Genomic DNA, 72089 nt, shown 5'->3' with positions numbered 1-72089 from the left:
AAACCGAGTCTTCGAAAAGATACCCTCTTCTCCCTTGATTCAAACTTCCTGCCAGAAGTAGTAGGATACTTGAACCAGAGATTTATAAAAGCCGAACTTTTAGAAACTCCTGGAACCGCTGGCATTGGTCATTTATTTCTCTTTTAGTTAGCGAAAAGGCAGAAAGAAAAGTTAGCGCAGGTACATTTGAGACAGAATATACACACATATCCGGCATTCCGCGGGTTGATTTACCTAAGAACGCTCGTTTGGCTGGCTTTTATGAAAGTAAGCGAAACAAAGTGGCCGCGGAAGAAAAAAATCCGGGCAATCTCCACTGACGTAAAACCTAGGGAGGGGCCAAGCATGCAGTGTAAAGCGTATGACGCGCTTTCGATGTATGATGCAGTGAAACACCAAAAAAGCCATTGTTGTCAAGCCGAAAAAAATACATGATTCTTTCACGAAAAACCGCAAAGTGAAATCAGTTAAGTAAGCATTACTTTTTTACGTATAGACGACAGCTATTCTATAGAAAGCGGCAATGTCTATGGATCGCCAGGACAGTGCGTTCAAGCATAAATAATAAAAAAAAACTATAGACAAAATTGGAGCTTATCGTTTTTTTGATGCTGTGTAGTTCCATCATCAAGGATCCGCATAATCAGCAATGCTGGCAAAGAGGGTGATAGAGATCTGTCCGGAAGATAGGCCTCGTCAAGCGCCGAGATGGTCAAGTAGAGCGGAAACAAGCAGGATCGATGAGCAACGGAGCCACAAACACGTTTAGGTGTGTTCTAGTAAGCAAATTTTGTATTGCCCTTGTGCGTTCGACTGCGAAATGGCGAGACCGGAATGCAACAAAACACAAATAAGCAGTGATCGTGTGCTGTAATTGGACGAAAGTAGAGTCGGCCGCAATAATAGCACAGCTCAGTTATCACGTTAAGATCCAAAGAAGCGTGAACCTTCTCTTCAACGAAGAGTTTGTTGCCATCGGTTTATATTTTGACCCTTTCGTTCTACGTATGCATAGCGGTTTACTTATACTTCAGTTGCAGTTTTTTTTTCATTTCGTAAATGAAGCGTTCGCTTCTTGGGGGCATTCTTCTGTTATAACGATACCCAGAGAAATCGAGAAAGAATACAATATCTTTTAGGGACAAATATATAACGATACCCAGAGGAATCGAGAAAGAATACCAATATCTTTTCGGGACTAATATTACAATCCGTTTTCTTGGGGATGCTCTAGTTACTGTGTTTTGACAATACATTTAAGATGCCTTAGTAAATGCGATGGCCCTGATTGTCTATCTAGGAAATCGATCCTTTCACAGATTTACCCGTCGCATGGACATTTAAATAATCCAAACTTGACCTGGGAATTTTGATTTTATTTTCGGTACACTTTGCCTACACATAACAGCATTTGTTCCAGTAGGCTAGAGTAAAGTACATTTTAGTTCTTTCTTTGTTTCGTGTCCCCGAAGATTCAGCGCAATGACAATTATTCGGAAGATAAGAAAGCGTTCCTGGGATTTTGTAACATCTTTTTAGTATTACGTGCGGTGGTTATATACACATAATAACAAATGGCCATAACAAATCTCTAGAGGCTGTATGAATATGGACTGTTAGCTGATCTAGTCTTGTTAGCAGCATGTATTGGGGTATTGTATATTCCATTTTATTTCACATTAGCTTCTGCTGTGCATGTTTTATTACTGCGAATAGAAAGTTGTTGTCTCAAAATAGCATATCCTGCATTCGCATGCAAAGGCAGCATGGTGTCTTGAAATGACATATCCTGCATTCGCATCGGGCTGTGACAAGCGGAACAGAATGAGCCACTACAAAAAAATGTGAAGTTCAAAAATAGCTACACGAACTCGTCCTTTGAGCTTCGGCTATGTGTCTGTGTCACCATTTTTTTGACGCGTAAAACTCCGCATTCTGCAAGATGAAACGCTTAGTTTTAAGGCAACAAATTCAAGCCTCATTGGGAGCCGTGCTAATTAACACGAGTTAGCGAACGTGACACAATTTATTATACATGCAGAATTAGTCGTTTTAGGACAATCTAATAACAACGCTCTTCTTTGTGGGAAAGAGTTTGCGCGCAATTTCCGCTGAGCCCGTCTTCACCATGTGCTGACTTGGAGGGCACACGCATGATCAAGGGCCCAAAAAAAAATTCCCGCTTTAGTTCGAACTGAGGGTTCTACAAAGCAGGCGTGTACACATTTACGGAAACTGGGATTGCTTCGACTTTGATGGGGTTTTAAGTGCGAACGCACTTTATAAGCGACCCTGAATTCCGGCGACCGCCGTCCGTCCACATAGCAACAGCTGCGGGTGCGCGCGCTCCTCGTCTTCCTTGGCAACGGGGGGAGATGGGCGCGCGCTGCCTGGCCGCTGACATGGCACATACCCACGTTGGGGATTGGCCAGGAATCTCCTCGTCTTCCTTGGCAACGGGGGGAGATGGGCGCGCGCTGCCTGGCCGCTGACATGGCACATACCCACGTGGGGGATTGGCCAGGAATCGGGCGTGAGAAGGGCTAATGCACCCGCTTAAAGGAGTACTGACACGAACTTTCAAAGCTGAGATCCGCTCTAGCAATCAAGTACAACGACAACACAAATAGGTGTCTGTGAATAAATGCATCTTTCTTTCTTTGTAGTTGTGTGTGTGTGTGTGATCTCTCTTTCGCGGACATTACCGAACCGCGCAAATTCAACTCGTGCATTCGCACTTTCACATTCTTCCCCTCGGGGAAATGCGGGGAAATTTTTTTGCTCACTCGAATTGAAATACATGTGAAAGTAGAACTGCGCAAAGATTGAAAAATTGGCAATATAACTGTTACTAGAGCTCAGAATTGCAACGCGCTGGTGAATTCCTCGTGTACTCAGGAGGGCGAGTGAACTTTTTCTTTACCTTCAGACGTCCTTTAAGAATATTCTATTTCTCATTTATAGCACCAAGACTTATGGCACGCTAGAAATGATATATAAGTTCCTCTTCTACTTCCTAATTATACTGCCCTACACAACGTCTGTGGGAATAATTGTTGCTTTGATATTGGCAAGTTCCTAATAATAGTTCACTCGCATATAACGGTAGGGTTTAAAGTATGAACACACTTAAGCATGTTCGGATTACTTACAATACCTAATGATTGCGCACAAAGTAAATCGCTCACGAAGTCAAGTTGCCATAAACTTACAGGGCAGTTACTCTTGCACATTTTAAACCAACTATATGTAGACATAAAGCATTTCCTTTGCCCTGGTTTCGTGCGTCCCTTACACAAGTACTGATACGAAATTCCGAATCTAAGATAACAATGTGGAAAGGTTCCTATGTAGATGGAGATATCTCGAAGAATGTTTCAACGGCAACCGTTTATTATAGGAGATTTTAAATCGATTTTAAACCTTTTCATGCAGATGAAAGATCAGAACGGATATTTTGTTCGACCTCAGCATCAAAATGACGTGTTGAGCGCCGCGCCTTGCGTCTGACCCCAAAGTGTCGACGTCAAGGCTCCCGTGACGTAGCCAAAACGTTGGCTGCTGTTAGCGGGCGCTGCTCAGGCTTGTGTATTGCTTAACATTTCTGGAACTGGCGTCATGCTGCCACGGAACGCGCGACCACAACCGGTCTGGTCGCGATAGCTCACTCTAGCGCGGCGGTCCAGAACGGAGGTTGTAGGACGAGAACAGTGACATCAAGAGTGCCGTCCTTTCATGGCGGCCGCCTTATTCCTATCGTCTAAACGGAAACTGAAACAAAAAATTGAGGCTGTAAATTATTTGTTGGCGCTCCGGTGTACCATTTAGGTGCAGTTCTAGTATTACTTGGCTGGTAGGCACCCGTAGCAGCGACAGGAAAGTGGTAAGCGAAATTGTAGCGTCAGCGCTTCTGTAATACCGAATTATGGAAACAAAGGCCGCGCTGAAATATAGCGGCGCGTTGAAATTTAAAGTTCGCTATCTCAGTAAAGGACATGTGCCCACGTTGATACCTTCAAACGAGGTTGGTGAGCGACTTGTTCAGCCCGGGAACTTGTAGACGCACTCTTTTGGCTGACATCACAAAACTAATTTCCCAGACATGTTGGGAAACCCGATTTGCTGCGGCATAAATTTTCGACCACGTAGTTTTTCGGGCGTTGAAGGTTTGATAAAAAAAATACGCTTTCTCTTCTCGACATAAACAACGACAGCCCACGTCAATTAGCCCATGTCCAGGGTATTGCCAACAGACAATGTATAAAAAATGTAGGCTGTAGAAAAATACCGCTTCTATGTCTGCCTGAGTGCGGTTTTTAACACTGGCACAGCTTCTCACGCCCTAGGCCATTATATCTGTGCAATTATCCAAAAGCCCACATAGCGGTATTTTTAAATAAATTATAATGAAAGCAATGTCTTCAGCGCTACTAGTGTGGTAGGTACAATTCCTTGTCAGATGCATGCGCTATCACGGTGCAACTTCTTTGCCATCGCATTAATTTCCAACGAAATCCCCACCCCTCCGGCGCATTCAGTTTACGTCGCGGCGTCATTAGTGCTCGGTGCGGGAAGCTAGGTTAAGTAGGGCTAATTACAAAGCAACTAATGCTGCACCCGCCATCATCCCGTGAGAACGGGATGCTTGCTTTAAGAAAGGACAGACATGTGGTTTATTAAGCTCAACTTTTCCTATGAGAAAGAGCTCATTTCGACGCAGTAACACATAGCAGGGAAAGGCCTTCTGTACTGACTGGCAGTGTGGGGAACCGAGGATGGTCGCGTCACTACCATGGAACCGAGGCGATGCAGCGGGCAATTCTAACATTGGCATCTTTGACCAAAAAGTGTGCTAAAAAGCTTTTTTTCTCTCGTTAATTGAAACGACTGCGTCTGCCACTAAATACTTATTCTGCTTGGCGTTATCGCAAAAGTTACTTATGTGTCTTTTGTTCAACAGTTTTTGTCCTTATTTACTACGGCGTTTGCAAAGTAATGATTGGATTTCTGAAACAACAAACATGTGGCATCTCACCACCCGATCCTCTCCCTCGTTTTAAATATGTCTTAGTATTTTATAAAACATAGGGACCATTCATACTTCCGCATTGTATATACATAGTCTCACCGAAGAGATGAACGGTAACGAGATCAAGTATTTAAAACTATAACACACACAACGTAATTAGTGGACAACCCCAAAGAAAGGAGTCTGGCATAAAAAATATTAAGGGCATATACCCAATATGCTGGTAAGAAGAATTACCGTAGAGATAACACTACCTTAGTTGAAGGCTCTTCACTGGTAAATAAGAAAGAGCAGTCTCAAAATAAAAAAAAATTACTTGGAAGCCTAAAGTAAAAATCAATTGTTTCTAGTTTCTTCACTGGTAGCCTTCCAATGAGCAGCGAATTCGAAAATATGCTTACTCATCATACTCCGCGAAACTTTTTAAAATTCTGTGTGCCCTAGTACACGTATAATCTCTGAGGTACAACAAGAAATATATACGAGAGCTGTCAGAGGAAGTGTCAGTGAAAATGACTGCCCATGCAGGGTAGAACGGCGTCAGAGAACTTTGGTCACCAGTTCTCGCTAAACCCATGAAGCGGGTTCGCTGTTCCCAATACAAGAAATAACGAAAAGTCGGCTAGGAGGGATGGCAACACATGTCCCGTAACTGATCACGTCACTTTTGGGTCTCCTTCTAAAACTCTGAAGCTACTGTTTACTTCGAAGCTTCACCAATTGAGAAACGGTTTTGCAATTTATTTGTACAGGAACATATTCATTTTTCAGCTTTCAGGGCAGGCTAAGCACTGCCCGAAATTCCAGCCTTGCCTCGCCTCACCAGCTTTTTCTACATCGTTATTGCATCTCTTTCTGCTCTTTCGTTTTCTCATCCTTAGGCGTAAATTATTGCGCAACCGTTTTAAAGCAAAGCTTTTTACCTCTACCCCCAAGGGTTCTTTCGCGACCGTTGGTGTCAACAGAAAACTCCCGCGAACATTTAAAGAATTTCTTGGCGCCGCCAGGAATCGAACCTGGATCTAATAGACTACCCAGGCGAGAGCCCATTGTCTTACCGATTTAGCTACAAGCCCAAGCGGAGACGGGGAAGGCAGGTGGTGTACTCACCGAGCGCATACACGGGTTTACCCTCTGCATTCTCGCTGAATGCCACGTGATAGCGTCATGCGACCTGTCGCGCCAGTGTGCGCTCGGCCCACGGCACGTCTAGCGGCCCTGCGCGAGCCTTGCGGGTGTGCTAGAAATGACAAAAGTTGGAGGACGCTCACACCAATGCATGTCATCTCACTTCCAGTACGCCAATGTCCTAAAGCATGTGGCCTCCAGTGTTCACGAAAGAAATTCCAGCTCCTTGGTTCCCGCCCTCACACCAAACGGCACATTAAGGAACACATTCAAATACTCCTTGGTGGTCACCACAGAATGTAACGCCGCTTGATGTACTTCCGGAGTCCTGGCGACAAGAACTAAAGATTCTACCTTTGCTTAAGAATATGAACCCCTCACACAATGGGGGTCGCCGTCAAGGACGGGCTCAAGCACTCGACCCCGTCCTCGGCGGTGATCATGAAGTCGTCTATACAGACGCCTCCCAACATCGAGAGCAGCAGTACGTCATTATCGTGGCTACCTCCAGAACTAACCTCCTTGCGTGTGCCTTACACAAGACCCAAGACGTGACGGCAGAAGAAGAGGCAGCCATCGCCTTGGCTCTCACTCAAACAGGGGTTCGGAAGGTAGTCATCGCTTCCCAAAGCCTACCATAATTACCAGTCGAGTTGGGTGTCCCGACCTGCACTGCTTGTGCTAGAAAATCACTCTCCAAGCGATTCCATTCAGCTCATCTGGACACCCACTCACGCTTCAGTGGAGGACACCGAACACGCCCACCAACAAGCCTGCGCTACTAACCCCTCCCCCTCCTCATACCCGGCTATGCAGCTTCACGAGGACAGTCACCCGCTCGTCACGTTCAGGGACATAACTCAGCATTATGAGAGACAGACCATACCTTCGCCTTACCCTGTCCTTTCCAGAGAACAACAAAGTACCCTAAGGCTCATATAATCCGGCTCCTTCCCACACTCGACGTGTTTTCCCTTAAAGGGACCCTGCAACACTTGCCATCGACTACTAGTAATGTATTTTGGGATAAAGTCTATTGTCCCAGAAATCTCCTCCCGCAAGAATTATGAAAATCCGTTCACAATTAACGAAACTACGCGCGATGAGAAATCGCGCATAATCGACCGCGGGCAACGCGACGAAAGCTGCGCGCTCTCTCCCGGAGAGGGGGGCGGCTCGCGGCGTTCTCTTCGGCGGCCTTCGATATAGCACATGCCGGGTAGTTTTCTCCTTTTTCTCCGCAATGCGGAGGGGCCTATTTCCGGTCTGGTGCCACAAAAAAGCAGGCATGGGTGCCTGCTCGCAAGTGCGCGCTCGGGCTGGTAGGGCGTTTTTGCAGCAATAAACGTTTGTAGTCGAGTGGTCCCGTTGAAAGGGAAGTATTGAGCTCATCACTCAAACTTCGCTCGCACTCAAAACACAAAAGAAACGGCAAAACTGTGCCTACAGGTTCAGGCATAGAAGAGGTTCGTACACAGCGATGAGGACGACGGAAATGGGAGAATCTACCCGCGAAGTTGACCAGTGACAGCCGATCGGGCAGCCATGGCCTATGTGAAATCCCTCAGGCCATGCATAATGAGGACAACTGAAGAGAGAGCGGTTTGTTTTTCCGCGTCTTTCACATCGATTTGCGCGCTCACCGCTTCACGTGCACGTGTAATATTTGGCTCAGGTATTCCTGGCAGTGTAATCTAAACGTTGCGCAGGTTTACTTGCACTGCTCAAAGAGTGTTGCAGGGTCCCTTTAATGCACCCGAATCGCTACGACGCTGAATGTAAATTTTGCTCAGAAGTAGGAACGCTCCGGCACATACGCGTGGTGTGCGACTTTAGGCCAGAGCACCCTCCTCTCTTTCCGTCAACTACCCAACAGAAAAAAAATGGGAGATGCTGCTGCTCAGCCCCTCTCTGCCTCCCCTGCTTCAGCTGTTGGACAGGCGGCGTGCACTGTGGAGAAGGAACCACTTCCTGGGCCGCACCCTGGGCCGTTCAGAAATCTGAATAGAAGTATTTCTTCCTCTTCATCCTGCTCCTCATTCCTTCTATGCTGCCGATTTCGTCACCTCCGTCCGCGGCGGCATAAATGGAGAAGTGAGATCGTCCAACAGTGGGTATGAGTTTCATTTTTTTTGTAAAAACAGTTCCCACTCCGTGCTACACCAGTACAAAACCAACCACCGTTCATACATCATGCATTGATTTGTTACTTGCCAAGAAGTAACAACGGGTGTGGTGAAGTGCATTTCTCTTCTCTCTGGTTTCACTATTTGTAGAACGACGTGACGTCGCGTAGGTAATCGTTGCGGGTGCCGTTTACAGCATTGCTTTACAACCACATTCACATGGTGGATTGGCGTGAATTTTTGTTACTCCTCTATTATGTTTTTCGGCTCCTAAGTCGCTTTCTTTGCTTCGTCTTTTGGTGTGAAGTACTTCAAGGTACAGGCAGTTCTGCGCGTGTGGGGTGCACCTGCTATAGTCAAGTTCTGTCATGATCAGCCCCGGTTATTTCCATACGAAGTTAAAAGTGTTGGTCCCTCTCTTCTTCCAAATCGTGCAACTTGTGCAGGTAGCGCAGTGGTTAACGATCTGTATTCCTAATGTAGAGCACGGGTTATTTGCATACAAACCTAAAAGTGTTGGTATTTATTTCTTACTGCGGCGAAAGTTTCTTCAGCGGACACAAAAAACTGCAACAACAAATACAAAAAGAATCGTTTTTTTCCCACATTGGGGCGTTTAAGAGTTTCACCTTCTTACTTTGCGTAAAAGTAGTTTACAAATAAAGATCTTAGGGGCTGGAGTTGGCAGCTAGGGGTTGGTTGTCTAATTACAAGGAGCGTCGGTTCCCCTAGAAGTGTTAGGAAGTGTGAAGTTTAGGGGTGAGCCTGGTCTCTTTAATAGTGAGTAAAAACGACATCGCAAAGGTTGGTATGGTAAAGCTGTTTAGCAACACGGGAATTTTTTTATATTTTACACTGCTGTAAAACATACCGCTCTGAATTGTTGTCAAAAATCCCCTCCCAAAACAAAGGTTAGATCGACAGAATCTCTTGATATATATCTATAGTTTTCATGTCAACAGTGCGGAGCTTCTTTAGGATTCTTGAGGAAGGAGTTGCAGCATCTACCACCATGTGCGGAGGATATTTATACGCACTCAGTTTGAGCGCATTTTTTAACATTTTCACTCAAAGCAGTTTTACATTCATTGATATATCTTGCACTCGCTGAAGTTTAAACTTTCTCTTGACGCATTTGTTTAATGTAGCTGGCAGAAGATTGTTCGGGAAAAGTTTACCCGGTATAACCTATTTCTCCTCCTGAAGGACTGTCGTTCAGGAGAAATATAATCAATAGGTATTGGAGGAAGGGCGTTCACTTTGAGCCCGCACGCGTGCAAGAGCTCAGTATTTTGCGTGAGCCCGGCTGTTTCATTATAGAGTACAAGTACTATATTTATTTAAACGAGACCTGCCCCTAGAGGGTTCATTATATACGCATAGAGGCATCCGGGACATATCAATCTTGGCTCCTCAAATGAAAGGCACTAGTAGAATAAACGAAAAGGAGTTAAATCTTAGGAAATAAAAAAAAAACTACTTTCAGAAAGAACGTTGTTTTCGCTTGAGCCGCAGTTTTACCCATAAACTTCAAGTACTGGTGGAGAAAATTGAGGTAAAAAAACTGCCGGTGATGAATAATGCGCAATTTTCGGGGCACATGAAATTCCCTTCTTCCCTCACGCCAGCCCTCCAACACCAAGCCTGGTTTATGAAAGTTTATGCGGGAATAGATGCCAAGGCGGAACCACCCGGGGGATCATGCAGATAAGCAAGTATTCAATGTTTTTAGAGTTTTTGAAATTATGCTTAGAAGCGAAGAGTGAGTAGTAGTGTGACACCTTAGCTTCAATATAGGCCAAAACATTCAGTAAGCGTGAACATTACCTTGGGAGGAAGATTTCTCAAGGCCATTTGCAGAAACCTGCAGCGAAGTAGATGTTCATTTTTTAAGAGAAAAATGGGTAAAAAGAATTCATTACAAGTTGACAGCGGTCGTTATCGGCCAAAGTTTGAAATCTAAGGATAAGTACCACAGTTTAAATCCAACACATCAGCCGGCCTGTTACGCAGCCTAACCTCACCGAAATAGGACATAAATAACGAAAATCTAAGGAATTTAATTTCACCAAAACGGGCACAGAGCACGCACTAGTTCGGCAACACGTCACCAACTTGAAACACGCAAAAGAGTGCGTCGGCCGGAAAGTGGAAAATAAAATCACAAATGATTTCCGCCTGTTTTTCTCGGGACATTTAAAGCAACTTGGGAAATGCACTTGTCATTATACGGCGAAAACAGCGATTAAACGAAGATAACGATAGAAGTACACCTACATGATCGCTCCTAACTGTGTACTTATTCAGCTGTCCTCGTTTGAGTGCTGCTCTCGCCGTATTATGCACAACCAACCAGGGAAACTTCAAACCTTAGTTACCGCCACTGAATACTAGGATGTCGAGGAGGAGAAAACTTGAACAGTAAAATCGAGCTGGTTAGTGGGCGGCCTCCTCAGTCGAGGATAGTAAATAGTAGGAATAATTTTCTTCAATTCATGTAATGTCATCCCAAGTAAGCCAGGATTTGTTCTTTACGTGTGAAAGGGTTGGAAAACAATTGGTTTTGGTTCGTGCTATACCAAAAACCGGCACGTATACCATTTATTGCGTTCGTTACAAAGAGCTGACGTTAGTCTCATTTGGCATAATGTTATAAGACTAGTAGGAGTTTCAATTCCCGAGCTTCCATTTACTTCGAAGCACCCTTTGAAGAAGTGAAGTAAAATACAGTCAAATGGGGGAGTCACCATACCTATCAAAAAACCCCGAATGGTGGGACATAAGAATAAGCAGCAACGCGGACATGATCCCTGGCCGAGCGTGAAACTTTGCCTCATTTTAAGGCAAAAAAATTACCTGCCCAATTACGCAGAAAACGTTCTTGTTCTTGCAGTACTTTTTGTTTGGGACAGAGAAGGGCTGCAGCAGTAAAGAGCAAATAAAGTACTCGTGTGATTCAATGAGATTTCAACACGGCCATCATGACTTGCAGCCAAGTGCGATATTTCTGCGCCATCGCCGGAAGTTTCCAGCGTTGAAATAGAAGTTGCAGCAGTTCGGGACGCGTGGCAATCTAACATTGCGCCACGGGAGTAGAACAGGTGAACCGAGAGCCACTAAATAACGCCTTTATTTAGTGACACTGGGTGCGCCGCAGCTGCGAAGAAATCTGAGTCTGAGGCTGCTCCGGCGAATTTCACCAGTCTGCCTTCTGAAATGTCTCCCGCATACCACAATGAAAGGAAAGCGGAAAAAAAGACGTGCAAACGAGCTGGCAGTAATGAAGTCTGTCGAGATATAGTTACCACAAAAAAAAGTAAAAGTGAAAAAAGAGACGAGAAAACGCATTTGAATGAAGAAGCATTTCGTTAGTATCGTAAGTCTGTCGGATTCAAAGCACGTAAGCAAACTTGAGTAAACCCGAGGATTTATTTTCTTTCGGAAATTTAATACTGACTTTGAATATATGCACGGATCTATGGCGTGTATATCACCCGCAATTAGATTTTGGCGGCCATCTACCTCACAGCGTGATAAAGTCTTTTTCAATTTTTTTGAGGCACTTACCTCCGCTCTTTATTACTCCCTTTAAAACCCCGTTTTAATCAAAGCATTTTTAAATAATCCAGTTTTGAAGCATCCGGCGTCTTTTTGTAAAACAAAAAAAAATCAGGTAATCTTGGTTACCCGAAAAGCTCATAGAAGCTATTTCCGGATGTGCGAAATGTTTTGTTTGCGCTAATCTATTTCGACAAGTGTAAGCCGCACAACCAGGACGGCTTATAGTTAGAAACGTTTTTTGCTATATATACGAGGGTCCACGCCATTCCTGACGGCTTCATTGGATTTGGCCAATATACGGGCTATTCATGGAGCAGAAAAAATATCAGGAACATTCGTAAAAAACCAGAACAGAAAAGATACTACTATGCTTAAGCAATTTATAACGCTGCGAGGAAATGAATAAGCAAATACCTAAATAAATACAAATAGTAAATAAAATAAATACCAATAGTAATTCTTCGGTGCGGCTTGGTGCGGATGCATTCCACAAGAGTGCTTTGATTGAGCAGTATTCAATAAGGCTGCTTTCGACAAAGTGGCTTCTATAAAAAAGCGTTGCATGAAACGGCATTTGTTAAACTCTCCGTTTGAAAGTGCAAACTTTTGCCGCCACGCCATAATTTCCCCAGCGTTGCCAGACTGCGCAGTTCAGTTATGCCAACGTGAATACCTATTTGGATCTATGACAATAATAAGCGCGCTAAACTTGCATTATAGTTCTCATTCGGTTATATATATTATGAAGCGTGTTGGAGCCGCTTTGATTGTATTTGCGTTTTCTTCTGGTACAACCTAAATTGATGGAAAGCGTTCAAGCCGATTCTTACTGCAAAATTAGCAATAGTATATCTCCGATCGTGCCATCATTTTCTACGTTTAACACCAGAATATTGCCCAAAAGACACCTATGGAGCCCATAATTTCAGGCTTTGCTAAACCTGGGTGGCTACCGCTATGTTAGACAGAACGACTTCACGGTACTAAAAGCGAACTGAAAGGGCTGCATAAATGCGCTGCCTGCTTGGAACCAACGACAACAACTGTCAGTTTTCTTGGCACCCGAAAACGCATGCAAGAAAAGAATTGAGAAAACCTAATTTTAACCACTAGCCCATGTTTTCAAACTTTTTACAGCCGGTAGTTATACGGTAAAAAGGTAACAAACCAACAGATACATCAGAAGCCACCTATAATGTTTTTCAATACTTCAGCACCTGCGAAAAACGCAAAGAATAATTTTCTTTCTTCATATATAGAATTGGCATGATTCAAATACTGCTAAAAATGGCAGATAATTGCCGAGGTGACAGTCGACCCCTCAGGACATACACATTCACATGATTTTCAGCATCACTTCCAGAAGCCTAAGTGTGGCCTTGTTCACGGCTAGTTATAGCGTTGTCTGGCTGTCTTGTTCGCCATTTCTGCATGGTGTCATTGGAATTTCGGCCCTCTGCATAATTCTCGTTTCAAAATGTTGAACTGTTTCAATGCGTTCGTTTCTTTCTTGGCGTTATGTGCTCCTTGATAAATGTTTAATTACGGCACTTTATTAAAACACACAAGAGAAATCCCAATTTTTCGCACCCAGAAATGTTAATATTAATAAAATACGCGTCTAGACTGCCATTGGTATTTCTCTTGACGTTCCTCCACTCCTTGTCACTATTTATTTGCCACCACTAAACTCCGCAGAATAGAGTTCCTGCGTGATTTGGCTCAACACGCCAAAGCTCAACACGCCAAGGCTCAACACGCCAAGCTTGGCTCAACACGCCAAGCTTGAAAATGTATAGCTTGTGATGAAGTAGCAAAACGAAAGAAAGAACTGCGAAGAAAAAAACGTAATAGGCGAAATGAGTAGCTTACTAAGTGCTCAAGTTAGAGCGGGTGTTTCTAATTATAAATTAATGCTGCGACGACAGAAATGTTGCTTAAGGCTGCTTTAACTTGGCAACAGCCATGGCGGCGGGGTCATTTTAGTAGCTTGATTTGTCTTTCCCTTGGTAATTGTTGTTTTCACTTGGAGCCTCAAAGGGGCGAGAAAATTTCCACCGCGCGACTTCCGGTTTCCACATTTGAAGACCTAATTTCACCGATTTAAAGAAACCCGGTCGTAATAAGATTTTTTCGTTGTGCCGTCGGTTTTGTTAAAATGGGTATTGCTTCGCTATTACCAAATTACCCCACTAGAGTCGGTTCAGTCAACATAAAGTAGACATAAGCCATACGACGGTGGTCCTAAATGTAGGAACCCTACATGTGCACTATCTTGCAAACGTTATCTTTACTTTGAAGCTTCATGAACTGGTTCAGTTTATATTTAAGCCCGTTAAAAACGCTACGCATTGGTCCGGGAGAGCCAGAGAACCTAAAGTGACTCTGAAGAAAATTAGTCTGTCTCACCTGACGGCATGTTTCAGTATAACTTATAAACCGGTGCATGAATATTTTAGGGATATGCCGAGCCTGAGCTTTGCTGAAATGGTTTGGAAACGAAAAAAAGCCGCTGCAGTGCTATCAATGTGGTTTTCGATGTGTTTCAGGCTACGCCAAATTTGAGATTTGTTTTCTTTACCCATTTCATTGAAAGGTTTGGGTTTCAGTTGTTTTGCCCGACTGTTGTACATGGTTACTTACCCATTTCATTGAAAGGTTTGGGTTTCAGTTGTTTTGCCCGACTGTTGTACATGGTTACTTGTACCACCAGAGTTCACCATGTACACCCCGCAGTAAAATAGGCCGAGGCACACGAGCGCGGTGCAAAAGGCATCACGGCGACCTCGGACGTTGCACGTGTGGTGTCGAGACATCCATTGTGTGCGTGCGTGTCCAACCATGTCCGCTGCCCTGTCTTTTCGTTCACCTCAGGCAGCCAAGCTGATCACATTGTGCGTTTTGTCACAGGAGTCAATTTTTTCGCCAGCATGCCTCACTCAGGCACGCTTCAGCGGCGAACGCCGCGGGTGAAGTGTGCGTTGCTGGCTCTGCTCCGATCCAAAAGATAGCATGTCTTGCCCGCATCGGTGGCGATCTTATGCCAAATATATCCCATCGCGTCGTTGCACTTTTTGCCAAATATAAGCATTCCATGTTTAATTGTCGGGTTTAACGTGGTGACGCTACGCAGGGGATGAGGTGCGCCGTAGTGGAGTGCTCCGGATTATCATTGAGGACCTTGGGATCTTCAACATGCGCCGAAATGTAAACACAGGCATTTTTGCTACCTGATACATGCTGTGGGCTGCTAGCCAAAAGTGAGCACACCAAATCGGAAAGGAGTTCAGGTGAGAAATAGAATTTTTGAATAAAGTGGGATAAGAAGACACCTTGCACAAGTACTAAAGCAGGTACGGTTGAAAAAAAAACTCCACCGAAAATCGGCATGGTTGTGGGTTAGACAAAATCCAAAACAAAACAGTAATAGGTGCAATACGCGTTATATTAAATGCGAAGCACCTCATGCTAGTTGATGTGTCCCTCCTTCTCTTGTCGTTGTTGTCCGCCGTCGGCACACCCACTGCGCATGCCTGGCCCGGCCCTGCAGATGATGATTCTGGCAGGATGGCCTTGGGGACTGACCAACCGAAGAATCCATCACGACAAAGCTTCGCGTTCAACCACCGTCGTCTTCTTCCCGTAGGAATACCCCGATTACCACACCCGCACTGCGCATGCCTGGCCAGGCACCGCTGATGATGATTGTCGCAGGATGTCCCTAGGGATTGGCCAACCAAAGAATTCATCCCGAGACAGCTTTACGTTCAACCATCGTCGTCATCTTGGCGTAGGGGAACCCTGAGTAGTATGCGAGGCATTCCTCCTCTTCTCTCTGACACTCTTCTCCTCTCCGGCTTTCCTCCTCTCCAAAACTCCTCTCCTCTCCGGGGTTGCGCAACAAGTGGCAACACCTGTCGCTCCGCGCGCGTTAATGCGAAGCAGTTTAGGGTTAGAGACGCGACGGTAGCCGCTGCGTACTTCGTTGGGGGCGCCAGTGTAGCTCCGCGCTATAAATGATGCACGTGCGTGCTCCGCTCGCCTCATTCTCCTCCCGCAACACCGCGATCGAACTGAAAACTAATGGGAACTTGAGTCCACCCCATGGCTGCTTCGCATACTACTCAGGGTTCCCCTACGGGAAGATGGTGAAGTTTTAAATGACAGAGACACCGACCAAAAAATTGGAGTTTAGACAGCGAAAGAAACTCTATACCCCGTAAAACTAAGATATCGAAATCTTGTTGCAATGCGCCCTTTATCAGATCCAGGCAGATAGAGCAAACCAGTCTTCATCCTCGCGGTTTGCCGCCTAAGCATGTGCCAGGGAGACGTGTTGAGCATAAAAAGTTACCCCTAGCGCTTACCGCTCAATTCTGGTAGCTTTTCCGCGTGAATCGAAACAAAAGACAGGGTTGTATACATGGGTTGGACGCGCACGCGCTCATGGGGGTCCTGACACCAGAAGTGCAACGTCAGATTGCACGGCAATGCATTTTGCCACGCGGTCGCGTGCCCCGGCTTATTTGGCCACCGGGTGTATGTTTGCAATATTCGGGAGATGTTCGTCAAAAAACAAAATTGTTTTGTCATGTTAGTCGTGCTCTAAATATATAGTACTGGGACCATCAACGGATGTTACAGTTACCTTAATGGTGTACCAGCCTTTCCCCGTTGTAACACACGTACTGATGCGTTTTATAGGGAAATGCGCGGAATCCGTTTAAGCGGAACTTGATAAAAATAGTTTCCTAGCTCCTCTATTGTGGTTGGTTTGTATTTGAACGATTAACACTTCGATATCAAACCATAGCTAGAGCGCCTATACTTCCATTGTGGCAACGCTGAGCCATGCTCGAATAAAGGGTTGCAGAAAACACCCCACAAACCCGCTGCTGTGGGACCTCACTTTGTAGGGTTGTCCGCATCAACAACTTTCTTGTAAGAACCCTAATTTGAGTATTTACTCAGCGCTTATCTATGCGCCACCACATGGGTACTTTGCTTGCGGTACGGTTGTGGAAATAGGACATGCTCTCAAGGTCTGTATTAAAATCGCAGTAAGATCCTACATCTGGAACGGAAGAGGAAGTAGAAAAGGGCTGAATAAGGACAAATTTTGTTAGAGAAGAATCTCCACTCGTGCAATGCACCGTAGTGCGGAGTCCAAAGAGCCTTCAAGCCTGACAGCGGTAGGGCCACATAACCACAAATTCATTTACAACATGGTTTATTAAGTACAAAAAATTGAGTTGTTTAGAAACAACACCCACAGACGAAACAACATTCCTGTGAATGCAGTAAATGCTAATCTAAAAACAAGATCTGCTTTGAGTCAACCTATTCTTCCAACCTCTTTTGATCTTTTAAAGGTAACATACGGCCCTACCCACTTGGCGCTTCGTTACAGATATTATCTGAAAAGGTTTCTACGTGCCTAGATTCCATGTAATAGAACCATACTCAAGATAATGAATGTTGTGCTGCCCCAGAGTGCTCGATCTTCCAATTACAAACAACTCACGAATGTCAACATGAATATTATTAATTTTTTTTCTTAACTCCTGCGCGTACATGGACACCAGCTGACGCTTTCTGGGAAAATACGCGTCCATGCCAACAAATGTAAACAAATGTAGTTATATGTGTTTAAGAAAATCAAGTAGGGCCACGGGCCGTCATATGAATGGACATGTGCTGGTGTTCGGTGGTTGTTCAATAGGCTTAAAATTTCTTTGATTAATGTTCCGGAGTGCATCGTGCCCTAAAACGAGGAATTATGCGAACGAATGAGTCCTTTTTCCCCGAACTGTTTTTCATCGCCGTGAATTCCTTCCTCCGAAACCTTTGTTTTTTTTTTATTCTTTGTACAAATAGGTTGATAGCCGACTGCTGGAATCCGAATTGTATGAGCGCCTAAATAACAAACTTTTTATAATGAATCAGCAAGCGGTATAGATATGCATAAAGATTTATAGCCTCCGAAATAACATCACCGGCTGTGTGCAATACCTAAAACAGCCTAATAAAAACCGCATATGGACGCCTTTCTTTTATGTCGTGGCATGCGTGAAAATCTGTAAAATTGGTTCGGCTGTTACGATGCGCAGTTAATTACTGAGCTGGTTTAGGCATTTGTTATTCCCCGAACGTTAACATCGTAATGAGCTGCGCGATAAATTAATTCCCTCTCCATCATATCTTTCCCATCGCATTGATCCCGCTCATACAGTTGGTCTCAATTCATTTCTTACCAGAACGTTCGCGCAATCATTTATACCCCGTACATCACGAGATGGTAACCACCTCCCTGAAGAAGTTGTACCCATTAGGGATAACCATTTTTATCCAGTTGCCCTTACTAACACTGTATATTATGGTGAATTTACTTTTATATAGCCAACTCGTTGCTCTGCTTGCGTTTGTATTATATCTGACTGCTTTTGATATTTACCTGAGTAACTTTATTTCGCCTGATTTACAAACATTTACTTTTATTTATATATTTATTTGAATTTGTATTTGTTTATTTTTTTATTTATCTTTTATTGCTTTATTTGCGTTTGTATTGTAACTGATTGCTTTTTGATTGTGCTTGTATTGCAAAATTCTAACCACTCCTTTCTGTAATGGCGGCCGGGTATTAGGGTAAATAAATAAATAAATAAATTATTCCCAGTAGAGCAAGTCACAAGCGCCCCGAAAATATTTTGGCACTATGTTTTTGTGTATTTTTAAATATAAGTTTTGTGTAACACTCGCTTGCGCAGCGGCGACAGAAACAGTGTTTCCACTTGTTACATTGTTATTTTTGCGAGCTAGCGGAGTTTTGTGTTCGCATTAGCAAAAAGTGCTGTTACTAGATGAGCAGTGACATTTGGGCAGGCATGACACAGGGGGATAAGCCTATATGGATAATGCCCTCCTCAATGCGGCCGCCAAATGTCACCATTGTTCGCAGAATGTGACAGAAAAGCACCAAAAGAAGTCGTCGTGTTATGGCTTGGTGTTATATTTGCTCTATAAACTATACCAGTGAAATTAGGCCGGCGTGTTCAGCTTCCACACGCATTCAATCCTTAGTTAGCCTTCGAGAAGACGTTCATTATCGGAGCATCCACCCAACGGTGAAATAACTCCCTTTCAACGGTTGATGGGGAGTTTCAAGCTCAAAGGGCAAAATCGCTTCAAAACGTAGCAAGGACAGCTTGCTGTCAACGAAAAACCACCTTTAGATTCTGGAGCCGGAAGCCTATTCTGTACAGCATTGTTCGCGCCGAAACTGGTCTGTACACGTTTATTTTTTTTAAGTTTCGTATCTCAGTCAACGTTGTTATCACGGTTTTATTGGAGGGAGAGTGACCATAACAAAAATCACAGTTGTTTCGCTTTCAGGATGCCGTTGGTTGTGAGATCACTTATTTCAGATGGATGGGAATTAACAATTGGGTAGGACAATCTATTATTAACACAGATGGTTAGTGGTTAGGTATGTTTAGGGGGACAATTCGCCCATGCAGTGAATAAAAGATGCATAGTACTAACTGAGGTGTTATTTCGACAACCTTAAAGGGGCTTTTTGTGTTTTTAAAGGCACTGATGCTGTAGACGGGAACCCGTACGTTCCCATCTCCTGTAGGCTTGACATAAAGCACACGCTGCGCTCAATTGTTTTGCAAGCTTGCGGTTAAATATGCTTTGAGGGATAGCGATAACAAAATGACAAACAGTTTAAAGTTGTAAAGCGTCTGTGGAGATTGGTAGAGATTTTTTTTTATTACACCACGCATGGGTGTTTTCTTTTAATTGTGTTTTATCCTCCCAAAACACGATACGCGCACTTATCTGGAATTTTCCCGTTTCCAATCCACAGTCCTCTCGGTTTTGCGAAGCAAGCATATTCATCGTCATCACGATGATCATCATCACCTGCCTACTTACATGAAATCACTCAAATCACTAAAATCCTCCAATCGCCTAAGTGTATACACTTAGGCGATTGGCCATATATACGTACAACGAAGATAAGAAAGACCACAAGGACGACTTTTGTTCTACCACCGGCAATGCGCTGTGATAGCTCATTGTTAACGCTTTAGGCTACTGCTGTGAAGGCTCGAGTTGAGGTCCCATTCCATCACATCTTGTTTATTTACTTTTTACTGCGGCAATTATTTACAGTGTCATGTTTACAACAGCAACAACAACGACGGCGGTGGTTTTTCCAAGAATGGGGTGCTCCAGGCTTTCGCCCTTAAGGGCGCTGAAGTGAATTTGTCAAGCTCCTGTTTTTGTTTGCACTGCGTAGACTGACTTAAATAAACACACTTTTGGTTGTTTATACTTGCGAAAAGGCAATATTATTTTAAAAAGCACAAATGAACAAAAACTATTATTGGCGGTTTGCTTCGGCCACTCCAACTAACACCATTGACGTTAGTACAAGGTGCTACGCCGTTGTATGATGTCTCAGGATGTTTAGAAACAATTTATTTTCTTTTATATTCCATACAAACCGATTCACAGAATACTACAGCTTTGCTGTTCAATATTCACATTGCAACCTAGACGTTATTATAACCGCACCTTGCTATACGATAGGAGCTGCACTCCATGTTTTATCAATGCGATTACGACGGCATGGGTATGGGAGACATTGCTTGATTATAAGAAAAAAAAAAGCAGCTTTACACGCCTCGCTGACTCATATCGTACGGCCACAATGCCAGAGGCTACTGTGGACAGAGGAGTCTTGCCAACCTTATTACCATAACTCGGCCTGCAAGAACGCGGCCAGCTAGTGAAGGGTTAATTCTTAACCCGAATGGTGCGCCTTGGTCCGCCAAATATCACCGTGCCTTGGAAGGGCAGATCGCCCGGCACATCAAAACTAAAACTAAAAACTAAAAAAAAACATCAAGGTAAACAAAAAATAACCAATTAAAACCAAAACATGAAAAGAAACAAGAAAAACGAAAAGAAAACATCATTGGTTGAAGACAACAACAACAACAACAGATAAGTAAGATAAAAACGACAGATGAAAAACAACAAGTATACGAGCAAGATACAAGATTTATAGGAACACCATGACACGATATTAATTGACCCCAGGAATAATATTTATTCTTGACGTGTCCGAATGACGGGCCACAGCAGTAACACCGGAACTAAAAAGACCCTGCAACACAGCAGGCGAATACTTTCACTTTTTCTTCGTGCCTGAGAGCATCGCAAAAGCTGTCAGTGCCGCCAGCTGAGAGCGGCACTGCTTGAATTGGTCAGTCCAGCCAATGCGCTTGGTACTTTCTGTTTCGTTTCTGTAGCGGATTTCTTTAAAGCGGTTATCGAATTCCTTCAGTGCTGCAACTGAAAAAAATGGGCCACTCTCCCCGCGAGGGGGACTCGAGTAAATGCGTCGCATAGGGGGTGGGTGTATTGCGTTAACGTTTAGTGTTTGGGGGGTTTGCGCTATCACGTGTACACCACGCAGCTATCACGCCGCTAGCACGCCGCTGAGTCGCCAACGCACGCCGCTGACGACGTAGTTTGAATTAGTCAAGGATATAAGGCGCGTTCGTAGCCTTTCATTCTGTGTCGGTTTTGTGGCGCAGTGGGTAGAGCACCATGTACCTTGCGTTCCGCCCGCAGGGTCGTGGAATCGAAACTAGGCGCCGGTAACTTATTTCTTGTTATAGTGTAGGGGGAGGCTGGTGGCTGCGGACGCCGACGCACGGGTGACATCGTGAGTTATACAAATGCTCTGCATTTAAAAGACGCCCAATATCGCCGACGTTACTATAATTGCATCATTCGAGTGCGTGAACATAGTCGTGACTTCAAAAGAGAGAAAGATTTTTTGAATAGGTTTCTGAGTTATGTGATGAGCGATGAGCGGTAACTTTTGAGGTGGTACTTTGTGCCACCTCAAAACTTACCGAGCTATACTACATGCTAGATACACTCCTTGACTGTGTTCAGAATACGTTTCCGACTGTGCCAAATTTGGAAAAATGTTGCAGGGTGCCCAAGTACTTACTTACTCCCCCTCCACCCCCCGATACGGATTCGCATTGAAAGTTTCAGTTTAAAGTCCTCCCGTCTTTCAGTGTTAAACAAAGATTTGCGAACCCCAACACAATGAAAATAAGAGGCACGCCTGAGAACAGGGAGTTAAAAGATTTTAAACGTCATTGTGGCCTAGGATTCTGTCCACGAGTGAGAGGCGTCTAGAAAGTGGATTCCCATGGGTTCTACTCTAGTTTCTTGTGTAAAATGCATTTCACGGGCATAGCGTAGTCAGTCAGGTCACGGCATAGTCAGTAAAACCTCACACGAATTCCGTCAAATGACCAACTGCGGGACCAAGCTAAGTACCCCATTAGGTTCTCGATAGAAATCCAAATTGAATACAACCATAACCTAAGGTATCGAACAAACAGTTCTTCAAACGTTGGGCTACTATGACCTGGAGGGCGCCAGCCTACGCAAGCAAAATCGCCGCTTCCGAACGTGCATAAACGGCGATGAACAAAAGACGGATCACAGCCTCTATCCCTAGACACGAGTGCTAAAATATGAGTGCATTTCAGTACTTCTCATGTTTAACCCTTTTTGGAAGTAATAGCTGCTTCTAGTAGTAATAAATGCCTGCCATTTCTACTCTGCCTGCATTGCTTTGCAGTTTCATTTTTATGCTGACTGAAGAATAGCAGAGCAGCGCACGCCGTCTTGGCTTTGGAGGCATGCCTTCTTTAAGCATTAGTTCGTAAAAGAACCCTAACTTTCGCTTTTTTATTCCCAGTCAGTAGACGCAGTGTATAATTTAAAATGTACGGCACAAATGCATAAACGTCTGCCCCCTATACAATAGGGAAGAAAAGGGTGGCAATCAAGAATGCGCCGATGGTTTTAGATTCTTATAATACTCCCCCGGTTTTGAAGAGATCAGCGATTTAGGGGAAGCTCTATTTTCTGACCGGAGGCCCACACGATCGTAAATGTCAGACTGGCTGGCCACAAATGGTATAAAGTACAGACCCCGATTCCCCTGTGCGCGTGTAGAGACTAAGAAGCCTCAAAGGATTAAAAATCTGAAAAGTCGAAAACAACTTCTTCCCAGTGAGGGTATACTCCTGGCAAAATCGCAAAATGGCTAGACGAAAAACGTTTAGCAGATTATCCCTAAGAACTTCGAAATTTGAAGCCCTGCCTCACCCTACATCACCAAATGCAGTTGTATATTACTTGAACGGTTTTCAACTAGAAAGGCTGCACAATATGCGTCGGGAATTTTGTTGACATAATAATAATAAGGTTTTTTTAAATTTATAAAGTGGTCCTTCATATCGCAAGTGCAATTTTTAAATCTAGCAGCAGAAGAAAATGAGTTTGTATCGCTGGTTTAGATAACAAGTGTTTACGATGACCAAATAAGAGAAAGTCATAACAGCCATATTACCCTTTAAAACAAACACACACGGATAACATTCGTCCCTGTGTACGCTCCTCCTTCAATCATACTCTCCCTGTGACCGTACGTGTGTCTGCATTGAGTACTACACAGATCTACCAAACTTTTAAGTGTAGCCCGAACTAGAATATCTTCTTTCAAACCTGTCTCAATTTTCAACATTAGCTTCACATACACAAATTCCCTGACACAATCGATAGCCCTTGGCTCAAAACGTAAATTTTGGCTCATCGTTTCTCTTAATATGGCGTGTAATTATCCATCGTTTGGTACTGCGGAAAATGTAGAAAACAAGAAAGGTAACATAAGAGTGCGCTGCTTCACCTTCTAGGCTCTTGCCAGTGTAGATTTTGCCAAGGCCCGTCGCTCATCGCGTAATTATTTGCCAGAACCTTGTGTCGACTTAACTTTGAAAAGACATTGGCTTCAGACACTGTGACTATCAGCTCGTGTTAAATAATGCAGCAGAACTCTAATAGGCCGGTGCATTGGAGCACGTGATTTGGCGTCGTTGCTGTGGTGGAAAGAAAACAAATAAATTTCCTTTTTTTTGCCCATCAGAAGGCCTAAGATTACCGCGTGGTGTTAGAGCTTGTGATCGCACGCAGCGACTACTTGTCAGATAGGTCGTGGTGAAGACGATAAACTGCAAGCGCAGTGTCCCAACGCTGCTAGCTAAAGTCATCCGAACGGCTTGGTCCTTGACGTCACCGTCACAGGAGCAGCAAACCTAGATTTGGATTTTGTCTACTTTCGTGAGGATCAAGAGGGCATCGCGGGTATTTCGTCTTTACTGCACACGCCTAATTCTGCTTTATGTTTCCACTAATTGCTCAATGAGCGCCGAATGCATGCACACTCTCAGCATGGGTGACATACTTACAATGCTCTTGAGCTGGCTACCTGGTGCACGCTTTTCATTGTAGAGTAGCCCATCCTGTGTCATTGCGCGGCAGTCCACAAGTACTCAGTGCCAGAAGCGTTTGTAGATGCAAACAACAAATCAAAGAGCCCCGAAAACATTATCTCGAACACTTTCCACGGTTCGTTTCTACCAGGTTAAAGACAGTTTGGTGCTTGGCGCTTAACGCTTAAAACGAAAAAGGATAACGGTATGCCCGCTAGTTTAGCGAGTGTATGATAGAAAAACTAATTTTTGTTGAAGACGCGCTTCAGACTAAGCACAATACAACTCATCCAGGGAGTAATAAAGGTAAATAAAGGTAAATAAACCTCTAAAAAATGAATAGAAAATAATCACTGTCCAGCAGCTCTCGATATGCCTAAAAAAAGACATACACAGACTTCGATGTCCTAGATTTTACACCAGAACTTACCCTTGGGTATTCTTGCGTACATTTGTATCCCCAATCCAATTCTGGATTGGGTAACACACCGTCCTTATTTTTGTGCCCTTACGTTTTCGCTGCAAGCAACGCAGAATCCATTAAGGAATCCTCGTGAAGCACAAAGACATGATTACCGCCACTTCCTAGTCGGCTTCCATTTCCCCCGAAGATGTTGCTTCTTATGCATTGGTTAATGAAGGCAGGGCTTTTAGATGTGAGCTGCTTACTTCGTGTCGCATCAAAATATCCTATTCTAATGAGCGACGCCACATGGGTCATTCGTTAACAGCTGAAATGGGCGCGAATTTGCTTGCCCGCACTAGCAAAGCTACTTGACACACATAGTCTCAATGCCACATTTGCCAAAACGGCAGAGTATAAAACATCGCGTGTTGCGTGCCATAAGAGCTCTGCAGGGATGGGAGGATGAATGAAAAAGTTTATTTGCTCCTGCAAGTAGCGATAATTAACCACTAAGCCGGCCGCTCCCATGTCGGGGCCGGAAGGCAAGTCCTCACAGCCACGTCGTGAGCCTGCTGAACAGCCCAGAATTGATCATCGAGGTCAGGACCGCGAGGTGCAGCGTCCCACCTGGACGCGTCCTTGATAGCCCGGTCTTTAATTCGTTCGCAGGGCCAGGGCACGTGTTCCAGTGTGGCTAAATCGCCAGAGTCTATGCAATAAGGCTCCGTATATGTGTCAGGATAAAGCATGTTGAGCCTCCGTGGGCAAGGATAGGTGCCAGCCTGCAGTAAGCGCAATGTATGTGCCTGAGCCCGGTTTAGTTTAGGATGCCGCAAACCGTAAATCCTGCGGTTAGGAAGATGGTACTTCATTACGTCATTGCAAGGAAGATCGTTTGAAATAACCTTTCCGATTTCAGTGTGCATAGCTTACCAAAATGTCCCTTTCTCAGCAACAAGTTTCACTTTTTTCTCATGAAGAATCTCAAAATTATCTTGTTCAATTGCCAGCTGTGTAGAAATTTTGCTTTCTATTGCTGGATTATGCATTGCAAAATCACATTCTAAGAGCGCGTAAATGACCAAGAAGTTCTTCGGCAATAACGATACACATGGGATTACCAGAAGTTATGTGGGAATCCCAAACAAACAGAAAAATCACATAATTGAAAGGATATACAGATTCAGCATCATCACCAGGCAACAAAACAGTTCAAAAACTTCAATCTAGAAATTGTCCAATACATGCCTAATAAAGCCTTATTTGTATCCTCAGAGCGTTTTTAAGGTCGGCTTCAACACGACGAACATTCATTGCTGGAAAAGCATTTTCACAGGCTGTACATAAGTCGTCCAAACCGAAGGGCGGGACCCAATGCTTTTAATTAAATACCTTCAGAAGATAAAATGTACTCGCAAGAAGCGGTAAATACCGAGTCTCTTTCAAGTAGCTTTGAGTTGTACGCCGAAATACTTTGGTAGAAAGAAATTTTTTCGGAGAGAATATAGGACGGGTTACACAAACATTTCAGGAACTTTTCAGGAATGGCTTTATAAGTGCCTCCAAGTGACATATACCGAGCACCATCAAAGTTTGCTTCCCTACGCTGCATAAGCGCACTTTTCGGCGTACGTTTTACGGTTAACATAAGGGGTCTGATGTGAAGTATGAAGGCTTAGTTTCTTTTATATATTGTACTTTTGTCATCGGTGAATATGTTATATCATGCGTCATTGTCTGCATAATGGTTTCCAACTAGAGTTCACAGAGTTCTTGAGTCCTTGAGGCAAATTCACGTAGACAGCTGCCACTCAGCGGGGTACCGTGCCCACCGGACCGCGTTGACAATGGAGGCTAGCGCGGCGCACGCTCAGACGTCGGCAATTCACCCTCCCCGGCGCACCACGCCCACGATTCTCGGAACCCGGCGGTGCCGTCTGCGCTGTCAATGGGGGATTATCCTCGTGATATTCGGTCGGCCAGACAATCTGTCTCCCGTGCATGCCGTGAAACACTGGCGTCGACTGCTCTGCAGTGTTGGCAGTGCTACGTCGCCTGACAGAGTGGCGAGTTCTCACGCGCCGCCCGGGCGCCTGGCGGCTGACCTCACAAGTGGGTCGTACAAATCCGTCGACACCGACTGCGTCCTGAATGGGGGATCATCCCAGGGGAATTCCGTTGGCCGGACTATTCGGCGCCCATATGTGCAGTAACGAATTGGCGATGGCTGCCATGTAGAGTCCACAGTGTTGAGCCACCAGACAGAGTGGCTGGTTCTTAGGCGCAGCCTGCGCCCCTGGCCACTGACCACATAAGAGGACCTTACAACTCCCCCTTTCAAGAGGGTTACTGGACCTCTTGGTTTAGTCAATCCGAAATGAATTCAAAAGGGCCAATCGCTTGCTCTCTCCATCCGCAATAACAGCGGAACAAAAAAAAAACGCGTGGAAGGAGCTTGGTGTAACCACAAATGAGGCCCCTTCCATTTCTGCGGCTTATCCGAACCCTCTCTCACCTAAACTACAAAAACAACCTATTCACTAGCCGTTCAACAGGGAAGGAATACTCTAGCAAACCGGAAATACACAAAAAATGCTAAAAACACTAAGTGCGAGTAAAAAGAAATTGGGTCGTGTCTCTGGGGTGCGTAAACGCCACGAACAACGCGACAACTCAACCTATAACACTGAGGCGCGCTATAACTCCAAACACGCACAAACATTCTTGCACTCGACAAAAAGAACAAAAGGAATAAGAACTAGCAAACAACACGGGCAATTTTGCAGTCAACAAAAATAAAACGTTAAGAAAGTTTGCATTGCCAATATGCGCACGCGCGCAAATGTCCTCCTTGACGGCGTAGCCTGATAACGTTCCTTCAAGAATGTTGGGCTGTGCATTCACTCACTTGCGGTGCACAGAAAGTTCGGTTCGGTGCGCGGATCGATCAATTCGGTGCACGGATCGAGCACCCAAGCCATCTCGTCGCGCACAACCACGGCACAACCACGACACACACACACACACACACACACACACACACGCACACACACACACACACACACACGCGCACGCACACACACACACACACACACACACACAACACACACACGCACGCACGCACACGCGCACGCACACGCGCGCGCACGCCACGCGCACGCGCACACACACACACACACGCACGCACGCACGCCCGCACGCACGCGCACACGCACACGCACACGCACAGACACAGACATAGACACAGACACACACACACAGACACACACGCACGCACGCACGCGCACACGCACACGCACACGCACACGTACACGCACACGCACACGTCCGCCCGCCCGCCCGCGCACGCGCCCGCACGCACGCGCACACGTACACGCACATGCACACGCACAGACCCAGACACAGACACAGACACACACACACACAGACACACACACCCACACACGCACACGCACACGCACACGTCCACCCGCCCGCCCGCGCACGCGCCCGCACGCACGCGCACACGTACACGCACATGCACACGCACAGACCCAGACACAGACACAGACACACACACACACAGACACACACACCCACACACACACCACTGACGAAAAAGGACGGGTGAACCGGAACGTTCCCGTCCGTCGTGGCGGTATTAAGGCTGCGAGGCAAGTCAATAATGGCCTCCCCAAGCAACATTCCGAAAACTGGGTAGTGCATTAAGGTATTTCCAACCCCTTTGCAGATGATCCGGACCGTGTAGCGTTGCCATGCCAACGCAAGTCTCGACAATTTAGCCTCATGAGGCGAACACAACTTCTGGGAAGACGGAGTGGTATCACAAAATCCGACACCGTTTCCTGCCCCATAGGCCACGCGGACAGCCTCTCCAACGCCCCAACGTACGGCAATGCTGCGTGCTGGCTGCGTGAGCGAGGGGTTGATGCTGGAGCGGAATGTCGGCCCCCGAACGCGACGACCTTCTCGGGGTCATTCTTTCCCTTACGTATAGAGTGCCCCGCTGCAACCACCTCACCAACATCTGTTATTACCAAAAACCGGTCGGACACGCTATGTGCATTCTGAGCAGCGGCCTTACCAAGACAGTATTTTAGCTGTCCCGGCATGCACTCGTCCTGGCACAACTCAGAACTCGGGCCTGTGACACACGGCCAGGTCGCGGAACTTAGTGCGTCAACCCTTCCAGCGCGGCTCCCGACTAAACCTCGGTAACGGCCGCCACCCACAGTAAAGCTACGAAGCTCTATCACAGACACCGGTTTTGCGAGACCGCTGATTGTGTCTCGTTTCCCTGTCCTCTCGGCATCTGTCTCCTTGCATGGTTTTTCTCTCTCCTTCCTAACCTACACGGGGGCTCTCATTTTTTCTTCCATAGTCTCCACCCATGCGTTTTGGTGTTTTCCATCAGCCTCCTCGGGCACGTTCTCACCATCAACACTACCTAACCCGCGCGACATCTCCGTATCGTTCCTACCCCTGTGAAATGCTCTCAGCTCCTTGTCTTCCGCTTTCTCGCGTTCTTTCTCATTTTCTCCTCCGTTTTCTGCATTTCCAATACAGTCTACCTTCTCAGCTCCCTTATTCACCCTTAACTCGTGCTTTCCCTCAGCCTGATCGTCAACTCCGTCTCTTTTTCGCCCCGTCTCGTGTAATGCTTCCTCGTCTTCTCTCTCCTTTCTCTTCTGGGCGAACTCCTAAACGCTCGACACGGAGTTCCCTCTCTCGTGCGACTTTTGGGCGCAATATGGAACGCTGCGGGCCCCAAGACTTTCCAGCGTGACGCCGATCTCCTCTGGTGCGCCGATTAGAGTTTGGCTACTGCCTGTTCCAGCAAGTTCAGCATGCATTAGCTCACTGTCTTGTGTAAACGTAACTTGAGGCCCTACACTCGCAACAACAATGCTACCCCTTGACTCTCTTCTTATACCGGACGCGCTCGCTGGAACACTCCTCATGCTTGCTTCCCTTTTCCCGCAGGAGTTCCCGGCTGAGCCGCTCGCTCCTGTGCGCAGCCACGGCCGCTTATCTCGTTCTCGCGCGGCTTCAAATTGAAAAACGCGCTGCCCCCATTCAGCTTTGCTGTCAGTGCATAACTGGTCCTGCTCGAAGGGTTCTGCCTTATGCGCTGCAGCTCCATCGCCGAACTTTGCTTGCGAAGCTGCTCGTCGTGTTCGAGCATCAATTCATTACACCGCTCTACGGTATCACCGGACGCGTTTACCTCGTCACTCCTTATCGCAATGTCCATCTCCACGTGCTCGACACCAGCGGAAATGCTAGTCTCGTGTAGGGAGTCACTGCTGCTTACTTTGTCATCGCAATGTTCAACTTCCAAACACTGGACGGAAGCATTCAACTTCGCTGTCGCTATACAACTAGCTGGGTCTGTGCCCCATTGTTTCTGTTCGCGGGTGCCCGAGCGCAAGGGCGTCTGCCGTCTCCGCTCCAGCTCCAACTCATACCTTCGCAACCGCTCGTCAGATTCCAGCCGAAGTTTTTGTATACGCTCCTTTGATTCTGACGCCTCTCTTGTCTCTCGCTCCGCCGCCTCGCGGGCTCTTTCCTCCGCTTCGCGCGCTTCTTTTCTCTCTTGCTCCTCCGCTTCTCGCGCTTCTTTTCTCTCTCGCTTCGCCGCTTCGCGCGCTCTTTCCTCCTCTCGATCTTGAAACTCCAACTCCATTCGTCTAAGCTTTATTGCCTCAGACTCCACTAGGACGACCTCTTCTGCCGCCGTTCCTCCTTGAGGTGGAGCCTCATGTGTCTGATCATTTCCGTCTCCTTCCGCCAAATTCGCCAGCATGCTCCGCGTGACTACCATTCAACCCCAGACTCAGCTTACATCGCCACAACGAAGCGCAAGAAATCCCACTCACGCGCACCTTCGGTGGTCGGCTGCCGCGTCGTGGGCCCCATGCGCTGGCTTGGCTCTGCCGCTCCAGTCCGCGCGGAGCTCGGCTGCTGCCTATTAAGGCGGGCTTGCGTCTGCTTGCTGCCCCTGGTTGTGGCCTAGTGATTTCTTCTGCCAAATCCTGTCGGCTGCGCTAGTAAAGCTGGTTCTTCTTCGTTTCCCCGAATTACAGTGTCGATAAGGAACCCAATCGCCCGTGCTCCGGTTGATTTGGCAGGCGGCTGGCAGGGCGATGGTTTTGAAGTTCTTGGAGGCGGGGGTAGAATTGACAAACTCGAAGCGTAGGGGTTGATTAAGTGAAACGAAGAGTTTATATACAGCTATTTACAGTAGGGAAACTGGGTACATGAGTAGTAACAGGAAAACTTCCGATTTCAGCTAGACGCTAGCTCCAAGTGCGTACAAACCACTCGAGCTTCTCAAATTCTTCTAACTCTCGTATACTCGGAGCGTACACACACCACTCGAGAAATGACGACCGAGACCCTGTCTCGCCGCAAGATCCGTCTTGTTGCCCGGTACGGCGCTGTACCCTAAACTTCCGACGCGATCCTAACCTCTAGCCTAGGGGGGCTCACAAATCCCAACCTAGCTTTAACGGTCGAGACTCCTTGTCCCGCCGGGAACTGCCCAGCTCAGCGCTTAGACAAGAACGATTTCTAACGGCCCGGCCTCATAACCCCTCGAGATCACGCTCTCTCGGGAACGCCCCTGTAGCATTCGTACACGCGTAAGGGAGTGCCCAAATTCACGTAGACAGCTGTCACTCAGCGCGGTACGGAATATTCCATGAGTGGTCGCCATCTTTGGGTCAACGGCACGCACGTGGGCGAGCAAGCAAGCGCGACCCCGAGGGGTGAGGGCGAAAGGCGGCGACTGTGCACCGTGCCGACCGGACCGCGTTAACAATGGAGGCTCGCGCGGCGCTTGCTCCGACGTCGGCAATTACCCCTCCCTGGCCTACCACGCTGCCGATTCTCGGAACCCGGCGGCGCCGTCTGCGTTTTCAATGGGGGTTATCCCCGTGGTATTTGGTCGGCCAGACAATCCGTCTCCCGTGCGTGCCGTGAGAAATTGGCGTCGACTGCTCTGCAGTGTTGGCAGTGCTACGTCGCCAGACAGAGTGGCGAGTCCTCACGCGCCGCCCGTGCGCCATGCAGCTGACCTCACGAGTTGGTCTTACAACTCCGTCGACACCGACTGCGTCCTGAATGGGGGATCATCCCAGCGGAATTCCGTTGGCCGGACTATCCGGCGCCCATATGTGCCATGACGAATTGGCGACGGCTGCCGCGTAGAGTCAACAGTGCTGAGCCACCAGACAGAGTGGCGGGTTCTCACGCGCAGCCTGCGCGCCTGGCCACTGACCTCATAACTGGACCTTACAGAAACTTAGGGCGGCGGTACCACTTTTCCAGGATGCGTGCGGGCTACGCACGAACGGTGTTCTCGACTCAAATATTCGCGGGGCCTGAAAATTACTATATGATTTTTTTCAACAACACGTCAATACTGATCACGGGTCCAATGAAGGAACGTTTTGCTCAGTTGTCCGACGCTGAAAACTACGTGGGAGTTCTGAAAAGCACCACTAATTGGCCGAAATTGACGACACGGCTAGGTACGTGGTAGCACAGTCTTCAGTTTCTTCTATACCGATATACATCGCCGCAATCGCGCTTGCTTTCAATTTATCGTGACACAAACAGCTGCTGCACTCGCTGTTTGCGTTATACTAGATCAGCGTTTGAATAGCTATTTCTCAGGCATTAGGGCTTCTTTCTGCCCAAAATGAGCGATAAAGTGGCCATGGGAAGGTTTGACGTTTGTTTGAAACCAACTAAGTAAATGCACCCAGGAACAATCTGAATGTATGCCGATACGTGGTTTATGACACAAATGTGTACTGGTGTACACCTTCTTCATGATCGGTGCGTGTATTGCTTTATCTAGAACCATTCCTTTTTTACGATTTTCAAGTAACCATTCTAACACAATAGACGCCCGGTGTCACGCCCGCGCCGTCTGTCCAGAGATCTTACCAGAGCTCCTCGGTCGACGAACTGGTATGTGGCGAAATTCATTAGCTTTTTGACAGGCTGCCATACCTCCCACTAAGAAAGCTCTTCCTTCAACATTCTCAAAAGAATTTACTCACGCCTGGTTGTAAAATTACAACATATTACGTTACAAGCAAATGAGGTGTTTACTGTTGTTACGTTCTTTGGCAATAGATCCGTAAACGGACCCGCTGCGGTGGCTCAGTGGCAAAGGCATTGCGCTGCTGAGCACGAGGTCACTGGTTAGGTTCCCGGCCGCGGAGGCCGCCTTTCTGTTGGAGGCTAGAAGCAAAACTTCCCGTGTGTACGAGATTTCGGAGCACGTTAAAGATCCCCAGGTGGTCAAAATTAAACCGTTAATCGACCAGATTTAGGGAAAATCCCCAAGGTGGATTAAGTTTCTGTAAAGAAAAGTTTAACATCCACCTAAATGCCGCCATACGGCTACAAAGGAAAGCTAACAGCTTTATCGAAAACTTCACAGTAGAAGAAAAATTCTTCCTGATCCAGGATTCGAACCCGGGTCCACCGCTTAACCGGAGCAGTCGCTCTACCAACTGAGCTAACCAGGAGGCTAGTCGTTAGTAGTGTGAAAGCGAATTGATCAACAACTCGAAGTGAAGGACAGGTATTAATCGACCAGACTTAGGGGACATCCCCAAGGTGGACTACGTTTCTGTAAAGGAAAGTTTAACATCCACCTAAATGCAGCCATACGGCTACAAAGGAAAGCTAACAGCTTTCGCGAAACCTTCGCACTCGAAGAAAAATGCGTCCTGGTCCAGGATCCAAACCCGGGACCACCGATTAACCGGTGCAGTCGCTCTACCAACTGATCTAACCAGGAGGCTAGTCGTTAGTAGCGCGAAAGCGAATTGATCATCAACTCGAAGTGAAGGCCAGGTTTTAATTGTGTGTACATTTGTAGCCGTAGGGCTGCATTTAGGTGGATGTCAAATTTTACCAAAATTAAATCGGAGCCCTCCAGTACTGCGCGAGTAATCGCCTGTGCTGCGTCGGCGCGTTAAATCCTGCAATCAATCAATCAATCAATCAATCAATCAATCAATCAATCAATCAATCAATCAATCAATCAATCAATCAATCAATCAATCAATCAATCAATCAATCAATCAATCAATCAATCAATCAATCAATTCGTAAACTTCCACGGACGGCTACAAAACGTTTATGGGTAAATACAAACTACATAATAACTAACTAAGAACAAACTACATGCATAACTAATGTTCTGCTCTATTCCGGAGGAGCTTTACTGCATCTTCCCATTCTGGAACCACTTTGTAGTCTTGCCCCTTGAGACGCTTTGCTTTGGCCGCTACCTAAAGAGCTATCCAATGGAGTCGAGTCGTATCCTTCACGTTGCCCCGTCGCTCCTTCCGGCCGCTGGAGAGGAGGCAATTACTAATTTTTGCTTCTCTACTCCCTCGTTCAGGGTTGCTCCTCGATTCATTTTCATTTGTGTGTACCGCCTTGTATGACGGCTTCTTGCTGCTGGTGGGTTTAAACTCAGCTACAGAACGCCTCGTGGTATGGAACGCTTTCTGAGGAGACATGTTTCTGGTAGGGATGCAAGACGCTATCCAATTCGTTGAGTAGACTATTAACTGCTTTTTAAATAAAAACATTGGAGAGATAGTACATGTGAGGATTAAAACAGGTCACATGGAAAGAAAACTTTCTGTCTGAAATGCCAACCATTGGCGTTAAAATACATGCTGTAATGGACCTCGAGGTCCTCCGGCTGCCAAGCCGTCGAGAGAGAGCCGAGATTGCACGTCTGATGAGAATGAGGGCTTTAATGGAACAGGGTCGCGTGGAGCGCGAGCGCGTGCCACCGCTCGGTCCGTGCTGGTGAAGATGATGATGATCAGCGTCTTCTGCTATGTACGAAGAGGAAGAAGTTCCTACATTCTCCCCCGCCGACAGATGACGCTAGTTGGCTTCCAAGGGGTATAAGAGTTGAACGGGACGGTCGACTGTCTTTCCACAAGGCAAGTGTAAGGAGCAGGAACGTACTTTGCCATCACGCCCGCGATGAAGTTCTTGAATCCTTGCAAGAGTCCACATCTGCCTTGGACGCTGCTTTTCGCTGACGAGAACCACGTTTCCTTCCTTCAATGAATCGACCCCCTTGACCTGGTTGACAGAAAAGTTTTTGAGCTCACTTAAATATTCCTTAGACCAGCGGGTCCAAAACGCTTTTAGGTCATCTACTCTCTTCCGCCAAATGATTCGTAGCTGGTCAGCCGATTTGTTGGGGTTCTCCACGGCTTCGTACGGTGGCAACGCCGCAAACCTCCTCCCCACAAGAAAGATTGACGGAGATAGTGGGCACGGTTCGTTTACGTCGTTAAATATGTAGGTCAGGGGCCGAGAGTTCAATACATCCTCCACTTCGGTTAAAAGTATCTCCAATTCCGTGTAACATACTAGGCGCCTGCCTAACATTTTCTTTAAGCACATCTTGATAGATCGGATCAGTCTCTCGTAGAAACCACCCCACCAAGGAGAACTTGGGCAGATAAATTTCCACTGTATTCTAAACGTCGTAAAAAATGTAAGGACATCGGGGTGTCTGATAGCTTTCCATAGCCTTTGAAGCTCTTTCGAAGCCCGCACAAAAGTTCGTGCGTTGTCGCTGTAGAGGGTTTTACACAATCCCCGTCGGGACACGAACCTCCGCAAGGCGCAGATGAAGTTTTCTGTTGTTAGGTCTTCCACGAGCTCTAGATGAACAGCGCTTGTGACGGCACAAGTGAACAGAACAATATATGCCCGTCCTTGAGCTTTGCTTTTGATGTACAAGGGCCCAGCAAAATCAACCCCGCTTAAGGAGAAAGGAAAAGCTTCGGTTGTTCTGTCTTTGGGCAGCGGAGGTGTCTCTTGCACTATGGGCTTGGACTGCAGCCGTTGACAGACGAAACATCGTGCGATAGTCTTTTTTACTAGTTGTCGGGCGCGTGGAATCCAGAACCTCTCGCGAACTTGGGTCAGGGTGTCTCGTACTCCTCCATGTAGGACTTGCACATGGGCGTGCTGGATCATGAGATGTGTAAAGTGCGTGTCCTTCGGTAGGAGTATGGGGACCTGGGCTCCGTATGTGTCGCTGGTGAGCACCCTTCCTCGAACTCGCAACAAACCGTCGTCATCGACTAAGAGTCGCAACTCCTTTATTTTACTGTGCGACGGAAGAGGTTTCTTGGTTGCGATGCATTTCGCCTCGACATCAAAGTGAAGCTGCTGTTCCACGCGAATGAGGTAATGCTCCGCATGCTGTACTTCTTCGGTGGTCAGAGGCCCGGTCACTTTATCCTCTTGTTTCAGGTTCTTCACGTAACGAAGTACCCATGCTGTGACGCGGAGTAACTTGGACAATGAGCTGAAGCGTTAAGTGTCGATCACCTGTGGGACCAAAATAGTCGTATTCACGGCGTGAGCACCGGTCGTTGCCACCTGCTCGGGTGCGTCTAGTTGTCCACCTTCTGGAATTATTTCCGGCCACAGATCTGGGTCAGTGAGCCAGTCTGGACCGTGCCACCACAGGTGCGATCGCTTTAGCAGGTCAGCCGAGATGCCTCTTGTCAGAAGGTCGGCTGGGTTTTCCCTTCCTGGACAGAAGCGCCAACGTGTGTAATCCGTCAGGTTCCGGATCTCTTGCACCCTGTTCCGCACGAATGTTTTCCATGTCGACGGATCTTTTCTAATCCAGCAGAGGGCAATCTGCGAGTCTGACCAAAACGTACATTCTTCGATGTCGAGTTCGCAGTTCTTCGTAATGTAGCTGTAGATACGTGCCGCTATTATCGCCGACATCAATTCAAGTCGTGCTAGCGTAACCGTTTTCAGTGGTGCAACTCTCGTCTTTGCAAAGAGAAGGACTGTCCGAGCACTGCCGCTGGCATCGTGAATGGTTAGGTAGACCACGGCTCCATAAGCCAACTCGCTTGCGTCTGCAAAGACGTGAAGGTTGGATGTGCGGTCCTGGCCATCCCTTCCGGCGCCTAAAAATCTTGGGATGACTACATCGTGCAGTAGGGCTACTTCTTCGGCCCACTTGAGCCATATGCTTCGCAGTCGATATGGTAGGGCGTCTTCCCAGTCAAGGTTTTCTCGCCAGATGTCTTGCAGCAGGATCTTGGCTTTGATAAGGAAGGGCGATAGAAAACCCAGTGGGTCATACACCCTTGCGATAGCTTGAAGAACGAATCGTTTTGTCACTTCGTGTTGCTGTATGAAGTGCAGAAGGCTGTTGTTCTTGAAGGAGAACGTGTCCGTTTCAGGGTCCCATGAAATCCCTAGAACTTTCGTCGTCCCTGACGGAGGACAAAGCACCTTTTCCTGGGCAGGTATTTTCTCTTCAAAAGAAGCAGCAACATACGGATCGTTGCTCACCCACTTCCGGATATTCATGGACGCAGCACGAAAAATTTCAACGATCTCCTCTGCATTTTGATGGCTTCTGCACTGTTATCAGCTCCAATGAGAAGGTCATCCATGTACATGGATTCCCGAAGCAGACGGGCTGTCGACGGATATTTCTTTTCGCATCGCCGAAAATGGTGCTTCAATGTAGCTGTCAACAAAAAAGGACTTGAAGTGGCCCCGAAAGGAACGCGAGTCATTCTCCAGATTTCCTGCTCTGGTAACTGTCGACCCGCTTGAGGCAATGTCTTAAACCAGAGAAATCTCAGAGCATCTCTGTCTTCTTCACGTAGGAGAATCTGCAGAAATGCTTTCTCGACGTCAGCGGTCATTGCTACCTTGTACCTTCGGAAACGCAGTAGAAGGGTCACGACGTCGGGGTTCAGGTTCGGGCCAGCTTCCAAGTTCTCGTTAAGCGACTTCGCACCATTTTCATGGGATGATGCGTCAAACATGATTCGCACTTTCGTCGTAGAACGGTCTTCGCGGATCACTGCTCGGTGGGGCATGTAATACAAGCGCCCGCGAGGGACGTTTTCCGTCGGTGGTACCCTTTCAGCGGATCCTTCTTCGAGGTACGTTCTAATGGTAGCGTCATACCTCTCCATGAGGCTGGCGTCTTTTCCTAGTTTTTTCATTAGGATGTGGAGCCGCTTCGCTGCCACAGCAAGGTTATCCGCCAAGTCAACCCTTGGTTTCCACGGAAGCGCGACCTCGTACCGTTCGTTCGCCTTTTTGATTGTTTCCTCAAACTTGGTAATGACCAGATCGTTTTCGGAACTTCGTTCGTCCTCGCACTTGACGCCGATGCTTTCAAAGTCCCAGAAACGGTTAAGGACTTCCGAGACCTCGTTGGCTTCCACGGACGCTCGTAGCACGACAACGTTAGCACAGTGCGTGACATTAGCTCCTAACGGCAGCGGGCCTTGAACAGACCAGCCTAGCAACGTTTCCACTGCCTTGAGCTTCGTCGTCACTGGCTTCACGTTGCCGGTTACCAGATCCCAGTAGTGGTCCGAGCCAATCAGGATCGTTATTTTGGTTTCTTCGAAACCTCGTGCGCAGAGTGCCCGTGTGTCTAAACGCATTGCTTCCATCGTCTTGATGACTTGGTCATCTGGCACGGGTATATGCTCGTTGCATATAGCATCTACTTCAAGTGCCTCGATGTGCACGGGCCTTTCTGTGTTTTCGGAAACGATGAGGAGACGTACTTTTCTCATTGTTTTTGTCGTTTTCTGGCCTCCAAATACACCCACAGTTAAAGTCTCCTCTTCCAGGAATTCACAGCCTAGTTTCTGTGACGCATCGGCAGTAATAAAACTGCGTTGGCTTCCGCCGTCAAAGAGGATCCGGTAGCGTCCAGATGACGCAGAGCCTTTGACTGTCGCGGTCAAAGTCTGAAGCAGGACCATGGGGCCAGTTTGACGAGAAACTAGGCTAACGGGCGTAGAGGTCACTCCGTTTCTGCTCGAGGCGTCTGGCGCGCACATGGTAGTGGCATGCCTTCGGGGGCACTTGTCGCACCGCAGTCGGCCTCGGCAGTCTTTCGCCATGGGCCATTTCTTGAGGCACCGGAAGCATCGACCTTCCTTGATGAGCAGCTGCTTCTTCCGTTTTAGGCTCCATTCGTCGCTGTCGCAAACTTCGGAACGATGCTTCACAGACTGGCAGAACAAGCACCGTTGAGGGTTGTTCACCGAGATTTGCAGAGCCGATATGGTGTGTAAGTTTCGGAACCTCTGTTGTCTAGGTGGCTCTTGTGGTGTCACGGCAACGTCCGGCGTTGTCACAGCTGTTTGACGCTCCACAGCTTCTCGACACCGAACTTGATGGTCGAAAAAGTCGAGAAGCTGCTGGAGTTCTTGTTCGGGTTGTGCCGTCTCGTTCTGTTGGTGAACTACGGCTTGAGTCGAGCTGGATGTCGTTGAAGTACACGTCGGTGACTTGAAGAGTTCGTGGTACTTCAAGACCATGCCGGGCGGTAGCGTTCTAAAGAGAACCTCCCGTAGCATCAAGCAGTAATTAGCGGGACTGGTGCCAAGGGCCTTCAGACTTCGTACATGCACCTGTATCTGATCGTAGAGACGTCGAAGTTGCTGTGTGTTGGTCGACGACGAAATCGGTTTCAGGTCCAGAAGGCTTCTGAGATGATCTTGGACGATGAGTCTTTCGTCTCCGAAGCGCTTCTTCAGGATGTCGACTGCCTCCTTGTAGCACTCCTCGCTGGCCTGAAGCCCAGAGATGGCTGACGCGGCTGCTCCGGTCACGAGGGTGTTCAAATAGTTAAATTTGTCCGCAGTGCTCAGTTCGCTGTTGTTGTGCACAGCCGATGAAAACTGCATCCAGAAACGCTGCCAGTTCTTCCGGTTCCCGTCAAACTTGATTAAGTCAAGCTGGGGCAGCTTAGACTTGCTGGTGGCCGGAGTAGGGCAGCTCATCGGTCCTGTGGGCAGTCTGGATGCAAGGGCGTTCTGCAGCTCAAAACGCAGGGTCGCTGTCGTGTTCACGACCTTATCGCCGTATCTCCCAGCGTCCGACGTCTCATTATCCAGCAGGTCTTCTGGCGTTTCGTCGAAAATACGGTCGTCGAGCTTCCTGATCTGCTGGTGGAGCGCTTCGATTCGCTCAAGCAGAACGCTCACCTGGGACGCCAAAAGTCCTGGCTGCCCTCGCAGCGCTGCTTCCGCTTCGGCAATTACGCCGTCCAGCTGAGAGCGGAGGCTCTGGCGACGTCGGAATAGCCATTCCATGGCAGTCAGCTGGCGGCCGGGGATTCTGGGGCCAAGGTCGCCGGCGCCGCGTCGGTTCAAAGGGCTTGCGCGGCTCCGGGCGTCGATGAGGTAGGCCTTGTCGCGAGATCCCGGGTTTCCGGCACCATGTAATGGACCTCGAGGTCCTCCGGCTGCCAAGCCGTCGAGAGAGAGCCGAGAGCGCACGTCTGATGAGAATGAGGGCTTTAATGGAACAGGGTCGCGTGGAGCGCGAGCGCGTGCCACCGCTCGGTCTGTGCTGGTGAAGATGATGATGATCAGCGTCTTCTGCTATGTACGAAGAGGAAGAAGTTCCTACACATGCTATTATTTCATTTATTGGTATATTCGATGCTTTTATGGGCTATTATAACTGCAAGAGATTGGTGATATATTATTTGGGTCACTTCAAACAGGTAAGATCGAACAAATACTTATTGTGCCCTAAACTGGAGCCCTAGTAAACAAAACGTATTCCTATTGCTTAGTGTAAAAATTTGATGGTTACCTCGGTCAAAAAAGATTGCATATAACAAAGGCAGAAACTTTTTTTGTACTTGGAACTGCGTTCGAAAAGTGAGAATTTCGCAGCTATATTCGGTGGTGCAAAGTATGGAGCCAGGTTTCATATTGTTGAGGTTATGTGAAAACATGACCTAAGAAAAGTATCGGTTCATCACCGAAATTTCTTTTGAACATGGGAGTTAGAATAAGGAGGACTTCGGAGCTTACACAGTGGTTCACAGGACTCAAAATTAGGTTCTAAGCAGTCTTATGAAATGCATATTTCAAGGAGGATTTCAATCCGTAGCAAAAGTTTGACCCACCACTCAAATTTCACTGTTGGCACAGGCAGCACCGCTTGAATTCGAATGATGGGCCCTAATGTTTTTTATTATTGTTTTTCAATTTCTCTGGCTCAGATCCTTATCGTTGAGTTATTTATAAGTGCATTACGGGAGGTCTAATGGGAAAGGTGAGGTGGTAGTGAAGAACGCGAGATTATATTGAAACACAAATTAGGGCCAACATGTGTCGCTTTTTCATAACTGCGCAACCAACGGAACCGTTTCCGAAAAACCCGTCTCTCATCTCTCGAGGCGTACTTTACCTTCCTCACTAGGGCAGAGTGCTTGCTGCTTTTAAATTAAGAACGTGAGGGCGGGCATCTCGCATCTTTCTACTTCCCCATTGTTACCAAACGCGCTACTAAAGAAGGCTAAAAAATTTGCCTTGAATTTGTGCTGTGATAGTCGTTGGACTGCGAAGCTGTAACGCCACACCCGCAAGGTTTAACCATGCGACGTTACTTAAATTTCCACACCCGGCTCTACAAAGAGGGAAACCAGAGGCTGTGGCAGCCGTTACCTGGGTTTCACGGGGGAGCGGCGGCTGGACCGAATGACTGAACGCAGCAGCAACGGCAGAAAGTAAACGGAGAGGAGCGTCTAGCGCAGCATAAGGAAGAGTGCGGCGCGTGCGGCTATGGCGCTCTCAGTGGCTACCCCTCAATCTTGTTTCATGCGTCGTTACCAAGCAGCGCCCTCACTCCTTCCCCCACCGCGTACGCTATTGCGTTCGCGGCTAATCCAAACCACGTCAACGCCGTTATCATATATATGCATTTTACACTTCACATGAGGGGTTTGAATGAGGGCAGGTGGTAGACCCGCTGCTGTGCTCGTCGACTACACCGTCTGTCTCCCCGTCTCCTCGTGTGGGTGTAGCTTAGTCAGCAAAACGACAGGCTCTCGCTATGCTTCTCTATTCGAGACCAGGTTTGATTCCTGGCGGCGCCAGTAATTTTATTTCTTTCTCTAATGAGTGAAAAATTCAGGTACACTCACAGTCCCACGTAATGACTAAAAGATAATGCAAAGGCTAGCAGGCATCCCTGGAGAAGCACAAATTGCAGCAACGTTTTGCATCCTTCAAAAGTCAGGCAAGGAGATACACACATCCAAGACAATTAACCAGGCCGGTGGATCATTCTGCGCCGCATAGACACTCCTCACCAACGAAGCAAGCTCACGAAAAATGGCCTTTGTTGGCCCAGGGTGTTTCGCATGTCGGTCAGTCATGCGGCACTGCCACAAGCTGTACTAACCCAGGACGGAAAATACGTCAAGAAGCACCACGTTAACATCATAAAGATGGAGGAACCGGGTGGTTTCATACGTTTTTTTTAATGTACTTTTTGAGAGTGCGCTGCAAACCGTCCGAGAAAACAGCGTCACAGCACAACGCAAAGCTATGATGAATTGTCTCTGCTTGATTGCATAGGCAATCATTGTCCGACAGAGGTATAAACATTCCCTTTTTGCGAAGCCAGTTCTTAACGAAGAGTATAGGAGAATGAAGCTTCAGGAAAAACGTTTTTGAAACTTTTTATTCAGCCTTGGAGTTTTCGGCTGACGCGGACACGAAAAGTTTCTTGGCTGGTAGAGGTATATGGTTTCGCAGTAAATGGGGCCACCTTGAGCGGAGCTTTGGCGGGAGGGCTTTCTACATGCAATACCGCAATTTTCAGCAGACCCTATCGTTGACAAAACTACAGTGTAAAAACATAACCAAACGATGAGGAAAAAGAGTGGTGTGATAGGACGTAAGGCATTGAACATTGGTCGTAAAATAACTTTGGTTTCTTATGCGAAATTTAAAAGGCGCTACAATTTTGGTTTCTTGAAGGGGGGGGGGGGCGAGGGGGGGATTTTTGTTAACACTTTCGTGCTCCCAAAAAATTGGGACAGCTTTGCACTATTGGCGCGAACACTGGGCGAACTGGGAAGCTGGCGGCCCCACCTAGCTTATTCTTGGTTCGGATAATTCATTTGTGGTTATGCTGGGAGATTTGGCCACGTTTTTACATGGTTTCTACGTTAGACCCCAAATAGCAATGAACAGTCTATCTTTAGTACGTACAATGAACGCGTTCCCTCCGGTTTTGCGGTGAAGCTCCAAGAGTAGCAGAGTGCGCAGCGGGACAAGCAATTGCTGCAAATTTCTGAACTTGTTCGGTTGCCATAATTCAGCTTGTATGGTCTGAGTTGTGGGACGCCGATTAATTATTTGTTTAAGCTCACCGCATCTCTGCCGTTGTGTTTGTTCAGTGGAGAATGGCACTTACATTCGGATATTTCGGGAAAGCATTGTAGCTTTTTTACGACATACTTTTTGTGTCCGTCGTCAACCCATGTCCACTTGGGCTCTTTACCACCTACATTCTAGAATGTTCAGTAGAAGCAAGAACACAGAAAACGTCAATCAAAATAAAAGCGGTACGTTTGCGGCGTAACGTACGACACGTTGTTTGAGAATCATCGTAATCACGTAGCCTTGCGTAAACACCTACGCAGGCGGTTGGCATACGTTTTGAGGCTGTGAAACAACTTTTAAGGTCTCTTTGTGTTTTTATGTTTCTGTTAGCGAGCGAAATTGTGAAGCAACCAAGGGTTGTGGTCCCTTGTACTCGTCTAAACTTTGTTGTTAAAGTACACCTGTATGCGGTGTTTACCATCAGGGGTGCCCGTTTCTGCCACAGTGCGTGGGGCGCTGGTACGGAAGGAGAGTGCAAAGGTAGATACTTTCGAAGGGTGATGGAGGTATTAAAAAAGTAGTTGCCTACTAGGAGCAAATCACTGCTAACTTGAGGGTTGCCTTTAAAGGGTGCCCCACAGCAAGCACCTGCTTACTGCAGTAAAAGCAGAAGCAAGAAAGAGCAGTGGCAAGCAAATATCAAATAAGCAGTACGAGTAGAAAATTTTTTATTGTTGCTGCTTGTGAGAATGCATCCTCTTCGCGGAACGTGTGTTCAATTAGTCCAGGTTACAGAAAAGTTCCCGACACTTTATTAGCTTCTGCAGCGTGTGTTAGAAAGAAATTGGGCATTTCTCACAGCTAATTACACTGTCCGACAAACATTCAAAGCGCACCTATCCACGGTGGTAATTTCTTTCAATAACAATTGTACCGGGAATTTATGCCCTTCTTCCAAAACCAGGGAGGAGAGAAAGTTGTAATAGTGTGAATTTTGTAGTAATAAAGTTCACAATGCGTTCAAGTGCCTGAAGCGTATGTACTCCTTTTATTTAATTTTTTGGCTACTGTGCGCGCCGGTAAATTCGATTGCTTATTCTTTTCCCGCACAGTTTCAAAGCTGCTCTTAAATACTGCTGTATCGCATGCAGGCGGTATATTACATGGGGTGCTACGCATTCGATAATTATTCGCTATCTTTGCACAGCACGTTCATCGAAGCGTAGCGCTGAGGGAGAAAACTTCAGCAGGGCTACAGCGCAAATGCTTTAGCGTGCCTTCAGCTGCTGTTCTCTTCTGGTATATTTTTTTTCTTCCTCAACGCTTTCTGAGAAGCGAAGCCAAGAATACTGTCCTAAGCGATTAAAGCCGGCGACGGGGTAAATAGATTCGAAACTGTTTCTGTTGAAAACGCTTCATTTCGCCGGAATGAGCAAACTTACTTAGAAGGTTTTAAATTGCATACCGCCATAGCATAGGGGGTACAGATATTTTTCCTGCAGCCTAGTTAGCACGGGCATGTCCGGAACGCGCTAGTAAGATGAGCTGATATTTTTTTTTTTACAAGTGTGTTTGTACTTTGGAGTTGAATTTGAAGCAATGTAGAACATATGAACGGCCCAAAAATGGAAAACCTGGAGGTTTAGCGCAAATGTGAGCAGGAAGCGAGCCCCGATAACAAAAAGAAAATGCAATATGTCTTCAGCGTTCCGAATTTCAAACCCCGTCTGTAAAGAGCATACTAGTGCATGTTTCTGCTGTGCTCTGGGCCGAGAGGGGTTCATTAACGATATGCAAACATTGTTTCGATGACTACTTTTGTGCTTTATTCAATTTATGACAGGGAGGCCTTGTACTGCCCCCTACACCAATTTCGCTACCTCGTTTGCACAGCTGGAGGTTCTTTCACTGGCCCGCTGCACGGGATAGACGTTGTTTTGTAACGTGATGAGAAGATCAGTATAATATAAAGCACTAAATTTTTTAAATAATCAGGAGCACCCCCTTGATTTCCTTGAGGAGACGTGGGAGTGGTCGTCGTAAGAGATAGCCAGTGCAGCAGCGAAACAGCATGCTTGGCTCAATAATGTCTGAGTGGTCCGGCGTTGGGTCACATGCTCAGTTCGTGGCAATAGCGGCTGTTGTTTTAGTTTAGGTGAAAAAGTATATTTCTCTGTATTTTCCGCAAACCTTGTTTCCCCAGGTGCTCCGCGTGCGTCCGTGGGCAGAAATTGAAACGCACCATTATGGCTAACAGCAAAGAAACTGGAAGACGACAGGAATGGGGAGGAGACAAGCGCTGACTCTTGACTAATTGTATTCTAAAAAAGAACTCACACACGCACACACACACACACACACTCACACACATATAAATTAATAAGTAAATAAATATATATATATATATATATATATATATATATATATATATATATATATAGATACTTATATTTTACCTGCACAGAGCATGCGAAAAAAGCAAGAATAGAAAGAAACAGGCTTGCGTAGCCCAAGGGTGTTTCAACGCATATTCTTACGCCCCCAATATTTAGGGCAGCGGTAACCTTGAGCAAATTGGAGAAAATAGCAAGCACATAAACAAGCGCCGCACACTCTTGTTATGGAACACAAGCAGCGGATTTCTTGTTACGAAAAGTAATAAATAAATGACATTTAAATAAATCTTGCCTGCAAAGGAAGCGAGACCAATGTACATCAACGCCGCAAACAAGGCCGACCTTCCCTTTCCAAAAACCAAAATAGAAAAAATTGCTCCAATCCACGCTGTTAAGGTGGTCGGAAAGCAAAGCTTTAAACGACACTTACAACGACTTCCTATGCGACGTCACTTGAATTCACATACGTGCCTCTACAAAGAGCGAAAGCAGAGATTTCGCCAGCCATTACCTGGAATACACGGGGGCGGAATCACGAACGTAGGAGCGTCGGCCACGGTTGGGCCAGAGAAAATAGAGAGGGTAGTGTATAGAGCAGCGGACGATGCCGCCGCTGTATCCCGGCCGTTCGTCGGCAGAAAATGGAGAGGACCGTCTTTCGAAGAATGAGACAGCGGAACCTATCGGGGGCCCAAGCTAGCATTCCTAAATGCGCTACCTTGGGGCTACACCGCCGCGCGACATAAGCGAGAACACCTAAACATTTCGTCATGTGAGCTTAGTGATTCCTACTTCATCATCATCGTCATCATCACCAGCCCATCTACGCCCACTGCAGGGCAAAGCCCTCTCCCAATATTCTCCAATTACCTCGGTCCTGTGCCAACTGTGACCAATTTATCCCCGCAAACTTCTTGATCTCATCTGCCCATCTAACTTTCTGCCGCCCCCTGCAACGCTTGCCTTCTCTAGGTATCCACTCTGTTACCCTTAATGACAAGCGGTTATCTTCCCTTCGCATTACATGCCCTGCCCACGTCCATTTCTTCTTCTTCTTAATTTCTACTAATATGTCTTTAACACCAGTTTGCTCCCTGACCCACTCCGCTCTCTTCTTGTCCCTTAATGTTACACATATCATTTTCCGCTCCATTGCCCGCTGAGTCGTTCTCAATTCAAGTTGAACCCTCTTAGTGAGCCTCCAAGTTTCTGCCCCGTAGGTGAGTACCGGTAAGATGCAGCTGTCATACACTTTCTTCTTCAGCGACAATGGTACGCTGCTATTCATTATCTGAGAATGTCTGCCATATGCACCCCACCCCATTCTGATCCTTCTAATTATCTCTGCCTCATGGTTGGGATCGGGAGTCACAACTTGGCCTAAGTAGATATATTCGCTTACCACTTCCACTGCCTCGCCACCTATCTCAAACGTCTGTGCTGTCCCGAGGTTATTGATCGTTACTTTAGTTTTCTGCATATTAATTTTAAGGCCCCCGGTTCTACTCTGTTCGCCCAGTGCGGAAAGCATGCTTTGCAATTTGTCCCCCGAGTTACTTAGCAAGGCAACGTCATCAGCAAATCTGAGGTTACTGAGGTATTCTCCATTACCCTTACTCCCACCTCTTCCCAATCCAACGTTCTGAATACTTCTTGTAAGCATGCTGTGAATAACATTGGAGAGATTGTGTCTCCGTGTCTGACACCCTTCCTTATAAGTATTTTCCCAGGCAGCAAAGGACTGTTCGGCCTAAAACAGGCCGGTGTACTTTTGCCGGTGATTTTCTGTCCGGCCGGTTTCCGGCAGCCATGTTCGGCCCATGTCCAAATGTGGGCCTTTTGGCCGTATACGGCCGTACTCCCATGGTTGTCCAACGGCCAGTGTCCGTCGGCCAGTCGACCGGCTTACGGTCATACGGCCAGATTTCAGCCGTAGGGCTCCGGCCATTCCAAAGCCACCCGTGTACGGCCGAAGTACGGCCGCCGGATTACAGCCGAGATGCGGTCGTCGGACTCCAGCCGGACTACAGCTACCGGAAATACGGCCGTGCTACGGGCATTGCAGTTCAGCCACAGTACGTTAACTGTACTGAGGCCGGTCACTGCATGTCGCGCAAGCAGATGAGTCATTCGCGCAGTGCATGCAGAAGCAGCACAAACCCAGCATTTTGGGTCCAATGCAGCCACATCAAAGTGAACTCGCGCGCAACCACCAGGCGTCAAGCTTTCAGCGCACCCTTGCTTAATTACCAGCCTCAGTTGACAGCAAAATTCATTTATTAAACAGTGCTCACAAATTGTCGTTCCTTTAATTGATGTGCCTCTTTTACTGCCGAACACAGAAAATATTCAGTTCTTTGTAGAGCTTGAATAGATGTATTGTCCAGGTCCTGATATCCTCTGTGGGGCGGCTTACCTGTAATAAACGGGGAAAGAGGAGGGGGAGGGGGGGGGGCTGAGGGCGCATACTTTAGTGGGTTGAATTTCAGAGAGATAAATTGCGCCGCTTTTAGCCCATTTCTTTTAGGGCAATATTCCGGAACACTTTCATGCTATGACTACATAAACTATTTTTATAACAGTTGCTTGACCAATTTTGCTGTATATAAAACCGGCGTTAATGCCTTTGCGGAGCGTTTTGGTTCTCAACAAAACACTCAGGCGCATTTAATATAACTCCTTCACAAAAAAGTATGCCCAGTTTTTGCCCATTTTTCTTGCAAAGACATTTTCTACTCGATCAACTTTTCTGATGATCTTGCGCAGGGCTGATCCTAAGAAGGAGCGAACAGGTACTTTCATTTTCAATCTATTTTAATGTTATTTTCTTGAGTTACGTCCATACCACTTAATAGTCCAAAAGAACTTAATTTTCTTCTAATGTCACACTACGCTCAAAAAATTCTAGACGCGTTGCGAATGACGCCCTGCGTCAGATGGCTGCAGTTGTATCCCTCTGTGTTCACGCAAGGAAAGGCGTAAAATTAGTTACATAATTTGTTTCAAACCAATAACATAGCAATGGTAGCATGCATACAGGAAACCTTGCATACTGCAACGAATAGGACAATAAATATTTTATTGGTCAAGGTTGAGCCGTAGGGTTCTCAACCCGTCGGAGGCAAACTTGCGCCTCTGGAAGTTTATTTATTTATTTATTTATTTATTTATTTAGTTATTTATTTATTTATTTATTTATTTATTATTTATTTATTTATTTTTATTTATTTATTTATTTATTTATTTATTTATTTATTTATTTATTTATTTATTTATTTATTTATTTATTTATTTATTTATTTATTTATTTATTTATTTATTTAATGCCTGCTTGCCTCTGCATGCATTACAGAAGGGAGATACATAACACTACGCATTAAATATGAAACAAAAAAACAAAATAATTCTACAAAGCGCGCTGAAAATCGTCAATATAAACAGTTAATGCAATCATACGTGGAAGATAATTACACTGCAGTATTGATGTAAAATAAAATGAATCGCGCAAGCCGTCACCTTTAAAGGAAAGTTAATAATTTGCTTTAAGCTAGCGGTCCCACTTTGCGATATGTAGAATGGCGCTTGGACATACTTCTCCCCTTCGACTCCAGTTTTCGAATGATAGATATTACGAAAAGAGTTCAACCTGTGGTTTCGTCTGTGGTCTTTCACGTCCTGCCATTTCAGTTTACTTTTACTTTCTCTCATGCTAAGTTGAGCGTGACAATTACCTAATACGAATCGCACTGACATATTCTGTATGTTTTCGAGCGCATCAACCAGCTCTTTGGTATAGGGATCCACGAAAACACATGCGTACTCCAAGATTGAGCGCACATGAGTGAAATACGGTTGTTCGTTTCAGTTAGATGGAGGTTCACTGAAATTTCGTCTCAGAAAGCCAAAAACATATGCAGCCGTAACTTTTATGGTGTGAACCTGCCTATTTAACCTCTAACCACTCCCTAAATAAACTCCTAGGTATTTATATTCCTCGGCCGTTGTCACAGCAGCATAATTTACGGTATACGTATTCAATTGGAATGAAGGTTTTCTTGTAAAGGTGCCACGTTAACACACTGTTTAACATCCAAAAACTTTTCTGAATCAGCACACCAGGATGCTATTAAATTCGAATAAAGCTGCAGGTATACGGAATCACGTTCATTCGCTATAGTACGGTAAACTACACAGTACTTTTGAACAAAGCTATAGGGCCAATAGTAATAACAATGCAAAAACCGATTCATTCAGTTCATAGGATGAAATGTACTACGCAGAAGGGGATATGGAACACCATCATTTGCTTTTTTGCAGTCCAAGAATATACGGTCATCCACTTTAAGCTTATCTATTGCAAGAGCCAAATCGTGCGTGAACTCAACAATCTGCGTTGAGCAAGAAAATCCTGACAAAATCCGTGTTTACTAGGATGCTGGCGATTATGTTTAACCAAATGAGTCATATCCCTAAGAGTAGCTAAGCTCACCTTCAAACATAGGAACTAAATTAACAGCTAGGCTTCGTCAGTGACAAGGCTCTGTTGTTATCGCAAATTTAAAATAGTTTTTTTTTCTAAATAGGCAGTCGTAAAATCCCATGAAGTAACATAGAGCAGGGCATGAAGTTGATCCTACCAATGCACGAGCGAGTCTCATCTACGTTTATCACCAACAACATAGTGCAACATTGCTTGTCGCTGTTTAATTTTAAGCAGAATAACTTGCGCTTTTGCTCGCACTTGCCTTTCTTTGGTGGGGAGTCCTTGACATGGTGGCGGTTTAGCTCCTGTGTGGTGGCCGCTTGCTCGACGCCCTTGAAGGCCAGTTATTTTGGTGAACTATCTCCATCTCGGATCGGACATCTCTTCCGGGTCGATGTCTCCAATGCTCTCCATTTCTTGAGGGGGCGAATAGCCTCGAGCTGATGCGTCGACGAAGCCGGCGGCAGAGGCGTGGTAGCGGCGATGACTAGCGAGGCTTAGCTCACCCGTCGGTGTGGCGCAGTCTTCTTGTGGCAATAAATGACATTTCGATGGCCTAAAAGGTTCCCTGCTAATGTCCAGTGAGTCCTTGCACCTTGCGCGTTCACCGAGAACACTCGTTACTGTTTGAAAAACGATGTTCGTTCATTTAAAACGTAGAAACACGGAGCGGATGAAAAACGCGTCCCCGTCGTTCGGCTCCCTAACGGCTTTTTCTGCCCCCAGAAAAAAACCGGTCGGTCTCCTTCCAAACACGTCTGTGCATGAATTCTCGGCGCCCAGGCGCCTGCCGTTGTTCGGCTGTATGCCGTTTGCCGAAAAAATGACGTATAACCAGATACCTTACGTAGGCCGGTCTCCTCTTGAACACCGGTTGCCAAATATTCTGTGGCCATTCGCTTGCCGTAATTCGGCCGAGGACAGCTAACCGAATGAAAAACGTATATTCTGGGGCCGTACGTCGGCCGGTATCCTTCATAACACTGGTTGCCGGATATTCTACCGCCGGACGCGCGGTTCACCGTTGAAACAACGAATGCACTGCAGCCGCGCTCCGGCCGGTCTCCTTTCGAACACCAGCTGCCGCAAGAATACGCATATTCTGTGGCCGGTCGCTAGCCGTGCTTCGGCCTGTTACCGCTTCCCGAAGAAAAAACGGATGCCCTAAGGCCGTACTTCGGCCGTTCTCTTACTCAACATCGGCAGCCGTAAGAGAACTGAATATCTGGCAGCCGGTTAGCTGCCGTTGTGCGTCCGTACACGGGCGGCCGGAGAAATACCGAAGCGCTGGTTGCCGAATGTTGGCCGTTCAACGCATGACCAGTGGCTGCCAGAACCTGGATGCTGGCCGGACATGCCAGAAAGCGGCCATAGACGGGCCGGTCTTGGGGCACACTTTCTGTGCCGCCTGGGTTACTGCTCTCCCTATGTAGGATGATGGTAGCTTTAGACCCATTGTAGATATCCTCTAGTATTCTTACATAATGCTCATCTACCCCCTGGTTCCGTAAGGCCTGAATGACTGCTAGGGTTTCGACCGAGTCAAATGCTTTCTCATAATCTATGAAGGCTATATATAGGGGTTCAGTGTACTCAGCGCACTTCTCTATCACCGGATTGATCATGTAAATATGGTCCATTGTTGAATAACCTTTACGGAACCCTGCTTGTTCTTTAGGTTGAGTGAAATCTAAGGTTGCACAGGTTCGGTTAGCGATTACCTTGGTAAATACCTTGTAGACGACTGACAGTAAGCTGATTGGCCTGTAATTTTTCAAGTCCTTCATGTTGCCTTTCTTATGGATTAAGATGATGTTCGCGTTCTTCCAAGATTGCGGTACCATTGCGGTCATTAAACATTGCGTATACAGGTTTACCAGTTTTTCAAGTACAATTTCTCCGCCATTCTTAAAGAGGTCTGCTGTTATCTGATCCTCACCAGGTGCTTTGCCCCCTTTCATTTCTTTCAAAGCCTTCCTTACTTATTCGGTCGCTACTGGTGGGATGTCTATCTCCTTAGAACTACTGTATCGTTCGGCATTATTCTGTATGTCCCGACTACTGTACAGATCCCTATAGAACACCTCGGCCACTGTGGCTATTTTATCCCTATTTGTGACGACATTGCCTTGCTTATCTTTAAGTGCATACATCTGATTTTTCCCCACGCCAAGACGTCTCTTCACTGCTTTCAGGCTACCTCCGTTCTTTACAGCGTATTCGATCCTCTCCATATTATACTTCCGTATGTCAGCTGTCTTACGCTTATTGATTAACTTCGAGAGCTCGGCTAGTTCTATTCTGTCAGCTGCGGTAGAGATTCTCATGGTTTGCCGTTTCCTGATTAGATCTTTCGTCTCCTGTGAAAGTTTACCAGCATTCTGTCTAGCCATAGTGCCCCCGACTTCTACTGGACACTCCTTGATAATGCGTGTAAGGTTGTCTCTGGCTTCCTGTGTCGTAAGTTCGGCTTCCTCGTTAAGGGCGGAATATCGGTTCTGCAGCGCGATCCTGAATTCTTCTACTTTACGTCTTACTGTTAGCTCATTTATCGGCTTCTTTCGTACTAGCTTGTTGCGGTCCCTCCTCAAATCTAGCCTAATTCGAGATCTTACCATACGGTGGTCACTACACCTTACCCTTTCGAGCACTTCCACATCCTGCACGACGCCAGGGTTATCGCATAATATCAGGTCTATTTCATTTTTGTGCTCCCCATTCGGGCTCCTCCAGGTCCACTTCCGACTCTCCCGTTCACAGAAGAAGGTATTCATTATGCGTAGGTTATTCCGTTCTGCAAACTCAACTAGTAGGTCCCCCCTGCTATTTCTACAGCCCAGACCATAGTTCCCATCTGCCTTGTCTCCAGCCTGATTCTTGCCTACTTTAGCATTGAAGTCCCCCATAACTATGGTATACTGTGTTTTTACTTTAGCCATTGCCGATTCCACATCTTAATAGAAGCGTTCCACTACTTGGTCGTCGTGGCTGGATGTGGGCGCGTAGCCCTGCACCACCTTGAGCTTGTACCTCTTATTGAGCCTAATTACAAGACCTGCTGCCCTTTCGTTAATGCTATAGTATTCGTCTGTGTGGCCAGCTATGCTTTTATTGAATAGAAATCCCACTCCCAGTTCTCTTCTGTCCTCTAGACCACGGTAACATAGGACGTGTCCATTTTTCAGCACCGTAAAGGCTTCGCCTGCCCGCCTAACCTCGCTAAGCCCTATTACATCCCATTTAATGTCCTCTCATTCCACGAACAACACCTCGAGACTTGCTTCGCTAGATAAGGTTCGCGCGTTAAGCGTTGTCAGGTTCAGATTCCTTTGGCGGGCCTGTCCGGATCCAGGGATTCTTAGCACCCTCTGCTGCGTCACAGGTCTGACCGCCGCCGTGGTCAGTTGCTTCGCAGCCGCTGGGGACTGAGGGCCGAGGGTTAATTGGCGTATTCATGGGAGGTTGTGGCCGTTACTACACAAGGGTGGCCAATCCTGCTGTGGTGAGGGAGGGCATTGCCGGCAATGGTCGCCGGGGTCAGGCCACACCCCAAGCCCGCTTGTGCAATTCCATCAATACGCGGATTCTTTTTTCTTTTTTTTTAATCCGGTGGGAATTGTCCGGCACCGGGATTCGAGCCACAGTCCTTCTGCACGCGAGGCGGGTGTTCTACCTCTACGCCATTTTTTTGTTTGTTGATGTTGTAACATAGGCGTAGCCTGACTGTATGCACACTCTTCATTTCCGAAACATTTTCCTCTCCTTCTCACAGTTTTATGCAAACCTATAGAAGAAATGTGTTCAAAATGTTTGCTCTGATGACGGCAAGAACAGTTGCCGCTACGTAAGTAAACATTGTGTGTTATTGTTTGCTATATATATGTATATGTATATGTATATATGTATATATATATATATGTATATATATATATATATATATATATATATATATATATATATATATATATATATATAATCAGAATAGGAAATGAGGGGCTCGTTGAAAATAACACAGAAATAAGGGTTGGCAGTCGAGAAAACCTCGGAAAGCAAAGGGAGGATGTGGTAGATCATTGAAACAGATTAAGAATTTGGAAAGAAAGAAAGAAAGTGAAGAAAAAATGCCCGCCAGGTGGGATCCGAACCCACGACCTCCAGAATACCGGTCTGGTGCGATAACCACTACGCTACCGGCGGGGCGATTTTCCCATTCACTTTCTGGGGTATTTATGTTAGGTATGTTTGTTTCCTGTGCTTGGGGGTGGTAGCCAGCGCCATTCGGACTAATCGGGGTGAAGGGGACCTTCTTTTTAACCCCCGGGTCGTGACTCGAGTGTCTACGACATGTCCAGAGTGGTCGACCAGCTTTGAACCCTCTTAAGCTCCCTTTGGCAACAAGACTGCCAGAACAGAGGCCCTCGCTATGCATGTAGCGAATCAGAATAGGAAATGAGGGGCTCGTTGAAAATAACACAGAAATAAGGGTTGGCAGTCGAGAAAACCTCGGAAAGCAAAGGGGAGGATGTGGTAGATCATTGAAACAGATTAAGAATTTGGAAAGAAAGAAAGAAAGTGAAGAAAAAATGCCCGCCAGGTGGGATCCGAACCCACGACCTCCAGAATACCGGTCTGGTGCGATAACCACTACGCTACCGGCGGGGCGATTTTCCCATTCACTTTCTGGGGTATTTATGTTAGGTATGTTTGTTTCCTGTGCTTGGGGGTGGTAGCCAGCGCCATTCGGACTAATCGGGGTGAAGGGGACCTTCTTTTTAACCCCCGGGTCGTGACTCGAGTGTCTACGACATGTCCAGAGTGGTCGACCAGCTTTGAACCCTCTTAAGCTCCCTTTGGCAACAAGAGTGCCAGAACAGAGGCCCTCGCTATGCATGTAGCGAATCAGAATAGGAAATGAGGGGCTCGTTGAAAATAACACAGAAATAAGGGTTGGCAGTCGAGAAAACCACTCTGGACATGTCGTAGACACTCGAGTCACGACCCGGGGGTTAAAAAGAAGGTCCCCTTCACCCCGATTAGTCCGAATGGCGCTGGCTACCACCCCCAAGCACAGGAAACAAACATACCTAACATAAATACCCCAGAAAGTGAATGGGAAAATCGCCCCGCCGGTAGCGTAGTGGTTATCGCACCAGACCGGTATTCTGGAGGTCGTGGGTTCGGATCCCACCTGGCGGGCATTTTTTCTTCACTTTCTTTCTTTCTTTCCAAATTCTTAATCTGTTTCAATGATCTACCACATCCTCCCCTTTGCTTTCCGAGGTTTTCTCGACTGCCAACCCTTATTTCTGTGTTATTTTCAACGAGGCCCTCATTTCCTATTCTGATTCGCTACATGCATAGCGAGGGCCTCTGTTCTGGCAGTCTTGTTGCCAAAGGGAGCTTAAGAGGGTTCAAAGCTGGTCGACCACTCTGGACATGTCGTAGACACTCGAGTCACGACCCGGGGGTTAAAAAGAAGGTCCCCTTCACCCCGATTAGTCCGAATGGCGCTGGCTACCACCCCCAAGCACAGGAAACAAACATACCTAACATAAATACCCCAGAAAGTGCATGGGAAAATCGCCCCGCCGGTAGCGTAGTGGTTATCGCACCAGACCGGTATTCTGGAGGTCGTGGGTTCGGATCCCACCTGGCGGGCATTTTTTCTTCACTTTCTTTCTTTCTTTCCAAATTCTTAATCTGTTTCAATGATCTACCACATCCTCCCCTTTGCTTTCCGAGGTTTTCTCGACTGCCAACCCTTATTTCTGTGTTATTTTCAACGAGCCCCTCATTTCCTATTCTGATTCGCTACATGCATAGCGAGGGCCTCTGTTCTGGCAGTCTTGTTGCCAAAGGGAGCTTAAGAGGGTTCAAAGCTGGTCGACCACTCTGGACATGTCGTAGACACTCGAGTCACGACCCGGGGGTTAAAAAGAAGGTCCCCTTCACCCCGATTAGTCCGAATGGCGCTGGCTACCACCCCCAAGCACAGGAAACAAACATACCTAACATAAATACCCCAGAAAGTGAATGCGAAAATCGCCCCGCCGGTAGCGTAGTGGTTATCGCACCAGACCGGTATTCTGGAGGTCGTGGGTTCGGATCCCACCTGGCGGGCATTTTTTCTTCACTTTCTTTCTTTCTTTCCAAATTATTAATCTGTTTCAATGATCTACCACATCCTCCCCTTTGCTTTCCGAGGTTTTCTCGACTGCCAACCCTTATTTCTGTGTTATTTTCAACGAGCCCCTCATTTCCTATTCTGATTCGCTACATGCATAGCGAGGGCCTCTGTTCTGGCAGTCTTGTTGCCAAAGGGAGCTTAAGAGGGTTCAAAGCTGGTCGACCACTCTGGACATGTCGTAGACACTCGAGTCACGACCCGGGGGTTAAAAAGAAGGTCCCCTTCACCCCGATTAGTCCGAATGGCGCTGGCTACCACCCCCAAGCACAGGAAACAAACATACCTAACATAAATACCCCAGAAAGTGAATGGGAAAATCGCCCCGCCGGTAGCGTAGTGGTTATCGCACCAGACCGGTATTCTGGAGGTCGTGGGTTCGGATCCCACCTGGCGGGCATTTTTTCTTCACTTTCTTTCTTTCTTTCCAAATTCTTAATCTGTTTCAATGATCTACCACATCCTCCCCTTTGCTTTCCGAGGTTTTCTCGACTGCCAACCCTTATTTCTGTGTTATTTTCAACGAGCCCCTCATTTCCTATTCTGATTCGCTACATGCATAGCGAGGGCCTCTGTTCTGGCAGTCTTGTTGCCAAAGGGAGCTTAAGAGGGTTCAAAGCTGGTCGACCACTCTGGACATGTCGTAGACACTCGAGTCACGACCCGGGGGTTAAAAAGAAGGTCCCCTTCACCCCGATTAGTCCGAATGGCGCTGGCTACCACCCCCAAGCACAGGAAACAAACATACCTAACATAAATACCCCAGAAAGTGAATGGGAAAATCGCCCCGCCGGTAGCGTAGTGGTTATCGCACCAGACCGGTATTCTGGAGGTCGTGGGTTCGGATCCCACCTGGCGGGCATTTTTTCTTCACTTTCTTTCTTTCTTTCCAAATTCTTAATCTGTTTCAATGATCTACCACATCCTCCCCTTTGCTTTCCGAGGTTTTCTCGACTGCCAACCCTTATTTCTGTGTTATTTTCAACGAGCCCCTCATTTCCTATTCTGATTCGCTACATGCATAGCGAGGGCCTCTGTTCTGGCAGTCTTGTTGCCAAAGGGAGCTTAAGAGGGTTCAAAGCTGGTCGACCACTCTTGACATGTCGTAGACACTCGAGTCACGACCCGGGGGTTAAAAAGAAGGTCCCCTTCACCCCGATTAGTCCGAATGGCGCTGGCTACCACCCCCAAGCACAGGAAACAAACATACCTAACATAAATACCCCAGAAAGTGAATGGGAAAATCGCCCCGCCGGTAGCGTAGTGGTTATCGCACCAGACCGGTATTCTGGAGGTCGTGGGTTCGGATCCCACCTGGCGGGCATTTTTTCTTCACTTTCTTTCTTTCTTTCCAAATTCTTAATCTGTTTCAATGATCTACCACATCCTCCCCTTTGCTTTCCGAGGTTTTCTCGACTGCCAACTCTTATTTCTGTGTTATTTTCAACGAGCCCCTCATTTCCTATTCTGATTCGCTACATGCATAGCGAGGGCCTCTGTTCTGGCAGTCTTGTTGCCAAAGGGAGCTTAAGAGGGTTCAAAGCTGGTCGACCACTCTGGACATGTCGTAGACACTCGAGTCACGACCCGGGGGTTAAAAAGAAGGTCCCCTTCACCCCGATTAGTCCGAATGGCGCTGGCTACCACCCCCAAGCACAGGAAACAAACATACCTAACATAAATACCCCAGAAAGTGAATGGGAAAATCGCCCCGCCGGTAGCGTAGTGGTTATCGCACCAGACCGGTATTCTGGAGGTCGTGGGTTCGGATCCCACCTGGCGGGCATTTTTTCTTCACTTTCTTTCTTTCTTTCCAAATTCTTAATCTGTTTCAATGATCTACCACATCCTCCCCTTTGCTTTCCGAGGTTTTCTCGACTGCCAACCCTTATTTCTGTGTTATTTTCAACGAGCCCCTCATTTCCTATTCTGATTCGCTACATGCATAGCGAGGGCCTCTGTTCTGGCAGTCTTGTTGCCAAAGGGAGCTTAAGAGGGTTCAAAGCTGGTCGACCACTCTGGACATGTCGTAGACACTCGAGTCACGACCCGGGGGTTAAAAAGAAGGTCCCCTTCACCCCGATTAGTCCGAATGGCGCTGGCTACCACCCCCAAGCACAGGAAACAAACATACCTAACATAAATACCCCAGAAAGTGAATGGGAAAATCGCCCCGCCGGTAGCGTAGTGGTTATCGCACCAGACCGGTATTCTGGAGGTTGTGGGTTCGGATCCCACCTGGCGGGCATTTTTTCTTCACTTTCTTTCTTTCTTTCCAAATTCTTAATCTGTTTCAATGATCTACCACATCCTCCCCTTTGCTTTCCGAGGTTTTCTCGACTGCCAACCCTTATTTCTGTATATATATATATATATATATATATATATATATATATATATATATATATATATATATATATATATATATATATATATATATATATATATATATATATATATGTATATATATATAGTATAAGTAAAGAGTCGGATACACAGCAAGCACAATAACAAACAATGTTTACTTACGTAGCGGCAACTGTACTTGCCTTCATCAGAGTAAAGTTACATGATTTTGCTGTCGCAAACATTTTATTTCCAACGTTTCGACCTGAGACAGGTCTTCCTCAGGAAGACCTGTCTCAGGTCGAAACGTTCGAAATAAAGTTTCCGAAGAGCGTACTTCTACCTTTGTGCGTATTCCTGCAGCAACTAAGGACTCCACTTCACGACTATATATATATATATATATATATATTGTCACGGATGACAAGACGACAGATGGATAGAGTAGGGCAAAACAACTGTTTTAATTAGGCGAACTTGTGCCCACCGAACTGAAGAAACATGAACAGGGAGGCCGCCGTCGAGCAAGAGAGAGCGCTCTTCCACTGCGAACGCGTTCCTCGTCGATTGCTCCCACGTGCGTCCGCGAGCTGTGTGCTGGACGCCACTCGGCACACTTGCGCGTCCTACCCGGCGCAGAATCTTCTCGAACGCGGTCGCATGACGCGGCGCTGTTCCGGTGGTCGCTGGCACTCCCTGCTCTTACTAAAAATGGAACGCTTTGTCGGAGCGTGTGGCACTATCCCCCCCTCAGAAAAGCTGCATCGTCCCGATGCTGCCTAGGACAAAAAAAAAAATCACACAACAAAGCGTTCAATACACTCACTGCACTAGCGAGAGTAGTACGGTTTCAGCCGCACAACGTGCACCACCTCCGGACGAAGCGGCCGCCTGTTGGAGGACGCTTGAGTGTCGTCGGGTAATACTTCGTAGGTCAATTCACTGACACGGCGCGTTATTTTGTATGGACCAAAATAGCGTTTCAAGAGCTTTTCACTGAGGCCGCGGCGTCTTATCGGTGTCCATATCCATACTTTGTCACCAGGGTTGAACCGTACGTCTCGACGGCGGAGATTGTACCGATGGGAATCGGTGCGCTGCTGGTCGCATATTCGAGTTCTTGCTAGTTGACGGGCTTCTTCAGCACGCTGGCACACGAGATGGCAATCGACGTCTGTGATTGCGTCCTGTTGGTGAGGCAACATGGCATCCAGCATGGTAGTTACCTTTCTACCGTGAACAAGTTGAAATGGTGACGTTCCGGTAGTTTCTTGCACGGCCGTGTTGTATGCGAAGGTTACGTACGGAAGTACATCATCCCATCTTCTGTGTTCCACGTCTACGTACATAGCGATCATGTCAGAAATCGTCTTATTTAGCCTTTCGGTTAACCCATTTGTTTGTGGGTGGTACGCAGTTGATTTGCGGTGACTAGTGCCACTTAAACGTAAGATTTCTTCGGTAAGTTGTGCCGTAAATGCTGATCCTCGGTCAGTAATGATTACCTCGGGAGCGCCGTGCCGTAGTACAATACATTCGATAAAAAACTTCGCCACTTCCGTCGCAGTTCCTGTCGGTAGGGCTTTCGACTCGGCATAGCGGCTCAGTTAATCAGTCGCTACAATAATCCACCGATTTCCTGACTCTGACCTAGGAAATGGGCCAAGTAAGTCCATTCCGATTTGTTGAAATGGCACCCTTGGCGGTGGAATCGGATGCAGAAAGCCGACATGGCGCAAGGGCGGTGTCTTCCGTCTTTGGCACTGGTGGCAAGTCTTAGTGTACCAGCGTATGGTCTTCGCGAGTCGCGGCCAGTAGTAACTTTCTCGTACTCTTGAAAGCGTGCGCGTATAGCCGAGGTGTCCAGAGCTGGGGTCATCATGACAGGCCTCAATAATTTCTCCTCGCAGGTCACTGGGTGCAACAAGAAGCCATGATTTTCCCCCAGGTTCGAAGTTTTTCTTGTATAGGACGCCGTTCCGAATGCTCAGTGAGGGTAAAACGCGAACGAAATCAGGGGGGACTACGTTTCCTTTTCCATCCAAGTGTTCCATCACGTGCCGTAGTTCTGGGTCACGTCGCTGCTGCACTGCCATATCCGATGCGTTCACTGCTCCGAGGAAGCTCTCCTCGTCATCAGTCTTGTCCACCGGCGCTAATTCTGCGGGATTTCGTGACAGGCAGTCTGCGTCCTTGTGCCTTCGACCTGACTTGTGTGTCACCGTAATGTCAAATTCTTGCAATCGGAGGCTCCATCGAGCAAGTCGCCCAGCAGGGTCTTTCAAATTCGCCAGCCAGCACAGTGAATGATGGTCGGTGACAACTCGGAATGGGCGTCCGTACAAATATGGACGGAACTTCGTCACCGCCCACACCACCGCGAGGCACTCTTTCTCAGTCGCCGAATAATTGGTTTCGGCCCGGGAAAGCGTTCGACTTGCATACGCAATGACTTGCTCGGCCCCGTTTTGTTTCTGAACGAGGACTGCTCCAAGGCCTTTGTTACTAGCGTCGGTGTGTATTTCTGTTTCGGCGTCCTGGTCAAAATGCCCTAGCAACGGAGGCGTTTGTAGTGCTCGTTTCAGTTCGTCGAACGCTCTTTGCTGTCCTTCCTTCCACTCGAAGGCGACGCTTTCTTTTGTCAGGTAGGTAAGTGGGGCCGCTACACGAGAGAAGTTCCGGATGAAACGCCTGTAGTAAGCACACAAACCGAGGAACTGCCTGATGGTCTTCTTGTCGGTTGGAGTTGGAAAGGCAGCCACAGCGGCTGTCTTCTGTGGGTTGGGGCGAATCCCTTCACTGCAAATGATGTGCCCGAGAAACTTCAACTCCCGGTAACCGAAGCGACATTTTGTCGGTTTCAGCGTCAGACCCGCGTTCCTGATTGCCTGTAGAACTGCTCTGAGGCGCTGGAGGTGTTCGTCAAATGTGTTCGAGAAAATTACAACATCGTCAAGATAAACAAGACACGTCTGCCATTTCAGACCGGCAAGAACAGTATCCATCACCCTCTGGAAGGTGGCAGGCGCAGTGCAAAGTCCGAAAGGCATCCTTTTAAATTCATACAGGCCGTCAGGTGTAATAAACGCCGTTTTTTCTCTGTCCCGTTCGTCAACTTCGATTTGCCAATAGCCACTCTTCAGATCTACTGATGAGAAGTAACGAGCACACCGTAGTCGATCAAACGTGTCGTCCACACGGGGTAGAGGATAAACATCTTTCTTAGTTACGCGGTTCAATCGCCTGTAATCGACACAGAATCGTAGTGTCCCGTCCTTCTTCCTCACCAGCACTACTGGCGCAGCCCAGGGGCTGTTTGAGGGCTGGATGATGTCATCTCGTAACATTTCTTGCACTTGTTTCTGTATAGCTTCTCGCTCCTTGAAAGATACTCTGTATGGCGATTGATGAATGGGATGCGTGGAATCTTCAGTGATTATTCTGTGCTTGGCAATGGCAGTTCGATTGACACCTTCTGTAGTCGAAAAACAGTCTTGAAACTCATCTAGTAGCCTGGTCAAATCGTCTTTCTGTTGCGACGAAAGCATTGGGTTTACGTCGAGCCCCACGAGTCCAGTCGAGCTTGCTCCTGGTGAACCTGCCTCTCCCATAACTGGTAAAACGTCGGAGAAATCACTGATGTCTTCGACGTAGCCTATTGCCATACCTTTCGTGAGGTGCTGCGGTTCGTCCCGAAAGTTCGTCACAAGAACTGTGGCACGACCATCTTGCAGTTGTGTGACACCCCTTGCGACGCCAATTCCTTTTTCCAGGAGAAGCTGAGTATTGCATTCAACCAGGGCTTCGTGGCAAGTACTTGCATCAGTGCCAATAAGCAAGAAAACTCCCGAACGTGGAGGTACCCTCACATGGCATCTAGAACTCGTGCCGTCGTGAATATCGGCCGCCGGTCTTCGGATGGCGCGACAGGTTTTCGAAGCGTCAGGCTGCTCTCACCAAGATCGATTATAGCACCGTACTCACACAGAAAGTCCATTCCGAGTATGACGTCTCTAGAACAGTTCTGCAGAACGACGAAATTCACAGGGCATGCCTCGCCATTAATTATAACACGAGCGGTACACTTTCCGATAGGTGCTATGAGATGTCCCCCGGCGGTCCGTATTTCAGGGCCATCCCACACAGTCGTCACTTTCCTAAGACGGCGTGAGAAGCTCCCGCTAAGGACGGAATAGTCTGCTCCAGTGTCGACGAGCGCAATGGCGTCGTAGCCGTCAATCATCACATTGAGGTTATTTGACACGGAAAAACGCATGCCGTGTTGAAGACCACCTTTACTTGACTCACTGCGTCCCACCGCCGCTGGAGGCTCTTCGCTAACTTTGCCGGCGGCAACCCCACCTCCCGGGGTTGCCGTGCCTAGTTTTCCCGCCGGGGCAGGGGAGAGGGGCTCTCACGGCGAAGTTGGCGAGCAGGAGACGCTGGGCGACGGGGTGACGGCGAACGGGATTCTCGGCGCTGAATCAGTGGCGGAGACGGCGGGCGGCGCAAATACTCGGCGATGTCCCGTGGATGCTGGCCGTATCTTGGACACTGGTCGTTCGGCCGATATCCGCGGAGTCCAAGTTCGCGGTAGGGGCAGTGGCGGTAGACATGATTGGCCTCTCCACAGTGGAAACACAAAGGTTGGTTGTCGGCCGTCCTCCACACGTCGCTTTTCCGGGGGCCGCGATGGGTTGTGGGTGCGTATTGTTGCGATGGTGGTTCCCGTCGTGTTGGAGCCAGGTATTGGCGAGGAATTGCGGGAGGTGAATTTTGGACTACGGCTGCATACGTCAAGGCTGGCTGCTCAGAGACAACCTGGACAGGGGGTTCTGGCACAAGCGAGCGTCGCACTTCCTGCCGAACGACTTCCGCGATGGAAACGGATGCTGCGCGTTCAGACGATGGAAGCATCTTCGTCAATTCTTCCCGAATGATGTCGCGAATTGTGTCTCTAGTGCGTTCGGTGCCGCCAGTGGTCACGTCCAGTCGACTATCGGCCACGGAAGCCGCGCAGGGGACGGCGGCGTTAAGTTCTTCCCGGATGATGCTACGAATAATGTCGCGAAGATTTCCGGGCTCGGCGGCAAGCGTTTCACGGTGGTTGTGCGCCAGTGTAGTGACACTAGGGCCGCCAGTGAGCCTGTGATAGTGGCCAGCTCTTGCCTGTAGCGCCCTTTCAATGTTTGTTGCCTCAGTAACAAACTCACTCACTGTCGTTGGGGGATTACGAATGAGGCCACCAAAGATGTCACTCTTCACACCTTTCATAAGAGTTTGCAACTTCTTTTCTTCGCTGGCCCGGGGGTCGGCGCGGGCAATCAGGCGGAGCACTCCTTCCACGAAGCTGGTGACGGTTTCATTTGGACCTTGGACCCTTGTCTGAAGGAGATCCTCGGCACGCTGCCGTCGGTACGGGTTCGCAAATGCCCGCTTTAGGTCTTCTTTGAAGATTTCCCACGATGCAAGTGAAGCTTCGTGGTTTTCGTACCAAGACTTGGCAGTCTCTTCTAGTGAAAAGTAGACGTTCTCCAGGCATTGCTTCGGGGTCCATCCGTTGTGGCGGGCGACCCGTTCGTAATACTGGATCCAGTCTTCCACGTCTTCAAATGGCTCCCCACGGAAGGGCATCGGCGCCCGAGGGGCGATGGGCATGTAGATGATTTGCGGTGCACTGGCTTCCGTCTGCTGGCCTTGGGAAGTCATGACGAATTTGGCCTTCGTCCTCGTTCCGTCGTGCAAGAGTCCAAATTCGGGTGGTTGATTTTGTAGACGTCGACTTGTACGTGGCTGGTCGTGATCCAGGAAGACGCGCCGACCGGGGCTCAGAATTGGGCTTGCTGCACGGCGTGTCGGAGGGGTACGCTGCATGGGTTGCGATTACCCCGCACCTCCACCAGTTTTGTCACGGATGACAAGACGACAGATGGATAGAGTAGGGCAAAACAACTGTTTTAATTAGGCGAACTTGTGCCCACCGAACTGAAGAAACACGAACAGGGAGGCCGCCGTCGAGCAAGAGAGAGCGCTCTTCCACTGCGAACGCGTTCCTCGTCGATTGCTCCCACGTGCGTCCACGAGCTGTGTGCTGGACGCCACTCAGCACACTTGCGCGTCCTACCCGGCGCAGAATCTTCTCGAACGCGGTCGCATGACGCGGCGCTGTTCCGGTGGTCGCTGGCACTCCCTGCTCTTACTAAAAATGGAACGCTTTGTCGGAGCGTGTGGCAATATATATATATATATATATACACACATATATATATATATATATATATATATATATAAATATATATATATATATATATATATATATATAGATATATGGAAGACCTGTCTCAGGTCGAAACGTTGGAAATAAAGTCTCCGAAGAGCGTACTTCTACTTTGTGCGTATTCCTGCAGCAACTAAGGACTCCACTTCACGACTATATAGATATATATATATATATATATATATATATATATATATATATATATATAACTGAACGCATTGTTCCGTGAAAGCCGGTGCTTTCCGCCGGTCGGTATTAAAAAGAATGACGTTCAAGAGCAGAGCTACTAAGACAGTTATTTCGAGCCGCATTTACACGTGGCAAATCTCGGCAAATAGGACGGAAATGCGCCTCGTGAAGGAAAAATGGTGCTGTGCATGCTTGAAATAAAAAAACAGAGCAATAAAAGCAGGGAAAATAAAAGCAGGATGTACTTGGCAGCGTGTGCACCTACATTCACACGTCGAGAGCTAGTGAAATGATACGCTGAGCGATAAACAGCGCACACCGTGGTTCACGGTTGCAAAATAAAAATTTCCCTAATCCGTGATCTTTTCTTAATGCCGATTGCAGTTTGTTGAAATGAGACTGCTTTTGCACATGCTGGAAGTATGAATTTTGGTGCAGTGGCGTGTTGTGGACACCGTACAGGTTTCGCAAATATAAAGGCGCTTTGTTAACTCATGCCAGCACTTACACTCTGCTGCAATTATCCTTCTTGTAGTTTCGTTTTCACCTCAAACGTTCTTTTGTTTGTTTGATCACGCGCATAGATATTGAGCGCTATTGTTTGGTTTGGAAGGTAACCTGTCAGAGAAGGCAATTTTGCTGCGAGATATGCCTGGGCACAAAGAATGTTTTTATCAGCCCGCGTCAGAGGGGTTTCTGTGTGAGAAAGTTTAATTCATGTTTCTATTCCCATATTTTTCACTTTTGCATGTGCCGCACTGTTTACTTCAATATTCGGTGCACTTTCCTTCATGGCAAAGAACCCATGTTTGCGTTCTTTTTTGCAAGCCTTCCGGTATGAGTTAAAAAAAACAATGAGTGGCGGCTTTTGCAATGAGGTGGCAAGTGTTTCTTTTTCTATCGTGTACAGCATACAACTTCAGTGCCACATACCAGATATCTTTCCGCTTTTTTCAGCTATGTGTGCCTCATAAATGCATCAGAAACATGTCCCCAGAAGTGCAGAGGGCACGAACATGACGCTAACAACTGTCGTTAGTCCCTTGATAGCTACGGCCATGTCTTCTGCCCTCTGCTGTGCTTCTGTACTGTTTTTCTGCTGTTTATTAGACATAAGGTACAACTCGCACTATCGTCCTCTCACGAGATATATGTTCGGTTAGTATACACACGTCGACAGCAGATGACGTTACCCATATACCGACTGGCCCTCACTTTTGTTTTCGAACTCCACAAGTTCAATGGATAAGGCCCGCGCTTTGATCTTCTCCTAGTCCCTGAGGGCTTCTATCTGTCGAAGCTTCCGTCTCGTTACGCAAGAGAGTTCGTTAGCGGCTCCTGAGTGCTCTGTAATGGCTGCATTACTTTTGTTCCTTCGTGAGATGGGGTGTAGTGTAGCTCATGAGCTTTGAATTCCTAAGGATAACCTCCGGTACTCTAGAAAAAGCACGGTGTTGAGGGCTTAAGATCAAAGGCCATAAACAGCTATGCTTACCGGCACGGAAGGAATAGCAGTGTAGACTACTTTAACTGAACCCAGGACAGCGCAAGCACAGTGCCTAAATGGGATGCTTTTGTAAGACATTTCAAATCGACGTTTAGGAAAGCTGACTTGGTCAAATGCCCATAGCCTACCGTCATAATGCTTCTACCACCATATTCTTGGACGGGAACCGACAGCAAGAAGCATAATCGATTACTGCAGCCCGAAGAACGGTAGAAGGACATTCCTATAGCCTGGGAAAAGAACAGAAATAAAAAGAAAAAGGGGGAATGGTCGATGGCACAAGGAGCAAATGTGAGGCATGTGAATGATCAAAAGAGTGTCAACGTAAGTAAGTAATTAAATATGCACCAAAGGAAGGGTAACTATTATAAAGCTTACAGTGGACAAAACCATTGAGTAATATGGGTATAGAATCCCGCAGGTTATTTCATTTCTGAATGGCTGTGGGCAGAACAAACCTCCTGAAAAAGATCAGTTTTTTTTTGTGGAAATGCTTTCAAAATAAGCCAGTGTCGATTTAAACACAAGTATTGTTCTTCTCACTCTGCAGGTGGAAGGGAGAACTGGATCGCCTTGTGCGCGAAAATTTCAACACAGTTCGGGTAGAAGGCATAGTTCAGGAACCTTGATGCGAATGTCCATGGCAGGGACCCCGTGAGGATTTTAACGTGCTCATACTATTGCGAGGGTTGTAGTGTGGGGTAATAATTTTACCAACGTGACTCACCTTGCTTCAAATTGTGTGCCCGTGAGAGCTTCGTAAGCTAGTTTTCGGATGTCCGGCAGAATGAAGATGAGGAATCTTTTTATGCTGTCCAATAGTTTCACTGCGCGGTTGGTTACCCGTCGTATGAGGTCAGAGCCTGTCAGTTTATTCAGCACGATTCCCCGGCATATTGACGATACGAGTTGATGTCATTTAAGATTTGGAAGTATATTTAGGCGTACTGAGAGAAAATGCAACTTGGCGTGCGCCAAAAAATGATTAACGTTAGACATAGTTGAAATCTCAGTCTGCATCACTGATTGTAGTAATGATTTTGTTTTCGTACATAGAGTAAGCTTGCGAAATTCAGGCGTTGGGTCAATTGAACTCAATGTCAATTTTTTGTTGGCCTGCTATGTTTCCAATGTGTTTTAAGGCGCCTAATGCAAATTGCTTCATTTGATGATTTGGTTTATTGGTTATTTTTGTTTGCCTTGGCGGAACATATGAGCTGAAGTTGTCGCTTCTAGTTGCTCATTTGCATCCTTTGAGCAAGTTGCTTGAATCCACAAATTCTTGACCAGTGCAGACACTCTCAGTATACCGGCTGCCCTTGCTGGCATCAAAAACTTTGTTTTGAACTCTCATGAAAAGACAAAGCAATCCCATATTTGTGATTTTTTAAAATGTGTAGATAGCACTTCAGTATTGTATGTGCATATGTACTATTTATATATATAAATGTTTCACTGCAACAGAAGCTGGTATGTTGCCCCGAGTCATATTTATGAGAACTTCTATTAATCCGAACTTCTGATAATTGAAACAAACTCGTGGGGTCCCTTCTAGTGTAAATAATCGCCGGTCTGCCGTAGCTCTCGCTGAAAGGCGGTTTGGCTACTGCTTCAAGAAATATCACTATAAATAAGCAATCATCTGTGGTTAGGGTGGTAATTTAAGAGACTGTCTACGTAATCTCATTATAAAGGTTAAGAGAAGAGGACAGATAAATACATTCCTTTAATACTTATTACTTGCTCCTATCCTTCATGCTATTGTATTCAATGCAAAACTGTGATTTCGTTGCAGTCATACTTTTGTCGTGACGTCAGTTGGTTTAGAATAATTTTTACGTTCCTGCGATTCCAAACGCTCCTGGAATACGCGTGCCAGACGTGTAGGCAACGTTAATTTCCAACACCCGATTCCGAAAGTGCCGCTTTGAAACAGTTGAAAACTTCGTTGCTGTTTTGGCTGCCCATAGCTGGGCGAAGAGTGAAGCAAATATATAATTGTGAAAGAGGTCTGCAAGTGGAAAGCGGCGCTTCGGATAAGGGGTGGGGTAGGGAAGGGAAGGGGAGCCCAAAGTTCTCCAGGTTTCTTCTTGTAGCAGGAAGCACAGGGGCTTCATAAAATAAAATCGGCAGCAGTACATCTCTGAGTCGATTTCCATAAGCTCGTACACGAAAACGTTATAAGTAAAACCAAGCACATGCTCAGTGAGAAATCTGCAATACTGAGCCTGTTATTAGGCACAGCGGAATCAACATGAATATCCTCATAAATAGACTTGCAATAAATTGAAGTGGCCTTGCCTTGGTTGACTAATTTTGAAGTCGTGGTTCTTTACTAAAAGATGAAAAAATAGACGTTAATCTGAAAAAACAATAAACAGCATGAGGCGTCGCCGTGTCTAAAGGAAGTCACGAGAAGAAGAGGCACGCATCGGCTCTCCTGAGCCAGCGACAGCGCAGAATGTGGCAGGTTATTCAGTAACGGAGATTGTAGCGGTGAAGGCTCCAGAAAAAGGCAGATGATTGATTAATATCAAACCACCTGGAAACAGGCAAACTACCGCAAAACAGGGTACCACACTTTTCACTTACCCTAACTACGAAATGGGAAATTGCGTATACCCCACGGCTGTTTCGCATGCTACTCAGGGCTCGCTTACGGGAAGATGTAATTTAATTGGAGGGGGTGGGGGTTGTTAGAGTGAAGATGCATTAAAGAGAGAGACATTGTATGTGGTATGGGTTTGTCTTATTTAAGCATTATGATCATCATGTTCAACGTAGGTGACGTCGAGCTGCGGTTTGTGTTCCGCTTTGTTTATGACCGCCTTATGGTCTGTGAAATGTTAACTCAAGGGCTGTTGTAGTGGATGAACCCTAAATTTGCTGAAGGTGAGGTCGATGGACGTTCCCCGGATGGTTCTGGGCTGCTTGTAATCACGGCCCGCCGAGACTCGCCGACGCACACCCCTGCCGACGACGATGAAACCTCAAAGGGGCGTGTCGTGCCTGCCCAGGAAGACACCGGCAACACTGTCGCTCCAGGAGCTATAGAAGGGACCTTGCGTTCAAGAAACCGTGCATGCGCAGTGGGGGCGTGGGCGGCGCAACAACGACAACGACAAGGGAGGGACATAGCCCCGACCATGAGATGCTTTGCATCTAAAAAATGATTACGGCCAAAGTAGGAGGTCGTCCTCATCTAGAGTGGGTACGAAAGATTTGTAGCATGTGCGATTCGCTTAGCGCTGGCTATAAGGGTCTCTCCAAATCTTTTGCGTAGGCCCTCAGTGCTGCCCGGTAGACGTTGTGCAGAACGCGCGTTACGCACTGCCATTTACAGCTTAAGCGTTAATGCCTACCCATGTGAGTTTTTTTCTTCGCCCGAAAGAATTTCGCTTATCTAATTCACGCAAGCAGGATTTCCGTATCTTTTGCGCTCTCATGAAAATATTACCGGTTCTTCAAGCTTTTAAGAAGCAACCAAATTCACTGGAAAAGAGATGGTGCACACTGCGATGTGCTATTATTGAAAAAATTAAGTAAAGTATCGGATTCGATGCATTGGTTCCGCGCTTAGTTTCTATATATACTTCGCAATGTAAGATGGCTGAGATTTTTTTTCTGCCGGCCGCTGGCGTTCCTAGTTCATAAACTGACTCGTTCGGGGTAAAAATAAGGACCTCCAATATTGATTTTCCCGCAACACTTATTCAGTTACCTGTCGCGGCTTTTGCCAGTATTTTAAACATTTCTGCGTCCTGAAGCCATAGATATAAAAGTCAAATTCTGGGTAGAAGACACCGCGCAATTATCACCAATTCATAAAAATAAAATCGTAATATTCAAGTGCAGACCATAGCAAAAATGTCAGTTGGTTTTTTGCCATACTAGACATCTCTGTGCGACAGTGGTAATTCCGTGTGTTCGCAGTTCTAGATCACATATGTGCAGAAGTACCGTGAACAATTTGGCTATATTTACCAGAATAGATAGGATCGTTTCGCTTGATATTTTGCCCTGGGTAGATATCCGAGAAAAAACTTTGAATGGTCTCTAAATTGGGTTCTAAAGGCCACAAATTTAAGTTGGCAATCGCTGCAGTACTATCCGAGAGACTTCTTCCCGCCAAAAAGGTTGAAATCCCTTAAGTATTAGCCGAGTTACCCGTCATTCAAAAGAGCCAGGGTTACGGCCTCGAGCTTTCGGCCTTTCTCCACGCCTACAAAGGGCTGTTGAAACTTCGAGTTCACCGGCCCAGGCAAGACCGCCTAGACAAACAGGACAAGGTTCTCGTCGTTAGGCGGAACCCTTGGCTCCACTCGTTGAGACGCCATGGGGTTTTTTTAAGCAACGCTTTACTATACCCGGGTACGGGACAACTTAAGGACACCAATGGAAGTTTTCCTGCGCCGAACACCGCAGCGGGTTGTTACTCGCCACAAAAGGTGGATTACTGCGAGTATTTGGAATCTTACACGAGTAGTTTCTGTGATTTCTCGCGCTTAATCAGATTTAACTTCCTGAAGGGACTGCAAAACGACGGTGTGAAAAAGAAGACATTTTTCCGCATTAGGCGCAATCTCGCTCGGGCACGTGGGCGTGCATTACCATCCGGCACTGTTGCTTCGGCGGAGTGACACAATGCATGGGTTATTTCTGTTCTTAACTTGTACTCGGGTTAATTGGCGTATTGATGGGAGGGTATGGCCATTAAAACACCAGGGTGCCCAATAGTGCTCTCGTGAGGGAGTGCGTTACCGGCAATAGTTGCCGGGGTCAGGCCGCACACTAGGCTTAATTCTGCACTTCGTCAACACCCGCATTATTATTAATCCGGTGGGAATTCCCCAGCACGGGGATTCGAACCCCGACACTGCTGCATGCGAAACGAATGCTCTACCTCTACGCCAAAACTGCACTGCGGCAAAGCTGTGCTCGTCAGAGGACATAGACGTCCGACCAGTAACGACAGAAGAAGTAAGGAAGTCATTGAAAGAAAGGAAGGGGACAAAGCTCCTGGAGAAGATCAGGTAACAGCATGCCTCTTGAAGGAGGGCGGGAAATTGAATAGTAAAACTGGCAAACCTGCACGCGCAATGCCTAATGACCGCGAGTGTGTCGGAATCTTGGAAGAACCCGACACTATCCTAATTCATAAGAAAGGGGACATGAAGGACTTGAAAAATTACAGTCGGATATGCTTACTGTCAGTCGTCTTCAAGGCACTTACCTAGGTAATCGCTAACAAAATTACGGCCACCTTAGATTTCAGTCCACCTAAAAACAAGCAGAGTTTCGTAAAGGCTGTTCAACTATGAACCATATTCACAGGATCAATCAGGTGATAGAGAAGTGCGCGGAGTATACTCAACCCCTATATATAGCCTTCATAGATTATGAGAAAGCATTTGACTCGGTCGAAACCTCAGCAGTCGTTCAGTCATTACGGAAACAGAGTGGAGACGAGCATAATGTAAAAACACTGGGAAATATTTACAACGGGTCCAAAGATACCATCATCCCCCATAGGGAGAGAATTAAAAACCTATAAGAAAGGGCGTCACCCAAACAGACACAATCTCTCCAATGTTATTCACATCATGTTTACAAGAAGTATACCGAATATTGGATTGTGAACAAGTGGTCGTGGGTAATAATGAAGAAGACCTCCGTAACCTCAGAATTGCTGATGACGTTGCATTGCTAAGTAACTCGGGGGACATATTGCAAAGCATGCTTATTGCACGGTACACACAGAGTAGAACCGTGCGCCTTAAAATTATTATACAGAAAACTAAACTAATGATCAATAACCTCGGAGCATCACAGCGGTTCGAGATAGGGGGAGAGGCAGCGGAAGTAGTA

At 46.9% G+C, this 72089-nt stretch overlaps 3 protein-coding genes across 3 annotated transcripts; all 3 read right to left on the bottom strand.

Moving 5' to 3' along the window:
- Positions 1-36015: 36015 nt before the first annotated feature.
- On the bottom strand, positions 36016-37038 carry LOC144175447 (uncharacterized). Its single transcript, XM_077704519.1, has one exon. The coding sequence runs from the start codon at positions 37036-37038 to the stop codon at positions 36016-36018; it is 1023 nt and encodes a 340-aa protein (XP_077560645.1).
- Positions 37035-39491, bottom strand: LOC144175445 (uncharacterized). The gene has a single exon (XM_077704518.1). It carries the CDS (start codon positions 39489-39491, stop codon positions 37035-37037), a length of 2457 nt encoding a protein of 818 aa, XP_077560644.1.
- A 23137-nt stretch (positions 39492-62628) lies between these two features.
- On the bottom strand, positions 62629-63985 carry LOC144175444 (uncharacterized). Its single transcript, XM_077704517.1, has one exon. The coding sequence runs from the start codon at positions 63955-63957 to the stop codon at positions 62629-62631; it is 1329 nt and encodes a 442-aa protein (XP_077560643.1). The 5' UTR covers positions 63958-63985.
- Positions 63986-72089: the final 8104 nt, after the last annotated feature.

Source organism: Haemaphysalis longicornis, unplaced genomic scaffold (assembly GCF_048455015.1).
Source record: "Haemaphysalis longicornis isolate Haplotype H1 unplaced genomic scaffold, Haemaphysalis longicornis Haplotype H1 scaffold_3, whole genome shotgun sequence".
Taxonomy (NCBI): Eukaryota; Metazoa; Arthropoda; class Arachnida; order Ixodida; family Ixodidae; genus Haemaphysalis; species Haemaphysalis longicornis.
This window is presented reverse-complemented; position numbering and strand designations above follow the sequence as displayed.

Bases quoted from the DNA above. Each gene is read 5' to 3' on its own strand.
- LOC144175444 (XM_077704517.1), bottom strand. From the start codon at position 63,957: ATGACTTCCCAAGGCCAGCAGACGGAAGCCAGTGCACCGCAAATCATC.
- LOC144175445 (XM_077704518.1), bottom strand. From the start codon at position 39,491: ATGAGCTGCCCTACTCCGGCCACCAGCAAGTCTAAGCTGCCCCAGCTT.
- LOC144175447 (XM_077704519.1), bottom strand. From the start codon at position 37,038: ATGAATATCCGGAAGTGGGTGAGCAACGATCCGTATGTTGCTGCTTCT.